We start from the raw sequence: 72,089 nt of genomic DNA on the forward strand, positions 1-72,089 counted from the left end.
ACCACAGATGCTATAGCTTTTTATAGCCGGGTACCATAAGCTTACTTCACCACATTTTCTTATGCACCCATTTTGACATCAGCGATCATGTCAGGAAAGTCAGCGTCACAGAATGCCAGGTTATTAGAACAGAATATTCCTGCATTGATGGAGGACTTGAGTAGAGACCCAATGCCCATATGCCACTTTAATGCTTAACATTTAAATATATGTAGGTAGACCTATATCCCTATGATTATATTTACATATGTGCATGCCTAAATTTATGTCTCTCTAAATGTCTTTCCTTCTAACTCTTTCCTCTATTTCTTTTTACTTTCCTCCGCTCCCACTATCATGCTTGACCGTCACTTGACTCTCAGTACTTTCTCTCGGCTACATTACACTCGATAAAATCTGATCAGGCATTCTATATCCTCCTCACCGTGGATTTTAGATCTCTTATTGCTCCCTTGTCCATGTTTTTAATAAACACGCTTAAAAATCAAATGCATACACACACAAACAATTTAGATACTAGGCCTAGTCCAAGTCCAATCAATCTGGTGTAAAAAATCACTGTGAGTCAGTCACATTGTTCATTTTAAGTTTTGCCAGATCTGTCTGTTGACCTACGCTGTGAGGTGAGTGCCTGTCTGGGAGGAGTTTTACAGTCCATCAGGTTCAGCACTCAATAGCTGAAGTGTTATTTCATTTTTCCCTTGAATTCCTGGCTACCTACCTTCAGCCAAGGGCCTTTAAACAATTTCTGGGAATTAAAGATAGCTTAGCAAGAAAGATTGTTCCTTCAAACAAATTAACCCAGAGTCAAAAGGAAATAGGGTCTAGAAATCAAAAATTGGTTCAATATTTAGAAAGGGCAAATAGAATATCAAACCGTTTTATATGCTGCTCAGTTTCAGAGATGAGGCAACAATCTCTGTTGTTTCGTTTTTCTTAATCCATCTAGGATTTCACACTTGGAGGTTTTTGCACAATACTCTACTAAAGAGTAAGCTATTTAAGGAGCTGTAGTGGCGTAGTGCTTATGCACTGGACTGTGACCACCATGGTTGGCAGTTCAAAACCAGCAGCTGCTTTGCAGGAGAAAGCCTGTGTTTTCTACTTCAGTAAACAGTTAAGTTTCAGAAACCCACAGAGAACCACTGTAAGTCAGCACTGACACGATGGAAGTGAGTTTGTTTGCGTTTATGTAAGGGCAGAGTCTTCCTTATTCATGTAGCATCTGAAAATCCTTCAGCTAATATTTTAGGAATCATTCCATATGTTTAAAATCATTTCATCTACCTTGAGAGCCCTTCGTAATCAAGGGATTATGAGAGCTTCTAGCCCCTATGGAAGTCATGTAATTGCACGTGTCCCATTTTACAACTATTTTCTATGGCAACTCACAATGAATACGGTGAGTTGATGAGCACACAAGTACAATAATTGCTTCCTATCTGGTATCTCACTAAGCGAAAAAAACAAAATAACTTCCTGCAAGTCAAAAAAGACACCAAAACCTTGATCTCTCAATGTAGAAAAAGATCATTATTGTATTTATTTTAACTTAAAAATAAAGAGCTGCTTGCACGATGAAGACTTATTGTCACAATTATAAAGAAAAACGCATATATAGAAGAGAACATTCATTAAACTTGAAATAACCTATTAAATGGGAATATATATGAGTAATTTAAAGTAAATGCATAAATGTGATGTTGGATTTTTTTCAGGATTATATAATTTTTAATGTACAAAACCTATTGAGGTCGTTAGTTTATTGTTCCAACCTGGTCAATAAACCCATTTGGGGTTAATTGAAGGGCGGAGGGATAAATGGCTCAGTGAGCCTCGCCTTTCTCATTCTCGGATCTCTTGCTTTCTGAGGGTTGGACCAGGGTGCAGCTGCCTTAGCCAGTTCCCTGCTTTAGCTGGCAAGGCTCACTTCCTGCAAGACATCCCTGAGGAGAAGTTGCATGGACCTACCCCGATGCAGCCCTGGGTACTGGAGCAGCCATGTGGAGACCCCTGCCAGCGCTGAGATGCTTACACGTTCACTGACTCGGCTTTCCTCCTGCAGTCGGCATGACAGTGTGTGGTTTGTGAGATGGAGGAGGAGTTTGTGGATTGGTGTTGGACATATGAGTTAATGTTGGACTTGTGGGCTTGGGCAGCACTGAGTTGGGATGTTTTCTTAATGTGCATTTAACCTTTATATAAAGCTATCTTATACATATGAGTTTCTGTGGATTTGTTTCTCTAAAGTACTCAGACTAACACTCCTATATACATAATAAAATATGTTGGGAAACAGTCGCCGAACTGAAAAAGCAGTTTTTCTCCCAATAGTAGTGGGCATCTCCTTAGTCTCAGCAGCAGTTGCAGTAGGACTCAGCGGTGGGGGCCTTGGACACTCTATCATCACAGCAGACAAATTGTCCACATGCTTCCAGCTGGCAGTCAATGCCTCCGCCAAGTCTCTAGCCTCCCTGCAGAGACAAATAACCTCTGTTGCCCAAGTTGCTTTGCAGAACCGCTGTGCTTTAGACCTCATCAAGGTTGAAAAAGGAGGAACCTGCCTCTTTCTCCAGGAGGAATGCTGTTATTACATCAATAAGTCGGGAATTGTGGAAACTAGAGTCCAGACCCTCAACAAGCTAAACCATGAGTTGCAAAACACCACATTCAGAACAGACGGATCCTCTTCCTGGTGGAACTCTTCTCTGTACTCCTTCCTAGCCCCCATATGCTCTTAATTGCTCCTGTCTCATCCAGCTCCTGCAAAGTTGACTTTGCGAAATCACCCATATAGCAGTTTGCCAGATGATGCTATAGCAATACCAACCTCTCCACCCTGTGCCAAGCCGGAACTCCCAGTACTCTACCTGAAAAAGCCCCTCCCCTTGCTCTTCATCCACTACCCGCAGGAAGCAGTTACAGAAATTGACTAATATCGTCAGAGTCTTGTATGTCTGGTCTTGGCAAAACAGACTCCATTTTGAGTCCTGCACCTCCATCTTAGCTCTCCTCCCCTGCTCAACCCCAAATTCCTGGAAACAGCACATCCCGAAGCCAGAATGTTTTCTGAAGATATGTTCACTCCTCCCGTCCCTGACATATAGATAAGATTAACGACCTTTTCCCTTCTGAAGCCCCTGTGTGCTATGTGCAGATCCTCCCCAGTTATGATCCTCCCCAGCTGTGCCTGCCAGCAGTGGGCATAAAAAGCCGCCAGGATTTTTCCCGGCGTGGCTTCAATAGCTCAATAACCTGAGTTGCTGAACTCGCCCACAAGCTTCTCAATAAAGCCTGCTTCTAAAACTCTGTTAATCAGGTCTTTGATTCTGTTTTCACGTCCAAATAAACCTTATACCTTCCTCTAATAAAAAAGAAAAAATATGTGACCCAGGACCTAATCAATGTCCAATCACTAACATTGCTCAAGTCACTGTAATCACCTTGAAATCTTTTGAAATATAAAGAGTTGCTACTGGATTAGGGAAGAGTGAATTACCACTCACCTGTGAGGTGCCAGTGGTTTGGTTATATTTGATTACAGAACAATAATTTGTTATTCATAATGATAACCAGTTCCACTGATAAATTAGTTACGCATTCTTCCCAAAGGGATTATATCCTGATTGGTTAAATTATTTATGTATAATTGCTTACATAGTGGCATACTCTTCCTAAAGGGTTTAAAACTGACCTTTTATTTTCTGAGAATGCACATCGGTCACATACTTAGCTTGACATCAATGCTTCCATTTTGAAACTATCCCATTTATATTTCAGCCTTTTGATCAAACATCCACTAAGGGATACTGACCACCCACAATGGATTAGTTTTTCTCAAACAAGAACTTTGTCTCTTTGTGGGGATGTGGGGGTGGTATTAGTTAAAGGATTTTTTCACTTCTCTGGGTTAATGGGCATCATCTTCAAGGTAAGTAAGTTCGATGTGAAACATATTAAGCAACAAGGCAACATTTGAGCAACATACGTATCTCAGCCAGAAAAGAAGAAGAGTCAAGGTGAGACATTCACAAAGAGGCAAAAGGAGATGATTTAAATAACATGCTTCTTGATAAAAATCTGTGAAACCAGCATGATTTTATGTGGAAGGTCTTCAAGTGGTTTAGAAGACACCATTTAATGAACAAATATCTTGATCTAAAGCAAAACATTTCATACTTACAATGATAGAAATTATGATAAATAAAAAGATTCCAAATAAAGTAGCTTTATTTTTCCTTACACATTCCTAAAGGAAAATCAATTACTTATAATATGTTAAGAAAATAAAAGGATATTGCTGAATCAAAACTAAATGGTGTATTTAGGAAAAGAGTGAATTATATTAACACTGTATTAAGGAATGTAGACATAAAAATCCATTCTGATAATGTCATAGGTGATCTTTTAAGTTGGATTCACTAGAGGAATACAACCAATGTAAGACATGTATGTAAATCAAAGAAACCTCTCACCTAGTTGTGGAGACTGGCAAATCAAAAATCTGTGCATGAGATGCCATGCTGGAGGTTTCTACAGACACATGGGGTTACAAAATCAGAAGGACAGAAAGCAGGCTGCTGCTCCGTTGATTCACAAATATCAGAGATCAAAGGATACAGAGATACATCTAAGATCAAGAAAGCACAAACTCTGCTAGAACATCCACGTGTTGGACAGATGTCATGTTCCTAAGGAAACTCCTCTTTCAACCAACTGACTGATTGCTTATCTCATATTATATAATGTAGTTTGATTCCATAATATCTGCCCGCCAAGAGTCATGATCTAGCCAGTGGATAGATAAATTTAACCATCACTGTAATTCCAAAGCAGATTTTTTTTTTTAGTTCTCTTAACAGTTAATGATTCTTTCAATATCCTTTGTGAGCACCATAGTTCAAATACATTCTTCCATTCTTCTTCTGTCTTCCAGCGTCCAGCTTTCACATGCCAATGAGGAGATTGAAAATACTATGGCTTGAGCCAGATGCACGTTAATCCCCCAAAAAACATTCTTGCTTTTGAACAATTTAAGAGGTTTTGTGCAGCAAAATACCCAAAATAGTGCATTCTTTGATCTTGGCTGGTGTGTCCAGGGGCAGATTTTGGATCCAAGCAAGACCATGTCCTTGGAAAGATCAATCTTTCCTTCATTTATTATGATGTTGCTTATTGGTCCAATTGTGAGAGTTTGAGTTTTCTTAACATTGAATTTGGGGGCCAAGGTCAAAATTTAGAACAACACCCAAGCCCACATATGCCATTTAGGCTAATCAAGTAGAAAGATTCCTTAGTGGGGTAAAAAGTCATTACTACAGGGCGTTCCTAAAATTGTATTCATTCCTTAAGAAAAAAGCATCTGGATGCTAAAAAGGCAAACAAAATATCTTAATGTGTAGAAAATAAACATTGAATATCAGAAATATGTTCATATAAACCTTACAGTAATTATTTTAGCTTACTCAATCCTCTTAGTTCACCTTGATCCAAGCAATTCTAGATCAGCAGAGGTCTAAAAAAATCTTTGACTTCTACATAAGAGTCCTAGAAATCTTAATTAACTCTAGTGATATCCATATTAGCAATATTATGTCACTGCTGTCACTAGATACCATTGAGTCAGTCCCAACTCATGGTATCTTTTGCACAACAGATAGAACATATTCTGAAAGAATGAAATCCTTGTGCACACTTTGCATGCTGTGAAATCATGAATTACTCCATTATTCTGTTTGAACAACTGCCTTTTGGTCTATGTACATATTCTTTATCAGCACAATCAAATGTTCTGGCATTTCTATTCTTTGCAATGTAGAGCACAGTCTTTTATACTCTACATAGTTAAATGTCAGCATATTCAATCAAACACAAATAAACATATTTCTGGTATGTTCTTTTTTCAGTCAAGATTCACTTGATGTCAGCAATTATATGCCTTATTAGGAACTTCTTGTGAATTGAGCTTGAACAGTCTATGTATTGCTGAAACCATTTTAAATTATATTCATCAAAATTGTACTTGACTATGATATTAATGATATTGTTTTATAACTTCTGCACTTTGTTAAGTTGCCTTTATTCTAAATAATCCCACATATAGATCTCTTTCAGTCAGTTGGCCAGTTTTGGATAAAGAAGAATGAGTGCAGGGCCCATCTGTGGGCAATTTGAACACCCCCTTGCCAAAGGGCCGCGGGAAGGAGACGAGCCAGTCAGGGTTCAGTGTAGCAATAATGAAACATATAACTTTCCTCTAGTTCCTAAATGCTTCCTCCCCACCCCCACTATCATGATCCCAATTCTACCTTACAAATCCATCTGCACCAGAGAATGTACACTGGCACAGATAAGAATTGGAAACACAGGGAATCCAGGACAGAGGAACCCTTCAGGACCAGTGGTGAGAATGGTGATACTGGGAAGGTGGAGGGAGGGTGGGATGGAAAGGAGAACAGATTACAAGGATCTACATGTGACCTCCTCCTTGGGGGACAGAGAGCGGAGAAGTAGGTGAAGGGAGACGTTGGACGGTTTAAGATATGACAGAATAATAATAATTTATAAATTATCAAGGGTGAATGGGGGAGGGGTGAATGGGGAGGGAGGGGAAAAATGAGCTGATACCAAGGGCTCAAGTAGAAAGCAAATGTTTCTTGAATGAGGAGGGAAACAAATGTACAAACGTGCTTGACATAATGGATGGATGTATGAATTGTGATAAAGAGTTTTATGAGCCCCCAATAAAATGATTTTAAGAAGAACGAGAATGGGTGCTTCCAGTACTGCATCAGTTTGTTGAAATATTTCATTTGCCATTTCTTCCATTTCCAGAGACGCATATGTCCCAAATGTCCATGCAGCGTGGACTTTCTCATGCAATATCACCAGTTCCTGATCATGTGCTACCACTTGAAATGACTGCGTGTCAGCAAGCGATGTTTTTGGCGCGGCGACGCTGGGTGCTGCTCCCAACTTCTTTTGGTGCTTCTCGCATTGCTCAATATTTTGTTTGTAGGCTCCGTCAAAATTTAAACTCAAAATTGAATTTTCTTTAGCTTGATGTACGCCGAGTGTGCTCTTCCCTTTGGGATTTCTAGCTCCAAGTCTGTGCACAACTCGTTGTAATGCTTCCTTTGGCCTTCTCAAACTGCCTTGGTAAATTGTGTTCAGTGCTTTTACGTACTACGTCATTTTCCCCATTTACTGTAGCTAGACAATATTCAAGTATACTCAAAATCTCTCCTGACATTGACTTTGTTCTTTCCTGTCTTTGTTATTGGCTGTGGTTAGATTTTATGTCAAGTTGATGTACCTGCGTTAAGGTAGGGGTGGAGGCCAATGTACCAAATATGTCACAGTTTAATGACATATCCTTGTGGTGTAGCCTTTTTTATAAGCGATATTGTGAGGAACTCTTGCTCCTAGTGCTCCTTTTTGCCTTCTGCATGCCTGGATTTTATGTCTGACTCTGGGCTTGGCAGCCTATGTGGTCTGTGAACACTTGAGGCGATGGAAATCTTGTCACATTCCTTATGATCTTGGAGTCATATGATTCCAGCCTGTGATTTCCCAGATTCCCATTTCACCTTCTGCTTCAATAGCTGGTGGCTGTGTGAGCCTCCAGGGTCTCCAGCCTGTATCTGACCCAGAGATTTGAATCGGACTGGACTGCTTCCTTTATATACATTTTTCTTATATGCATACTGTATATACTTGAGTATAAGCTGACTCAAATATCAGCGGAGGCATCTAATTTTACCACAAAAACAACTGCATTAAAAATGTGCTGAAAAACTCAGATTACACACGAGTGTATATGGCATATGAGTGTACCTGGTTTTGCTTCTGTAGAAAACTCAGCCTAACACAAAGATTTTTTGTTTTCTTCATGTATGGTACTCTTAATGTTACCCACAATGTATCTGGTCTTTGGTCATTAATGTTCAATGTGTCAAATCTGTTCATTTGATGGCCTCTCAATTCAGGTGATTTATTTTGAATTTCATGAACTTATTTTATTTTGGTTCAAGCTGAAGTTAAATATTACTGATTGATAGCCCCTTTTACTGTTACCCCTCGTCCTATTTTGGCTGATAATATGCATTTTCTCTGTTTTCTCCTGCTACCGTTAGTCAGTTTGATTCCTGTGTGGATCTAGTGAGATCCACATTTATAATCATTTTTTATAATCATGTGTTATATCATAAGAAAAGGTATTATAATAAAGTCATTGGTATTGCAGAATCTTATCCTGTGTTCTCTAGCTTAATTTCTATCATCATAACCATATTTTTCAACTCTTGATTCTTCCTCTTGATTTCCAACCATCCAACTATCATTAGTAATTATCAATACACAATGCTTACAAATTTGATAAAATTTTGTAAATATTGCTAGAATTCTTCTAGTTTTCTATTATTGGCTTTAGTGGTTAGCTCATAAATTTGAATAATAGTTTTATTTATTTGTCTTCCTTTTAGAAAGAGGCATATCACAGACAGCACCGTGCTTCTAGGTAGATCTTGAAATATTTTAGATCATGAATGTGACACTATTCCTGTTGAATGTGTCACTCCTGGCATAGTAAACCACATGCTTATCTGATTTCAAATAACCAATATCAGTCCATTTCAACTCACAAATGCTTAGGCTACCTATCTTTAAGTGTTCCTTTAAATTGCTCATGATTTTCAATTTTCTTAGATGAATGCTTTATGACTCCATGGCACAATCTTGCTTGCTAACAGTGAGGAGGACTGAAGCAATTGCAGATGAAGATCAAGTATTGCCGCCTGCGGTATAGATTGTGACTCAATGTAAAGGAAGCCAAAATCCATACAACTGGACCAGTAGGTGTCATCATGACACCTAGAGAAAAGGTTGAAAGTGTCAAGGATTTTGTCTTACTGGAATCCACAATCAATGCCCAGGGAATCATTGGCCAAGAGATCAAATGATGCATTGCATTAGGTACATCTGCTGCATAAGACTTCTACAGTATTGAAGAGGAAGGATGTTACTCTGAGGACTAAGGCATGCCTGACTCAAGCCATGGTATTCTCTATTGAATCATATGCATGTTGAAGTTGCACATTGAATAAGGAAGACCAAAGGAGAACTGATGTACTTTAATCATGGTGGTGAAGAATATTGAAAGTACCATGGACTCTTCAAAGGACAAATCCATCTATATTGGAAGAAGTATGGCCAGAGTGCTCCTTAGAGTCAAAGTGGAAAATCTTCACCTTACATACTTTGGACATATCTTCAGGAGAGATCAGTCCCTGGAGAAGGACATCAGTTTGGTAAAGCTGGGGAGGGGCGGCAAAAAAAGAGGAGGACCCTTGGCAAAATGGATTAGCATAGTGGTTTTATCAATGGGCTCAAGCAAAGGAACGATTGTGAGGAAAGTGCAGGGCCAGGCAGTGTTTGTTCTGTTGTGCACGGGGTAGTTATTGGTTGGAGGCAACTCCATGGCACCTAAGAAAGGCAACATGCTCCATGGTCGAATTATTCAAGGGTATTTGCTGCTGTTGACTCTCATTCCGAGTCATGTCCCATCAGTAAGTTATAGTCCCAGAAGCTTTGCTTCATCAACATCATTAAGGTTGTTATGCAACATTGAAGCTTTTAAAAATCTCATAGATTAATATAGTAAACATTTAGCCACAGTAAATAAGAGTCCAACCATTCCTTCAATTTAATACTAGTAAGTTAGTTAAATATGTTAGAAAGCATTTAAGCCTATACATTATAAAGTTGAAGTAAAGTTTAAGTAGTCTATATTGTCATTACAATATTTTAATATATCTCATTTGTTCTCAGTCTACCCTTAGGTTTGACCATAGGTTTATGTGGACAATTCATCCAATTTTCAGTCACCATATTGGTCTTGGTACTCTTGGGTACCATCCAGTTGGTTCCAAAGCATAGCACCACAACGTGTAACAGAGTAAAGTGCTGAACAGACCTGTGTAGCCCTCATAATTATTGTTCTCTTTGAGCCCATTGTTACAGCCACTGTTAATCTATCTCAAAGAGAGGCGGTCCCTTTTACTGACCTCATACAGAGGAAAATTTCTTTCTATGAGGCCTAACATACTTCCTGATAAAATGCCTGAAACATGTAAGAAGCGTAATTACCAGTCTCCTTTCTAAGGAGTGCTCGGGCTGTACTTCTTCCTAGACATATGTGTTTTGCTAGCAGTGTATGGCATTTTAGTGTTTTTTTTTTGCCAACATCATAATTTAAAGGCATAATTCCTTTTCCAGATTTACTTATTTACTATCCATATTTGAGGGGCAACCCCAAAATGGAATTTTTTGTCAACGCTTTATATTTAAATATTTTTACAAAACAACCTTATCCCCTTCAAAGTACTCTCCATTACATTTAATGAATCTCTTGAATCTGCAATTCCACACTTGGAAACATTTTTCAAACTCATCTCTTTGGATGGCTGACAGCAGCACCTCCCTTGTTTGTCTTCACCTCTTCTACGTCCTCAAATTGCTGTCCTTTCTTGTCCTTCTTCATTCACGGAAACAAAAAGAAGTCTCATGGGGTAAGGTCAGATGGATCAGGTGCATGCAGGTTTTTTTGCTAAAAATTGGCACCTGACATTGCTCTGTGAGCAGGAGCATTGCCATTGTGGTCAAACCAGTCCCCAACCGCCACAACCAGGGCTTTTTTGTGTCACACTGTTATGCAAACTTTTCAGAACCTCTACATAGAAAGCTTGACTAACAGTCGGACCTGGTGGAAGGAACTCCAAATGCACTATCCCCTCACATTAAAGAAAAAAAGGGCATCATCTTGATCTTTGATTTTACTTGACGAGGTTTTTTGGGTGAGGTGCACTGGCGTCTTCCACGGGCTTGATTGATGTTTGCTTTCAGCGTCATAAGAATAGCACCATGTCTCATCAGCAGTAATGACCTTAGGAAAAAAGTCTGGGTCACATCAGAACTGTTCTTTCAAAGCATGGCATGTTTCCACTTGAAGCTCTTTTTCCTGGTTAGTCATAACTCAAGGAACAAATTTTGCAGCACCCTAAATCTTCTCATTCAAAAATCTTCTATTACAATTTGTTGAAATGAGCTCCAAGATAGTCCAGATAACTTCCCCATCTTTTCAGTTATCGGCTGTCGGTCTTTGGGCACAAGTGCATGAATTTTGTCTACATTTTCATCTGTTCTGGACGTTAACAGATGTCCAGAACAAGGTTTGTCATCAATCAATATTTCACCATTTTTGAAAGAAGAAAGCCACTCGGTCCACTTAAGTTTTACCCAAAGCGCTGTCCTTGTAAGCTCTGTTCAACATCACAACAGTTTCTGCAGCATTTTTTGCAAGCAGAAAAAAAAATTTTCACAGCTGCAAGGTTGTTCTCTTAAATCTGCCATCAAAAAAAAAAAAAAAACAAGGTTGGAGCAAAACTACTTTTAATGAAAAAATTCACTATGACCACAGAGAACCTTTTCAGGTGATGCCAATGAATGCGCTAACTCAGAGAGAGTTACTTGATGTTCCCCTAGCAGGAAAAAGGCATGCTACAGAAGCTTTGCCCAGTGGAGCTTTTTTCCATTTTTGAGGGGTATTCCCTCGTGTGTGTGTGTGGAGTGGGGGGGCTGTTACCATGAGATGTGCCAAATCCATTTGAGTCTTGAAAGTGATGCGTCAACTTCAATATTTTCTCGGTTAACATAATTGTGCTTATTGTTCTAATTGTAAAGATTTATTTTTCTTCATTTTGAGATATAATCTACACTAAAGGCTGTGATCTCTGACCTTCATTAGTAAGTGCATCAAGATTTCTTTGCTTTCAGCAAGAAAGGTTGTGCCTTCATATTACAGGTGGCTAATTGTATTAAGATAATTTTTCTTAATTTAGACCTAATTAATATCCTCATTATCTTATTTTATTATGCCATTTGAAGGTTTACCTGGTTGTGAGGGACCTTTTCAAAACTAAATCCTTTAGAATATTTTAAAGGATCCTCTAGTCTCAATTCATTTATATATGCTTATTTGCCTAGATTTTTGAAACACATGAGGTAGCTAAAACATTTATCTTCTTATTTTAATTACTCTCTTGGTAAGCTGTTTAGTCTTATTTCTTCTAATTCTACAATTAATAAAAATAATTTCCTTTCTCTAAATAAATAAAACATACTGCATTTAATATCTAGTGTTAGTTACTTAGAAAGGTTTTGTTTTTATTATTTTCCTATCAAAGTTGACATAAACATGAAAGTTTTTATTGTAACACATTTATTTCCATTAATCCCTGGGGTTATGGAGAGAGTTTTATTTTTATGAGCACTTATTAATATTTTACTTGATCAAAGTAATTTAATTGAAAGAATATTATAACACAATTTAATAATACTATGTGGAAGTATAAAATTAATTTTTATGCTTGCCCATTTGTATGATATGCAGGACCCTTTACAGAGGAAATTTAGATTAAAATGTTTCATGGCATATCCTTGTTATGCCAATAATAATAAAAAATCTCTCCTTTTTCAGCACACTATTCAAATCAACCAATTTATATCATAGTTTCTCAGAGGACTTCCTGAAAGTACAGGTCACAAGAGAGGCATAGGAACAGGTTTTCTAGGAATATAAAAGAACTGAGGTTTAAGACAGCCTCATGAAAAATAGCAAATGCCAGCTATGGTCTCCAAATAAATACAAGACAAAAGCTCAGGCAAAACACTATATACCAGAGGTAAACTCTCAAAACAAAAACAAAACAGAAAGGTTACCTAAATAAATGTGAGCCCAGGTCCAGAGCCATGCTAATCCAATACTACACAATGCGTGCAACCCAGTTTCTTAAAATGCATGCACAATTCTTTTGTAAGATCAACTCAAATCAAGAGAAAAACATATCTCAGATAAACTCATTAACTTGTCAGTCTCAGATGGAAGAATATCAGACATCAAACAAAATTTCTCTAGAGGAAAGAAAATTCAAATGGAAAACTCATTTTCCCACAGTGATTACTAAGATTCTAAATCACTTAAAATAGTGTCAGTTTATAGTGTTTCTGAATATGGGTCCCTAAGCAGCATCCCATTGGGGGGATATCCAAGTTCATTTATCAAAACTGTGAACAATGGGTGGAAACATTGCTCTCCCAATCTAATCAGACACCTAATAAGTGGTCTCGCATGTCGCTTGGTCAGTGTTTGGTTTCAGTGTGCTGTCCTTGCCGGAGAGTTTGCTTGTGTCCGAAGGGCAGCCTACTTCTCTGGCTCACCACATGCCCCAGATTATCCTTCTCTGGTGTCTTTCTGTGGCTGAAAACCTCTGGGAAGCATTTAAGATACCCGAGGGTGTACGGCACCACCCACTTTTTTTTTCAGTTTGAAAACAGATTATTTCATTATATTTTACAAAATCTGATTTCATTCCTCTGAGTCTTGTTTATTCTAGTGGTTAGACACTTGAACATTCACTTTAACCTTTTATTAGTCTCTCCAGTATGAAGATACCAAAGAATGGCCACTGATTTCACAAACTGGCCCAAGTGAGGTTTTCAGACAAGCAAGAACATAGGATCCAAAATTATTGCCCATACAGAGAGCTATGACCAAGCTATCTCTAGATCTCCTTGGTACATGACAGGCTTAATTTTATAAAGAGAGTCAAAACAAATATTTTCTTGTGAGAACCAAATAATTCATACAAATCAAAGATAACACAAGGGATAAGAGCACAGATTTGGAAGGGTTTTGTTCTTATCTTGCTTTAAATGATTCTTAGTAATTCTTGGAGGCAGAGTCAGAACCAGTTAAACACTAGGGAACCCTCAGTGTTTGCAGAATTGAAAAAGGTAATTCAGCTTCCATACTCATTCCTGACACCAAACATGTCAAGAAAGAAAATCTTGTGTTCCACGTGGAGTGAAAGAAGAAAGAGTCTTATTGAGGAACAGCACAGCTGCAGCTGGGTAGCACTAGGTGAAGAGGCAAAGTGCTCCACAGCTCAAGTGGAAAGAGAGATTTACATATAGGTACCCCCACCACTATGATCCGAATTCTACCTTGCAGGACTGGATAGGGCAGAGGCTGTACACTGGTACATATGAGGGCTGGAGGCACAGGGAATCCAGGGTGGATGATACCTTCAGGACCAGGGGTGTGAGGGGCGATGCGGGAGAGTGGAGCGTGAGTGGGTTGGAAAGGGGGAACTGATTATAGGGATCCACATGTGACCTCCTCCCTGGGAGAGGGACGGCAGAGAAGGGGGGGGGGAGGGAGACTCCGGATAGGGCAAGATATGACAAAATAATGATGTATAAATTACCAAGGGCACATGAGGGAGGGGGGAGTGGGGAGGGAGGGGGAAAAAAAGAGGACCTGATGCAAGGGGCTTAAGTGGAGAGCAAATGCTTTGAGAATGATTGGGGCAGGGAATGTATGGATGTGCTTTATACAATTGATGTATGTATATGTATGGATTGTGATAAGAGTTGTATGAGTCCCTAATAAAATGTAAAAAAAGAAAAGAGGAGAAAAAAAAGAAAATGATTAGGGCAAAGAATGTACAGATGTGCTTTATACAATTGATGTATGTATATGTATGGATTGTGATAAGAGTTGTATGAGCCCCTAATGAATTGTTTTTTAAAAAAAGCAACAACAACATAGGCAAGGTAAGGGACTAATGGTTGATTGTAACAAAGATCAGTGTCTACTTGAAATCCATTAAAATGCAAAGTTCAGCTACTTGGTAAGAAAGGGCTGAGTAACCACTTAGTTGTGAGGCATTAGCTGGTTTTCTTTTACTTGATTTTAAAGTTGTAGACACCAACTCATGAGTGTAAGGCATCCTGGTGGCGAAGTGTGTAACCCATTAGGCTACCAACAACAACATCAGCTGTTCACGGTCCGAGGTACTCTTTGCGGAGAAATATGAGTATTCCTTCTCCCATACAATTTTGCAGCCTCCAAACCCTAGAGGGCAATTCTATTTTTCCTATAAAGTTGCTGACCTCAAATGGGTCTTGGCTGAAAGCAGAGAATACCAGAACATGTGTTTTTTATGCTAAGGAATTCAACTGCATGGACAATAACAAACTATGGATAACCTTAAGAAGAATGGAATTCCAGAACATTTTGGTGCTCATGAAGAACCTCTTACCAAATTTATTTAGTCCATATGTTGAGTAAATGAATGAAGCTTGATTATATGAAGATTTCCACACTGGGATTGGAAGAAGGCTTATTAACAGCCTGAGATACGCAGACGGCACAAACTCGCTTGTTAAAAGTAAAGAGGAGTAAAGCACCTTCAGATGAAGATCAAGCCTTGCTGCCTTCAATACAGATTGTGACTCAATGTAAAAAAAAAAACCCAAACCAGTAGGTTACATCAGGATAAATCTAGAAAAGGTTGATGTTATCAAGGATTTGTCTTGCTAGGATCCACAATCAATGATCATGGAAGCAGCAGTAAAAAGTCCAAAAGAAGTTTTATGCCCATACCCTACAGGAGACAACACTGGAGACACAGTGTAGAATTTCACCCGGTCTGATCCCACCACACTGAGACAAAACAATATGGCATGCAACAGAACAGCAAGGGGAACAGAGCAACAAAGTCCCCAGGGAATCCCAAAAATAGACTTTCGGCCAGGTCTTGGCACCCCATCGGACTTGACCAGAAAACACTCCTAAAAGTCAACAAACAGTCCTTGAACTAACTGCAAGTCTTTCTTTTGTTGTTATTGTGTTGCGGGTTTTGTTTTGTTGTTTTTTTCATCATTAACTTTTTGTTGTTGTTTTGCTTTCTTTTGTTGCTTGGTTTTGCTCTGTCTTGTTTTTGTGAATGTTATCATCTCTGTAGATCTGTCTAAATAAAATAGGCTGGATGAACAATCTGGAAGAGAGAACTACTGGACTAACAGTTCCAGGGCACATGGGAGAGGGGGAGGTGGGGGGAGAAAGGTAGTGGTGTTAGCAAACCCAGGGACAAGAGAGCAACAAGTGATCCAAATCGGTGGTGAGGAGGGTGTAGGAGGCCTGGTAGAGCGTGATCATGGGTAATGTAACTGAGAGGAGTTACTGAAACCCAAATGATAGTGGGAGAACAGGAAAATAAAAGGAAATAGAGGAAAGAGCTAAGAGGTAAAGGGCATTTATAGAGGTCTCAATAAAGTCATGTACATATGTAAATATATTTATATATGAGGATGGGGAAATAGATTTATGTGCATCTATTTATAGGTTTAGTATTAAGGTAGCAGATGGACGTTGGGCCTCCACTCAAGTACTCCCTCAATGCAAGAATACTTTGTTTATTAAACTGGCACTCCATGGTGCTCACCTTTCTGCCCCGAATACAAAGTGGGTGCATAAGAAAATGTGGTGAAGAAAGCTGATGGAGTCCGGCTATCAAAAGATATAGCATCTGAGATCTTAAAGGCTTGAAGGTAAACAAGCGGCCATCCAGCTCAGAATCAAGAAAGCCCACATGGAATAAGCACATGAGCCTGTGTGATCACCAGGTGTCAAGGGGATGCGGTATCAGGCATCAAAGAACAAAAAATTTTATCTTTGTGAATGAAGGGGAGTGTGGGGTGGGAACCCAAGCCCATCTGTAGGCAACCGGACATGGAGTGCAGTGTAGCAGTGAGGAAACATACACATTTCCTCTAGTTCCTTAAGTCTTACCTTCGCCCCATATCATGACCCCAATTCTACCTTACAAATCTGGCTAGACCAGAGGACATACACTGGTACAGATAGGAACCGGAAAGACAGGGAATCCAGGGCAGATGATCCCTTCAGGACCAGTGGTGAGGGTGGTGATACAGGGAGTGTGGAGGGAGAGTGGGGTAAAGAGGGGGAACCGATTATAAGGATCTACATATAACCTCCCCCCTGTGGGATGAACAACAGAAAAGTGGGTGAAAGGAGACGTCAGACAGTGTAAGGTATGACAAAATAATAATTTATAAATTATCAAGGGTTCATGAGGGAGTGGGAAGCAGGTATGGAGGGGGCAAATGAGGAGCTGATGCCAGGGGCTTACATGGAGAGCAAATGTTTTGAGAATGTACAAATGTACTTTATACAATTGATGTATGTATGGATTGTGATAAGAATTGTATGAACCCCCAATACAATGATTAAAAAATAGTAAGAACAAAAAATTAAAAAGTCAAAAGTAAAATAAGTTTTTCATTAGGTAAATCTGCTAAACAAGAATTCTTTAAAGTATATTTAAAAACAAGAATGTTTCATAAGCTGGCTTGTCCCTTCCTTGTGGCCTTTCTGTGAGGGATGTCCAATTTTCTACAGATGGGCTTTGGGTCCCACTCCACCCTCCCTCATTCACATCAATATGATTGATTGTTCTGGGTTTTGGATGCCTGATACCTGAACCCATCGACTCCTCATGATCACACAGGCTGGTGTGCTTCTTTCAGGTGGGCTTTGTTGCTTCTCAGCTAGATAGCCACTTGTTTATCTTCAAGCCCTTAAGACCCTAGATGCTACACCTTTTGATAGCTGGGCACCATTAGTTTTCTTCACCACATTTGCTTATGCAGTTATTTTGTCTCCAGTGATCTTATCAGGGAGGTGAGCATACAACATACAACTTTCCTCTAGTTCCTTAAGGCTTACCCCCCCATATCATGACCCCAATTCTACTTTACAAATCTTGCTAGACCAGAGTATATACACTGCTACAGATAAGAACTCAAAACACAGGGAATCCAGGACAGATAAACCACTCAGGATGAATAATAAGCGTGTTGCCATCAGGGTAGGGGAAGGTAGAGGGAGAAAGAGGGGAGGGGGGAACCAATCACAACAATCAATGTATAATCCCCCCCTCCACAGGGGGATAGATAACAAAAAATTGGGTGAAGGGAGGCAGCAGTCTGTGTAAGACTTGAAAATAATTATAATTTATAAATTATGAAGGGTTCATGAGAGAGGGGAGAGGGGGAAAATGAGGAGCTGATACGAAGGGCTCAAGTAGAAAGAAAAAGTTTTCAAAATTATGATGGCAACGTATATGCAAATGTGCTTGACACAATGGATGGATAGATGGATGGATTGTTATAGGAGCTGTAAGAGCCCCCAATAAAATGATTGAAAAGAAGAAAGAAATGGATGCTGTGTTGTTGTTATGCATTATACAATATAACACATGAAGACCAAACAGATCAGAATTCCCCATGCTAATCTTCACAGGGACAGCCCACCTGGACTTTCTTCCACTGCGTGGCTGGGTGGGTTCCAAAAACTGTCCTTTGGATTATCAACCAAGAACGTAGCCATGATGGCATCCTGGGTCCTCATATAAACAAATAAATGAGCAAAGAAAGGGTGATATTTTGAGAACTGAGGTATGTCTGTAATAGGTATGCTATTTTCAATTGCCTCATATGCATGTGAAAGTTGGATATTAAATAAGGAATGTCAAACAATAATTGAAGTATTTAAATTATGGTGCTAATGAAGAATATTGAAACACCATAGTTTGCCAAAAGAACAAACAAATCGGTATTGGAAGAAGTACATCCTGAATGAATGCTCTTTAGAGGCAAGTATCATGAGGTTTCACTTCATGCACTTTGGATGTGTTGTCAAGACCAGTCCCTGGAAAAGAGCATCATGCTTCATAAAGTTGTGGGGCCTCTAAAAATAGGAAGACCTTTGACATCATGGCTGCATTGATGGGCTCAAACAGAACAGTTGAGAGGATGGCACAGGACTGGGCAGTGTTCCATCTGTTGTAAATATGAAGCAGACACGCTCAGAATAAGTTAAAACTGCCACAAAACCCCTTCACCCTTAGGAAGCCCTTCCCCTCTCATCTTCAAATGCCTCCTGGAGGTATCCTGCCTTTGACCTGTCCAAGGCCATCTGTGTTTTATCATCACTTGAATGGAATGTCAGCCCATAATTGGTCATTGTCTTCCAGTAATTGTCCTTAGGGTAAAACCTTGCTTTAAGCCCCCATTCCTTATCAGGAAGCATCAGTAAGTCATTCTTCCCAGGGCAGTATGTTCATTCTTCCTTTACCAGGGAGGCCTAGCTAAAGACAAAATCCAGGGAAGAGTCATAAAATAAAGGGCCAGAGAAGTTTACCTAGATCTGCTTAATTTTTACTTCTGTCAATATCACTCACTAATGATATATGAATTTTTAATTTGCTGTTTCTGCTTTCTATACCCTGCATCCCACTAGCTTCCTAGATGCTATAAAAACCTCAGCCAAAGAACCATCAGGCCTATAGCCTGGCACCTGTTCCCTTTGACGCGCCTCCTGCAGTCCAGGCTAGCCTGAAATACGAAAGACTACACTTAATTTGACTTAGATATTGTAGTGGTCTTTGTTTACTTGAACTTACAAAACATAGGGTCCCTGTGAATCACAATGGACTTGATGGCAACAAAAAACCATAATAAAAAACAACATAGAGATCCTAATAGTTTAAATCAACTTGAGGAAACCAAGGGACAAGGGAACAATAAGTGATGTAGGAGGCTGTAAGAGGCCTGGCAGGGCTTGGTCAAGGGAAATGTATCTGAGAAGAATTAGTGAAACCCAAATGAAGACTGAGCATGATAGTGGGACAAGAGGAAAGTAAAAGGATAGTGCGACAAGAGGAAAGTAAGAGGAAAGAACTAGGAGGCAAAGGGCATTTATAGAGGTCTAAATACAGGCATTTACATATGTAAATATATTTATATATGACAATGGGGAAATAGATCTATACGTTTATATGTATAGGTTTGGTGTTAAGGTAGCAAATAGACTTTAGGTCTCTACTTGAGAATTCTCTCATTGCAAGAACCTTTGTTCTATTAAACTGGCATTCCACGATGCTCACCTTCCTGACACAATTGCTGAAGACAAAGTAGGTGCATAGGCAAATATGGTGAAGAAAGCTGATGGTGCCCGGCTATCAAAAGATATAGCATCTGGGGTCTTAAAGGCTTTAAGATAAACAAGCAGCCATCTAGCTGAGAAGCAACAAAGCACACATGGAGGAAGCACACTAGCCTTTGTGATCACGAGGTGTCAATTGGATCAGGTAGCAGGCATCAAAGATAAAAAAAATCATACCATTGTGAATGAGGTGGGGTGCAGAGTGGAGAACCAAAGGCCATCTGTAGGCAACTGGACATCCCCTTATGGAGAGTTGCGAGGAGGAGAGGAGCCAATCAGGGTGCAGCATAGAAAAAATAAAACATACAACTTTCCTCTAGTTCTTTAGTGCTTCCTCCCCACCTACTATCATGATCCCAATTCTACCTTACAAATCTGGCTACAACAGGGGATGTACACAGAAATAAGAACTGGAAACACAGGGAATTCAGAATAAATAAACCCCTCAGGACCAACAATTAGAGTAGGATACCAGGAGAGGAAGAGGAAGGTGGGGTAGAAATAGGGAACCATTCACATAGATCTATATATAACCTCTTACCTGGGGGACAGACAACAAAGTGGGTGAAGGGAGACATCAGACAGTGTAAAACATGAAAAAAAAAATAAATTACAAATTGTGGAGGGTCCATGAAGTAAGAGAGGTTGTGTGTGTTGGGGGGGGGGGAGGATAGAATGAGGAGTTTATACCAAGGGCTCAAGTAGAAAAAAAATGTTTTGAGAATGATGATGGCAACAAATATCCAAATTTGCTTGATACAATGATTGTATGTATGGATTGTAATAAGAGTTGTAAGAGCCTCCAATAAAATGATTTTTTTAAATCAGCTTGATGGCAGTGGGTTATTCATGACTGTATTGAGTTTCAGAGGCAAATTGTTTACACAGTCTTCTTAAATAGCTTACATCTGATCAGTTCAATGAGTTATAAATCCATTCTTCCCAAGAACAATAGTTAGATCTTGATATGCTTTTCCTAAATGGTGGCATATTTGGAGAATGTATGGTGGCCTGGTATTTCTAAGTCTGACGTGAGAGCTTCAAATTGGAAACTTTTCCAACTACACAAAATTTAAGTGCAGATTGATTTTTAGTGCATGTGACATACTAAGGTGATGACATTTTTGGTGCAGTATATTTCAGATCTTTGTATATAGGCACATGCTCTTCATAGCTCCCTCATATTAATGTCAGCAGTGATTTGTGAGTTTCAGTGATAATGATCTAATCCTTAAAAGTTGTTCCTCATTAACACTCCAGGTTTCAGATATTTTACCTGCATTTGTTATTTCATCAGAGTTTGAAAATGTTGTATCTAAATTCATTATTTAAAAGAGAAATAGAACAAAATATCTTAAGCATGCTTTTGATTAAAAAGATATAATTTACTCTCTTAGAAAATTGAAAAAGTCATGTTAAAAGAAAATAACAGCAAATGTGAACTTATCAGATTCACCAATGTGAACTTATCAGGAAATTATTCTACAAACCACTAAGAAGATTTCACAAGGAAAAAAACATGTTATATGTATATTCACTACCATCAAGCCAAAATCCACTGATAGCGACCCTACAGGGCAGGATAGAACTACACTAAAGTTTTTTTGTGTATAATATACATATCTTTATAATGTTTTAAATATTGTATATTCATTGTTCACCAGCTATATGAATAAACACATATTTTCCACATTCTAGATATTTAAGAGTATTTAACCAAATGTAAATATGTGTTACAAGAGTAAAATTGCATAATATTGTCAGACCTGTTGGAAATAGCATATAGCATACAGCAGAAATAGGAAATAATTAAATTAACTAAGAAAGCAGATAAAGGGGAAGAAAAGTTTCCTGAAAAAAAACATAATGAAGCAGACGGTCTCTACATAATGTTTTATTATGCTATTTTTACATATAAAGTTGACGACAAACTTTGTTTTGAAAGATTCAATAAACTCAAAAGAGGCAAAGAAGTACTATCCAACTGCCATAAAGACATTAGAGAACTTCAAACCCTTTCGGTTATAATTTTTTACATTCTCCTTAACAATTTTTCCTATATTGCAACGAAATTACTCAACTCCAATTCTCTTCCTCTATCATTCCACCTTCCATGCACTTTATAAAGGAATCTTCCAAATTTCTAGCTCTGATAAGTCCCTGCTTTCTTAAAATCATCTAGCAGTTCTTTTTACCACGTAGATAAGATAAAGGTGCCAACATAATCCTCCATTATACATGGAACTTGCCAATCGGCACTTTGTTGTCATTGTTAGGTGCCATTGCATTGGTTCTGTCCTATGGTGACACTGTGCACAACAGACTGAAACACAGCACATCATCATCACAATCCTGCCTTTGCTCACCCCAACAATACATGTGCACACATACATAAACCTCATTGGCTTTGCTTGCACAGAAAGCCAGCCTCAGAAAGAATCTAACATGATTCTGGGCACAGTTAGCTTTGGGGAAACAGTTTTAGAATACAAAAATAAATGAATAATTCAGTTCATCCATTCAAAATGTTCACGGATGTCTTCCCTGAGACAAAGTTAATGTCATAGCACAAATTAAGACCTATGACTTGCCAGCATTTTAATTACTTGGATTTTTTTTCCTTTGATGCTGTCACCTAATTTCTACAATCTCCATGAATTTATGGGGGAAATGGGTTCTCTTACAAAAATATAGCAATAAAATAGATGTTACTTAAATCTTACATAAATCTTCAAATTTTTGAATAAAATTTTACTTTCGAGTATAACTCTTCCTTATAAAATAGCTTTTCCTCAGTGCTGCCTTTTTTCTCTCCATATCAACAAGAGTTTCTTCCTTCTATATGAGCCAAAATAACAAGCCTTTAATTATGTCCATTAGGTAAAATTCATCCCCCCACTTTTAGATTTCCAGCACTAATTTTATTAATTATAAAAATGAGCAACACATACTTTGGTCATAACTATTGGAAACAAAAAGTACATCCTATTTTTCCCTAACCCTGATGCCTTGTTGTTTTGTGAATTCAGCTTGGCATCTTAAAGTGCCATGAAATAATTAGAGCGATCACGGAAGGCTACCCTTCTACTTGGCTAGGGAACAAAACATGTCATATCACCATATGCTACCCCTACATTTCAGAGCAACCTGCTAAACACTCAGACATCTCCAACTTCAGCGTTTCTAAGCAACCACTTTAATAGTTTCAAGCATAAATTGGATAAGGACCCCAGTGAAAGCAAACAAGAGGAAGAATTCATGGAAAGAACCAAAGGAGAGATTGCAGTGCCCTCAGCCAAAAAGGGAGGACAGGAAAGCTTTCTCACAGGATATCTGTGTGACAGGAGGGTCCTTGTCTTCACAATTAATGAAAGCTGCCTGTAGGAATATATGCTTTATGTAGCAAAAAATATATAAGCACATTACTATGCTTCCTCACATCTCTAGTATGCTTATTGTTGTAGTATATTTTAAGAGGAAAATAACAGATATAAAAAATAGCATCGTTCTAAGGCATGACTAATGTTTTCAGAAGTGAATGTTTATAAGCATTTAACATGTTTTGTCACTCGTTCACATAATAACCATGGCATAAAGCAGTAAAGGTGACTGAAATGCATATATCAGAAATATTTTAAGTAATGAAAAACATGCAGTTGCTTCATTTTAGTTTTACACAGAGATTTATACACTATTTTGGCACAAATTCCTTGGAAAGATGCTTTCATAAACCAGTGAAAATGTTGGCATGGAAGAACAGAGTCCTAGAAATTGCTGTGTGGAGATCGAAGATGAATGCAAAGACCCTGGCATCTAAAATTGGAATCACTCATATCTGAATTCAAGAGCTACCACCTCTGAGTTCTGAGATTCTAGTCAAGGTAGTTTAACCCTCTTAACTCTAAAATAGATATCACAGTTTTGTCTAGACTGTTGTAATGATTAAATGAGAATATGTGTGACATTATGAGTTACTATTAGCAAATAGTATTATAATTATTTATTACCAATCTCTATCACTTCTCCTAATTATTCGATGTTATTCAGGATATATTAAAAAAAACAATCTTGATGCTATCATGTGAATTCTGATTCACATGGTGCAGAAATGTTTTATGTCATGAGGACATTCTCTACACAACCTTTCTGAAACCCTCAGTGAAAAATTCTTCAGGCAGCAAAAGAACTTGTCAAAGCTTGTGCTAACCACGTATTCTCACAAACCTCTCAGACTATGAACGTTTTTCTTTCTGCTGTCATTTATTGTACTTACCAAAGGGCTTTGGTCCATCTATTTGCTTTTTCTTACCAATAGAATCCCTGACCCCAGCAGTAATCAAAAGTACCAAGTGAGTGAGTGATGAACTGAAATGTCACAGATCTGGCAGGAATCTACACGCAGAGTAATCTCTCCTCCTTAACCTCTGTGAACAGCCAGCTCCACCGAGGACTAGTGTATTCTCAGAGCAGTTCAGTATTGCCTCTGGCTATAAGTACTTTGCCTCAAGCTTCCCTTTTTGTGTTTGCAATTGTTTTATTAGAAGGACCCTCCAATAAATTTTAGCTTTGCTCTCTGTTATCACCCAGAAGTTAAGAGGTAATCACTTAGGACAGAGGGAATACTTTTTGGATGGATATACAGTTTATAGTCAGTCTGCATGCTTCCTCTGAAAACTTTATAACTCAGTTAAATATATTTGGTTAGTGATTAACCCTTAAAACTTGTATAATATCTTGAATTTTCAATACACTTACAGAAGAATTTCATTTGATCTTTAGAATCACTCTGAAAAATTTCATTTGATGTTGTTATTGTTGTGGTGGTTAGGTGTCGTTGAAGTTGTTCCAAACCATGCCAATCCCATGCACAACTGAACAAAACACCTCAGGGTCCTGCACCATCTTCATAATCACTCCCACACGCAACTCCACTGTTGCAGCCACTGTGTCAATCCATTTCATTGATAGCCTTCCTCTTTCTCGCTGTCCTTCCACTTTACCGAGCAGGATGTCCTTTTCCAGTCTCTGATTCCTTTTGACCACACGTTCAAAGTAAGTAGATGAAGTCTCACCATTCTTACTTCTGAGGAGCACTCGGGCCAGATTTGTTCTGAGACAGATGTGTTTGTCGTTTGAGCAGACAACAGTACTTTGAATAATCTCCTCCAACAACACAATTCAAATTTGTCTATTCTTCTATGGTCTTCCTTATTAACTGTCCAATTTTCATATGCATATGATTAGGCAATGGAGAACACCATTGCTTGGGTCAGATGCACCTTAGTCCCACAAATAACATTCTTCCTTTTCAATACTTAAAAAGGTCGTGTGCAGCAGATTTAGCCAAAGTGATGCTTCTTTTGACCTCTCGGCTGTTGCTTGGATGAGCATTGACTATGGATCCAAGCGGTACAAAATCCTTGATAACTTCAACCTTGTCTCCATTTACCATGTTGCCTACTGGTTCCGTAGTGAAGAGCTTGATTTTCTTTACATTGAGTCACAATCCATATGGGAAGCTGTAATCCTTGACCTTCATCAGGAAGTTCAAGCTCTCCTCACTTTCAGCAAGCAAAGTTGTGTTATCTGCATATCTCAGGCTGCCAATGAGCCTTGCTCCCATCCTGATATCACATTATTCTTCAAGTAAGCCAGCTTCTTTGATAATTTGCTCAGCATACAGATTGGACGAGTATGGGGAGAGGATACAACCCTAAGGCACACCTTTCCTGATTTTAAGCCACACAGTATTCCCTTGTTCTTTTCACACAAATGCTTCTTGATCTGTGTGCAGGTACTGCACGAGCACCATCAAGTATTCTGGAATGCTCATTCTTCTCAAGGTTATCCACAGTAAATAAAAATCAACTAAGCATATTTCTGGTATTCTCTGTTTTAAGCCAAGGTCCACGTGATATCAGCAATGATATCCCTTGTTCCATGTCCTCTTCTTAATTTTGCCGGAACCTATGGATAGTCCCTGTCAATGCACTGCTATAAGCATTGTTGGTTATCTTCAGCAAAATTTTGCTTGCAACAAACCAGCAAGAAGTAGTTAACTAACAGAGAGGTCTGCAGGGCTGGCCCCATTCCCAGCTATGTGGACCCCTCCCTAGAAGAATATGCTACAGAGAACAACACTGAAGATACAGCCTGGGAAGAGGAGCAGTTCTGTTCAGAGCACACGAATGCAAACTAAGAGGGAAGGAGAGAGAGAGAGTAGACCACATTCTGACCCACCAAGCCCTGAGGATGCTCTTCCTGCTCAGAGCAGTTAATACACAGAGAGGACTATAGGGACCTCTATGAGACATGGTGTGGTACATAATCTGCTATCAATGTGAGAGAAGTACAAGTGAAGTGGTGGAATCTGGCCCATCAATCAAGATATAGCCAATGAGGCCTCTGTGGGCATGGCCTTCCCCTGAGGATGCTTGGGGAAAACCCTGGTATTTCCTCCGTGGAGGTGGGAGATAATTCTCTTACACTGTTCTCACTTGTTTGGAGATGCTCTACGCCCTGGGAGCTGGAGAAGCCACATTGACCTACTCTGATGCAACCAAACCTATGCAACTGGAGAAGCTGCGTGGAGACCCCTGCCAGTGCTGAGATGTTTGCACCACTGGATCCAAAGACTTTCTACCCACTGGCCTGTGATAATCCTGCATTCAGCAACATTGTGTGTGTTTCTTGAGTCAGAAGAGTACTTTATAGATTGGTATTAGACATATATGCTAATATTGGACTTATAGACTTGATCTGGACAGGGCTGGGATGTTTCCTCAATATTTAACTGCTTTTGTATATAAACCTCTTTCTTGTTTACATCTGAGTTTCTATAGATTTGTTTCTCTAATCTACCCAGAATAACACACATGGCATCCCTTCACTGACCCATAGCACTATAGGAGATGAGAATGGAAATAGTGTGGAAAGTATGCCCAGTCTGATAAGGGGAGCAAAGCAACAAATCCCCAAGGAATTCCAAAACTAGACTTCATGGTCAGGGCTTGGCACCTCATCAGACTTAATTGGAAAGCAGTCAGAAAGGTCAACAGACAGACCTGAAACTATTTATTGGCTGGTTTTTGTTTGTTTTTCTGATTTTTTGGTTTCATGTCTATCTCTATAAGATAGACAGGATAAACAATCCCAAGGAGAAAAAAATGGGACTGATGGTTTTGGGGGGAAATGGGAGAGGACACATGGGGGAAAGGTAGGGGAGAGCCTACAAACCTAGTGACAAAGGAAAAACAAGTGGTCTAAAATATGGCAAGGAGGGTGTAGAATGTTTGGTGGGGTTTGATAAACTGCAATGTAGTTGAGAGCCAGATAAGGTCAAATATGATAGTGGGACAGGAGGAAAGCAATAGGAAATAGAGGAAAGAACTAAGAGTGGGGAGTGCTCCAGGTGCAGTGAGGGAAGGCCAAGCTTGGAAGGCAGGATAATGCCAATTACAGCAGATTCAGCCACCAGCAGGGAGACAGAGAGTGCTAGGCATGGAGGGAAAAGCTTCACACAGACAGTAGAAATATGGGGGTTTAAAATGGGGCTGCAAGTATCTCTGCTGAGCTGCTGGCAAGCATGGAGTATGGTGGTCAACTTGGGGGTGGTAGTCATGATGGGATCCATAGCGTGCAGGTGGTGAAGGCTGGAGCAGCCTTAGCACCAGGTCTAAGATCCTGGGACTCAGCAGTGGGTGTACTGAGCTGACAAGTGTGGCTTGGGCCTGCCTATTACCCACCTTGGTCCCTCTAACCACGGACAAAACCCCACCCATGCCACACGCACACTCACGACTGCTGCTCCTGCACCCAGACTTGCACCCACTTTCAGTGCATGGTCTGCACCACTGAGGTCAGAGTTCACCAGATATCTGTATGTCACTGCCCCAACCATGAAGAGACTCCTATTGAAGCCCAAGTGGTATTCAAATGTGACACTTTATGCTGCAGCTGGATCAGTCTGCAGAATCTGACCACAGCACCTGATGCCTGAGATGGCCACCCAGCCAACCCTTCAAACAAAGGAATCATGATAGGCTAGGGTGAAATGGAAAACCCAGTGGGAAAAGGTGGTAGTCCGATCCCCCCAGTAGAGTTGGCTACAAGCAGCCCACAGAAGCATTCCTCCCAAAGAGAGAGCCTAGGGCTCTTTGATGCCCCAGAAATGGCACTGAGTTCTTCCAAAAGGACACAAGGACAGCAATCAGCCACAACAACCTCAATAAAAATACAGGAGAAATGAAAAGCAATATAGGACAAAGTCTTGAACCTAGCAACATGCCTAGAAAAAGCAGTAATTGATTTACCACAGAAATAAATCTTCAGAATGCAGGTTGGGTCATACAGGATATGAGGGAAGCAATACAGAAAAAGAATGAAAGGGTAGAGGAGATTAAGGCCATGCACAAAAGGGAAATGCAAGAGATAAGAGATGAGGTAACAAAAGCAAGTAACAAGTTAACAGACTTCACCAACAGACTAGAAGAAGCAAAGAAACATATCACTGACCTTGAGGATAATCAGGCAGACTTCAACGAACAGGAACTACCATCAAAGAAGATAATCAGAGAACCTGAAGAAAACCTGAGAACATTGTCTGATGCCATGAAGAAGAAGAACATTAGAATAATTGGATTACCAGAACAAGACACAACAAAGAAGTGAACAGCAAACATAGTGAGAGAATTCCTAGAGAAAAACCCCTCCAGCTTAACAAATGAAAATCAGGTAACCATTCAGAAGCAGAGGACACTAGCTAGACTGAAGCCCAGGAAGAATTCACCAAGGCATGTAATAGCTAAATTATCCAACTTTGACAAAAAGGAGAACAATCATAAGAGCAGCTAGGGAAAAAAGATAGTCACCTATAAAGATACTCAAATAAGAATATGCTCAGACTTTTCCACAGAAACCATGAAGAAAATAAGAGAATGGAGTGAAATCTTCTGAAAATCAAAAGAAATGAAGGTAAACCCAAGAATCCTATATTCAGCAAAATTATTTATCAAGACAGAGAAGTAAGGGTCTTCCTTGACAAGAACAAACTCAAAGAAAAAACAAGATCTGGGAGTGTAGAGGATGAGTGGTTTCGAAAGGGGGGACTGATTACAAGGATCTACATGTGACCTTGTCCTTGGGGGACGGACAATAGAAAAGGGGGTGAAGGGAGACGGCAAATAAGGCAAGATATGACAAAATAATAATTTATAAATTATCAAGGGCTCATGAGGGAGGGGGAGCGGGAAGGGAGGGGAAAAAAGAGGACTTGATGCAACGGGCTTAAGTGGAGAGCAAATACTTTGAAAATGATTAGGGAAAAGAATGTACAGATGTGCTTTATACAATTGATGTATGTATGTGTATGGATTGTGATAAGAGTTGCATGAGTCCCTAATAAAATGTTAAAAAAAAAAAAAAACAACAAGAACTACAAAAATTCCTTGTCGACCTAATGTAGTGTGAAGAACAACACCCATGGAGCACAAATAGGACACCACAACATAGAACAACACCACCTAGAGGTCAACACACCACAAAAAGTCTCTAAGATAACATTGGCTCAATGGTGAAAAGAAGGCAAGAATGAAAACCCTACTCCCACCGCCCACACAATGCACTGATAAGGAGGGAGGATGACATCACAGAGTCCACAGATGGTTATAACTCTGAATTTCAATGGACTGAACTAGCCCATTTAAAGACAGAGACTAGCAGACTGGCTTAGAAAACACAACCCATTGATCTGCTACCTATAAGAAACATATCTCAAGTTTGCAGACAAAATTAGGCTGAGAATCAAAGGCTAGAGAAAAATATACCAAGCAAATGACAATTCAAAAAAGCGGGTGTTGCAATCCTAATCTCAAGGTAATCAATCTCAAGGTGAAAGCAGTAACAAGACATAAGAAGGCACATTATATCATTCTCAAGAGATCACGGGACCAATAATCAGTGAGTATAATAGATAAATATTCACCTAATGAGAGATCTGCAAAATTCATCAATCAAACACTCTAAAATATGAAAAAGGAAAGCACAGGCTCAACAATCATATTAGGTGACTTTAATACAATGACTCTCTGAGAAAGATCACATAGAAATAAGTTTAACAAGGAAACTACAGAATTAAAATCTACAATTAGGCGATTTGACCTGATAGAAATTTTCAGAGCTCTCAACACAAATGCAAAAACATTCACATTCTTTTACACAAAGATTGACCATATGCTGAGACACAAGATGAGTCTGTGTAAATGCAGGCACCTAGAGTTCACTCATACTTCTCTTTCAGACCACTATGAGATAAGACAGCAAATCAACAAAAGGATGATTAAGAAAAGGTCACACAATTGGGGATGAATAACTACTGAAAAATGAGTGGGTAAAGGGCCAGAACAGAGAAAAAATAGGAAGTTTTTAGAAACCAATAAGAATGAGAATATGATCTACCCTGTGTCCTTTGGGACACAGCAAAAACAGTTATAAGAGGAAGATTCATAACGATACAAGCAGACATGAAAAAGAAAGACTTATCAAAGTTATCCTGATACATATTCCTCCAGCAATTAGAGCAGGTTCTAATTAGATTCTAATTAGAGCACTTAGAGTAGATAAAACAATCCTACAAATAGAAAAAGAAAAGATATAATAAAATTCAGGGCTGAGATAAATGAGGGAAAACAAGAAAACAATGCAACAAATAAATGCAGCAAAATACTAGTGCTTTGAAAGGATTAACATAATTAATAGACCATTGGTAGCTACTTAATCTGTTGTCAATTTAAGAGGATTACAGGTGAAGGGGTAGAGTCTAGCCTGGCAATCATTGTATAGCAAATGAGGCCTCTGTATGGGCATGGTCTTCCTCTTATGATTCTGGTAATTCCTGTATTTTCTCCTTGGAGGTGAAAGATACTCTTTCCCTCTGCTCCCTCCCTGTGAAATATTTCTGAGGTGAAGTCGCATGGACCTACCCTGATGCAGCCCTGGGAACTGAAGGAACTATGTGGAGAGTCCTGCCAGTGCTGAGATGCCTACAACACCACTGGACCCACAAGACTTCCCATCCACTGGCCTGTGATCTTCTCTATTCAGCAACATTGCGTGTGTTTCATGAGTCTGAAGAGGACTTTATAGATTTGTATTAGACATATGAGCTAACATTAAATTTATGGACGTGATCTGGACTGGACAGAGATGTTTTCTCAATGTTCAATTGCTTTTCTATATAAAGTTTTACTTATACACATATGTGTGTCTATGAGTTTGTTTCTCTAGTCTACCCAGAGTAACACAAGAACATTGGCAAAGCTAACAAAAAACGGAAGGAACAAATATTAATAGCCAGGATGAAGAATGAAACAGGAAGAATTACAATGGACCCTAATGAAGGTAAGAGGCTAGTTACACCGTACTATGAAGGCCTGTACTCCCATGAATCCAACTTGAAAGACATGGACAAATACTTGGAAAAACAATCTCTCCCTAGACTACCCCAGATGGACATCAAGAACCTCAACCAACCCATGGAAATAGAAGAAATAGACAAGGTTACCAAGGGAAAACCAACTGCAAAATCCCTGGGGCCAGACACCTTCACAGGACAATTCTACCAAGCATTCAGGGGAAAGTGGACACCAATCCTACACAAACTCTTCCAGAGCATAGAAAAAGATAGCAAATTCCACAATGATTTCTATGAAGCTAGCATAACACTGATACTTAAAATGGGTAAGGATCTCACAAGAATTGAGACCTACCGATAAATATCCCTAATGAACATTAATGCAGAAATCCTTAACAAAATACTGGCCAATAGAATACAAAAGTATATAAAATGAATAATTCATCATGACCAAGTGGGATTTATTCCAGGGGTGCAAGGATGGTTCAATATCCAAAAGCCTGTGTGAAAGACACAGAAAAAGCATTCATCAACACCCAAAACCCATTCCTGTTTAAGATGCTCAAGAAGATAGGAATGGAAGAAAATATCTCAATAAAATATAAGCTATTTATGAAAAACCACCAGCCAAAATGGTAGTTAATGGAGAAAAGATTAAATCCATCTTACTGAAAAATGGGACCAGATAATGATGCCCTATTGTCCCCACTTTTATTTAACTTCCCACAAGAGGTCCTTAGCTAACAACATAAGGCAAAGGAAAGAGGGTATCAAACTTTCATCTGAAGAAATAAGAGGTAAATATATTTATTTGCAGATGATATAATTTTATATATGGAAAACCCCCAAAGCTCCTCCTGAGGAGTGCTGTAAGTTATAGAAGAATATGGCAGAGTCGCAGGATACAAGATGAACCAACAAGTCTAATGGATAGCTATCTACATAAGTTGGGCTACAGAAGAGGAGACTACAAAGCCATTACCCTTCAGAATAGCCAAGCACAAACTGAAATATCTAGAGATATATCTAACCAAATAAACAAAAGATTTGCATGAAGAGAACTACCGAACACTACCACAAGAAAACAAAAGTGACCTCCATAAATGGAAAAATATCCCATGCTCACAGATGGGAAGATTTAATACAGTAAAGATGCCAGTCCTACCCGATGTACTACATAAGTTTAACGTTATCCTGACACAAATGCCAACATCTTTCTTAAAAGAACTGAAAAAACTAACTGCTAACTTCATATGGAGTGGGAAGACTCCCAGAGTTATCAGGTGGACTCCTCAAGAACAAAGTCAGAGGGTTTGCCTTACCTGACTTTATCATACTGGTCAAAACAGTATGGTACTGGTAAAATGACAGATATTCAGAGCAGTAGTAGAAAAGGAACAAAAACGCATAAATGAAATAATCAGCACACAGACAACTGATCTTTGATAAGGGCCTCAAAATTACCAAATGAGAAGCAGATGCCCTCTTCAACAAGTGGTGTGTGAAAAAAAGATATTTACCTACAGAAAAATGAAACAAGGCCCTTACCTCACTCCATGCACAAGAATAAACTCAAGGGGCATCACAGACCTTGAGGTAAAATCTCAAACTACTAGGGCCATTAATGAGGGAATGGGACAAACCTGATTACTTTTGTGCACAGATACACAGGCTCTTAGAAATAGGGGAGGACACAAACACAGAGGAAGCACAAATTAACAAGTGGGATATTCTGAAGATAAAACACCTGTGTATAGTGAAAGATTTGGACAGGAGTCCACAGACTGAGAACACATCTTTAGTAATGACACATCAGACAAAGGCCTATTACTAAAATCTACAATACTCTGCAGTCCTATAATAAGAAGAAAACAAATAATCCATTGAGGAGGTGGGCAGAAGACCTGAACAGAAGTTTCACAAGGGTGGAAATCCAAATGGTCAATAAACATATGAGAAAATGTTCCTGATCATTAGCCATAAGGGAAATACAAATTAAGACATCTACCTAACACTCTCAAAGATAGCCAACTTCAAAAAGTCAGAAAGCAGCAAGTGTTGGAGGGGGTGTGGTGAGATAAGAACTCTCACCACTGTTTGGTAGTCCTTTAGGGATGTGCACCCATTATGGAAATCAATTTGGCTCTGTGTAACACAAATGTAAATCAAGCTACTGTAGTGACCCAGCAATACCCCTACTGGGCAGAAATCCAGAATAAGTACAAAACAGACTTATTGCCAGATGGACCTCAGGGACCAGGCTGTCCCCGCTGCTCTCCTTCCTGGGCGTTGAGCCCTCTGGCCATGTCCCATGCGACTGTCCAGCATGTCCGACCACTTTCTGCTGGTGGCCATCCAGAGGCGGCCGTGGATGGTGGCCCAAGGACATCAAGCTGGCTGAGCTGGCTCCAGCCACATGGGCAAGAGCACAATGAGCAGGTGCTTCCTGACCAAGCGGTTCATTGGCGACTATGAGGCCATAAAGGCATGATGTATTCCCGGGTCATTTACGTTGAGAGAGACAAGACATCCCTGCAGATCCAGGACACCCCAGGATGCATCCAGGTACAAGACAATCTGGTCCAGCTGGCTGACTCCCTGTCCCACTGTGGCTAGATATCTATGCTCCAATGTTCATCGTGGCACAGTTCACAATCACCAAGAGTTGGAAACAACTTAAAATTCTACCAAAAACCAGATGCATTAAAAAAAAACGCTGATATATACACACAATGGAGTACTAGACATACCTTAAAAAAAAAAAAAACTGTTTTGAATGCAGGAAGCACATCATCTCATGGGAAGAGTTGGGGGAAATTTTACTAAGTGAGTAAGCCAACCACAAAAGGACAAGTAGAACATGAGTCCACTGAGAGCAGAGGGGGGAAATCTATGCAAATTCATTAATTAAACTAAAATGCATTAAAAAACCTATGAATTAGTTAAAGTAAAATGCATAAATTCCAGGAACAAGGTCCAGGCACTCTGGCAGGAGTCAGACCCAAACCAGGGATGCATATGGCCGCCAACTAAAAAGGAGGGTAAAGTAAAAAAAAAAAAGTGGATTTGGGTGATGGGGGGCGGAGGGGCAGAACTCGGGACACGAAACCACCCTCTAGGAGGGGATTGTTTATGTCTCTACAGGAAAGGGAGAGAGGGATTAGCCCACAACTTGGTGCACCAAGCCTTGAGGGCAACATACTGGCATGAAGTATGTTCCGATCCCTGCCACCTTGGCCTCCTTCCCTAAAGAAGAATGCACCACAGAGGAAAGCACTGAAAATACAGTGTGGGGAGAGTGGTGGGTCTGTCCAGACCACATAGGAGCAAACTAAGGGGGAAAGAAAGCGAGAGAGAGAGAGACTGGACCACATCCATGCCCACAAAGTCTTGAGGATGACATTCCTGCTCATAAAAGCCAATGCACAAAGAGGACCTGTGTTAGTCTGAATTGACTAGGGAAACAAATCCAGGAGCACTCATATGTGCATAAGAAAGAGTTTTATATACAAAAGCAATTAAATATTGAGAAAACATCCCAGCTCAGTCCAGATCAAGTCCATAATCTGATATTAGCCCATATGTTTGGTACCAATCTATAAATTCCTCTTCAGACTCACGAAACATAAGTAATGATGCTGAATGCAGGAAGATCACAGGCTAGTGGGTGGAAAGTGTTGTGTTTCCAGTGGTGGTGTAAGCATCTCAGCACTGGCATTTATCTCTATGTGACTTTTCCAGGTCCAGGGCTCTGGCTCCAGCAGTGTGTAGATCCTCGTGGCTTGTCAACAGGAATGCCTTACAGGGAGACAAACAGAGAAAGAGTCTGTGTGCCCTGCCTCCAGGGAAGAAGAGAGGAGTTCCCAGAATCCTCAGGAAAAGGCCATACCCATGCAGAGGCCTCATTGGCTATGGCCTGATTGACAGGCTCAGTCCACCTCTTTGCAAGTTGACAGGAGATTATGTAACTACCACAGGACTGTAGGGTTGACCCCATCATATGATACGACGTCCCTCACTGACCCACAGGATTACAGAGGACAGCACTGGAGACACAGCATGGGAATAGTGCCTGTTCTGAACCCCCACACTGTGCTATGACAGGAGGGGAGCACAACAGAGCAGCAAGAGAAGCAAAGTTCCTGGGGAATCCCAAAAGTAGACTCGTGACTAGGGGGAAGACCTGGGCACCTCATCAGAACCGATTGGAAAACATTCACAATGGTCGGCAGACAGGCTTGGAACTATTTATGGGTTTTTTTGTTTCTCTCTCTCTTTTCTGTCTCTTTATATAAGATAGTAAGATAGGCAGGATAAACGATCCCAAGGAGAAAACAGTGGGACCAATAGTTCCACGGGGATATGGGAGAGGAGTAAGTGGGGAAATTGGGGGTGGGGGTGTGGGTGGAGCCAGAGCCAACAAACTCAGGGACAAAAAAATCAATAAGAGATCTAAAATCAATGGCAAGGAGGACGTAGAATGCCTGGTGAAGTTTGATCAAATGCAAAATATCGCTGAAAGGAACTACAGAGAGCTAATATGAAGGTTGAACATGATAGTGGGACAGGAGGAAAGTAAAAAGAAATAGAGGAAAGCATTAGGAGATGAAATACTTATACTAAAAGGCTATAAATATAGACATTTATATATATATAAATATATTACTATATAATGATAGGGATATAAGTCTATATACATATATTTATATGTTAAGTGTTAAGGTAGCAGACACACAGTGGTTTTCTACTTAAGCCCTCCCTCAATCCAAAAAATATTTTTTCTAATAAGCTGGCATTTTATGATGCCCACCTTTTTGCCACAACCCTGGAAGCAAAATAGGTGCATAGGCAAATGTGGTGAAGAAACTTGATGGTGCCCAGATATTAAAAGTTATAGTGTCTGGGGTCTTAGAGGCTTGAGGTTAAACAAATGGCCATCTAGCTCGGAACCCACTTTGAAGAAGCACATAAGCCCATGTGATCATGAGGTTTTGACAAGATCACGAATTAGGCATCAGAAGATCCAAAACAATCATATTTATGCGAATGAGGAGGGTTGAAGTGGATACCCAAAGCCCATCTGTAGACAATTGGATATCCCTTTATATAAGGGTCACAAGGAAGGGATGAGTCAGCCAGGGTGCCGTATAGCACCGAGGAAACATACTGCTCGCCTCTAGTTATTAATTGCTCCCCCACCACCAAATCATGACCCAGTTCTACCTTAGAAATGAAGCTAGATTGAAGCATGCACATTGGTACAGAAACTAGTGCTCAAGACACGGAATCCAGGACAGATAAACCATTCAGAAAGAGTGATGGGAGTACTGATACCACGAGGAGCGGGGGATAGTTGAAGGAGAAAGGGGAGAAAGGGGCATAATCAACGTATAAGGTGTCCCAGGGGGATAAACAACAGAACTGTAGGTGAAGGGAGACAGCGATGGTGTAAGCTCTGAAAACAATAAGTATTGATAATTTATCAAGAGTGGGGGATAAAAGAAGAGCTCATACCAAGGGTTCAAGTAGAAAGAAAATGTTTTGAAAATGATGATGGCAACCTATGCACAAATGGGATACAATTGATGTATTAATTGTTATAAGAGATGTAAGTGCTCCCTATAAAATAATGTTTTCAAAATCAGTTGTTTCCATACTATGCACAAATAATGTATAATTCAAAACAATATCTACTATTTGTTAAAATAGTAACGAGTTTTCCTGAGGCAATTCTACAAGTTCTAATCTGGGAAAATAATTCAATTTATTGGGCTGAAGTGGCTTCAGCAAGAGTCAAAATTTCAAGGACTACAGTATAAATCATAGCAGTGTAACTAGACTGATAATAAAGACTAGTTGGGGAAAAAAGTCTAGTTGGACTAGGCTTTATACAAGAACAATATACAAACAAAATTAGATCAGGATTTGTTAAAGATGTTTCAGTACAGACTACTATGGGTGAGGTAGTTAGTTTATTGAGCCAACTTGGCCAATAAACACCTGTGGGGTTAATTGAAGGGCAGAGGGATAAATGGCTAAGTGAGTTTCACCTTTCTAGTTATCAGGTCTCTTGCTTCCTGGTGGTGGGATCAGGATGCAGCTGCCTTAGCCAGTTCCCTGCCTTAGCCAGTTCCCTGCTTTAGCTGGCAAGGCTCACTTCCTGCAACACAACCCTGAGGAGAAACCACATGGACCTACCTCGATTCAGCCCTGGGTGCTGGAGCAGCAGTGTGTAGACCACTGCCAACACTGAGATGCTTACACATTCACTGACTCTGCTTTCCTCCTGCAGTCAGTGTCATTGCGTATATTTTGTGAGATGGAGGAAAACTTTGAAGATTGGTGTTGGGCATATGGGCTAATGTTGGACTTGTGGTTTTGGGCAGCACTGGGTTGAGATGTTTTCTTGATGGGCAGTTATCCTTTATATAGAACTCTCTCTTACACGTATGAGTTTCTGTGAATTTGTTTCTCTAATGTGCCCAGACTAACACAGGTACTGTATCTTTGTTCTCAGCCTGGGGATTGAGAATGACCATGTCTTTAAAATCCCACTGCTGATACAAGGAAGGGCACAGACAAAAATCTGATATTCAGGAGTAAAAGAAAAAGAATTTTATTGAAGATTATATGAATAATAATACTATATAAAATGGTTTATCACTGGATTATCTCTATTGAGTTAAAGGTTTTATGCATATGACTGTGTTAGTCTGGTTAGAGTAGACTAGACTAGCTCCATATGTCTTTTCAGCTGGAATGTCTCCCAGGGGTGAGCTTGTGTCCCCTATTTATCTCCTTAGTGGCTCCAAATGAGATCATCAGACTGTGGTCAGATTAACAGGCTGAACTCCACACCTCCACTCTTAAGTCCCAAATTGACAACAGATTATGTAACTACCACAGACCACCCCTTGTCACTTTGATACTTTCACACAATTTGTTAGCCATATATAATTTTCAAATAAACAATACTGCACCTAAGAGGATAAAACTAAAATCCATACAATTCATTATGTGCCACCCTCATTAAGCATAACATTCTATAAATGAACAAAACAAAAATATCCTATACTTATGTGAACACCTGCTCCATAATCCTATGAAATATTGTATGAATATATTCCTATGAATATATCCCTCCACTTATGAAAGTTTGTAAGCCAACCACTTTATGCCTTTGTTGAACCAATTTTGGGTATCCAATATCTATACTGCCCACTTACATCAACCCAGTGCTCTGAGGAGACAATCATATTCTTTGACGTGAAGAATCTTCATTCATGTTGGAACCTTATGAGTCTGCATCCATAGCAAAGTCAAATAAGGACCGGTCATCCATAAAGTCAGCAGCAATATATATCAGTTCATGTTCTCAAAAATCTTTTCTTTATCTGCTTGGGTTCTAGTCAAATCAATGTGGGCTGCCTCACTTATCCTCACCAGGGTGTCCTTTGGTTGCCTTGCCTTTAGACCATGGGCCAATCACAAATTCTCACCAAGCATATCCCCCTTGGGTTATGTCATGAAATTCAGACCAGCCAATCTGCTCATCTTCGCCGCTATTCCTGTGAACCAGGTCCACAGGTGTCAGTGGCCAACTTACCCATCTCTTTATTACTAAGTTTTTCCTACTTCCACTCAACAAGTGGATCCAGGTGGTCACCTATCAAGCATTTCAGCCTGCTCACAGGCTTTCTTTAACATTTAGTCCTAGAGAGGATTTTCTTCATGGTTCCAGATATTTTTTCCTGCCTCAAGTGAAAATCACTAGTTCAAAATTAAAAAATCCAGAGTTCCAGTTTTTTTTTCCTTCTTCAATCTGTCAACACTTTCCAGGGCAAGTCTCTTGGAATGCAATATCCTGACTACTCCAAAGTGCTGGCTGGGATTTATCTTTCCAGAGCCTTCTTTTCAGGTATGTTTTAACCCATTTAAATATTCAAATTGTAATGGCTCAAGGCAAGTGGGCTTACAAGATATCTGTTTTCATACTTCCCAATAATCATATGTGTCAATCATTATATCAGCAATAATAAGCAGAAAACATCATTGTAAACATAGAATCAGATTCTTAAAACTCAATTCTTAAAACAGTCAAGTTCAATCCTTATTTAACTTAGTTAAATTCTTATCTAAACTATTCTATTGATACAAAATATGGGATTAGGCCTCTGAGAGCATCAAACCAGTGCTAGGCTTTCTGTCAGTCATCTTGACCTTCTGTCAGCTGTTTTCCCTTCCATTTTCATCATTTCATACAAGAATAACCAAAGACAACAACCAAACAAAGCAATCAAAGCTTTAACTTCCCATATTCTTTCCAGAAAACAATGCAGTAAACTGCATGGTCATATCTGATCTCTGGCTAGCCAAGTAGAAAAACTACCATGAGGCAGAGATGAAACAAAGATCCCATCTCCATCTTTATGCTATATTGCCTACTCCTGGTACCATAATGCATTAGTCTGGTTAGATTAGAGGAAACAAATCCATAAAGACAGGTGTGCTTCTTCCATGTGGGATTCTTTGATTCTCTGATGGATAGCTGTTTGTTTAACTTCAAGCCTATAAGACCCCAGTTGCTATATCTTTTGATAGCCAGGCACCATCTGCTCTCGTCACGTTTGCTTATGCACCTGTGTTAATTCAGGTTGACTAGAGAAACAAATTCATAAACAATCATATGTGTATAACGTAGAACTATATAAGCAATTGAATATTGAGAAAACATCCCAGCCCAGCCAAGATCAAGTCCATAAATATGATATTCCTCCTCAGACTCACAAAACACATGAAATGACGTCAAATGCAGGAAGATTACAGGCCAGTGGGTGCAAAATCGTGTTGATCCAGTGGTGGTGTAAGCATCTCAGTGCTGACAGTTGTCTCTACATGGCTCCTCCAGCTCAGGGCACTAGCATCACTCCATGTGTCTTGTCAACTGGAATTTCTCCCAGGGATTGAGCCATTTATCTCCTTAGGTTCAACTATTTATGTCCAGCTTGAAACTGTTTTGATTACAACAGAAAACACAAAATAATTAAACATCTTTTAAATAATTAATCCCTAAGACATCTAACTACCAACAAATTATTTTCAGAAGTAGACAGTGTTTTCAATTGGAATTATGAAAAGAAAAAATGTTAAATAAACATTTTCTATGATCACCAGCAGTAGTTGGGGCACACAGAATGTGTTGTAAGAAAGTCATAGTTATGGAAATTCTGTGCTTGGAAATGGCACAGAGGACCAGACAGATCTCTACATAATTTGAAGAGAGTTTGAAAGAGGTAAAATCTGAGAGTTGCTTACGTTAAAGCCATGGGCTAGAGGAGGGAAAAGTGGAGGAAAATAGAGTAAGAATATAGTGCACCGGGACTTTCAGAAAATGTTGTCATTATCCTGGAGAATCCTTTCCAAGTAAAATATCATTTTAACTGCTGAAGATTATAATAATAATCAACCAAATCATCTGGAATGTGTTCCAAGGGTGCATAGAAAATGCACACATATTTATTTATTAAAAACTACTAAAAATCAATATGAATAATGAATGGCTGTGGAATTCGAACTAGAGCCTATTTCACCATTCATCTCCAGCCCCATGGTACAGTTCTACCCCAAGTAGTTATAGTCAAGAAGACAGGGGCTCCATCTCCTCCAGATTATAACATGCAACAATAGCTTCACCCCTGGATGAGCAGGTGGCTTGCTTTCCTCTTCTTACCCCCAGCCTTTTGTTGCAGAATTTTTCCTATAGACAGGCACGGAAAAGAGGATTGAGTCTCTGTTCCCACACCAAGTGTGGTAGTTATATAATCTGTTGCAAACTTGGGACTATTAAGAGTGAATGGGGTGGGCTTTCCACCCACTTGCCTGTGATATTCCTGCATTCAGCATCATTGCATGTGCTGCATGAGTCTGAAGAAGAATTTATAATTTAGTAATGCTCAAACATAAACTTAGAGCAAACCAAGAATGACAGTGAAGTTCACGTCCAGAACAAAAAGATGAGAAAAATCACAGGCTACGAATTGCTCGGCTTCCTTGTTCCCACCTGCACATCAATAGACTGGGGATAACGTGGCGAGCGAAGCAAGTTCCTGTCCAGAAGAAAGTCTGAGCATTAAGAATTAAGAGCCCAGAGCCCCACAGCTATGTTGAGGTGGACTTTATTTTGAGTAAAGAAGATAGAACTCCATGATGGAGGGTATTGCCAAATTCAGGAGATTCTTTGTGAAGATATAATTAAGAAGGAGGCTTATCACTGCCATGGGGTAGATCCTGCCTCATAGAAACCCTATGGGGCAGAGTAGAACTCTCCCAACATGTTTCTGAGACTGTACATTTTTGTCGGAGCAGAAAGCCTCCTCTTTCTCCCACCGGTGTAGCCTGTGGTTTTTAACTGCTGACCTAGGGGATTGCAGCCCAGCAGTAGCCCACTGCTCTACCATGGCTTCCAAAAGGAGGCCAGTAGCTATAATACAAGCAAAACACCATATGCCAGACAATTAATAGAGAAAAGAAAGGAATCATAAAGAAGAATCCTACTGTGACCACAACTTTCAGGAAACAGAGATTTTGCATTTGCATTGTACAGTAAAATCAGGCTATGAAGAAGTAGGAATGAATTCCCCAAATGACATACAGACTCGTGAATACAAAGCAGAAGCTTAATTGGTACCAAGGGCTAATAATGTCAAATTGTATTGAAATTTGTGATAGTAAGTCCCTCCAACCTTCGTGTTTCCAAAATGACTTAGTACAAAGAAAACCTTTCTCCACACGACTTAGATAGATGCTCCCTATGTTTACTTATGAGAAAGCCAGACATAGACCCACCCAATGACAAGTTTTGCCTCATAACTAATTAGCTAAACATCTCCCTGCTAATTAAATTGGTCCAAATGTTTGTTATCAAAATGTTACTTAAACTCTTCCAGACTCTCCATTTGAATTCAGAACACTAGGTCTAGAGAAAGGTTGTTTCTGTCCACTCTGGGGGAAAAGCCTGCTCTCCATTTCTAAAGCACTCTTCTAGGTATTTCTTAAAGACCTTTAAGGGGAAAACATAAGGAATTTCAAAAAGTTTGTGGAAAAATAGATTTTCAAAAGTGGAATTTTTCCTACAAATTGTGTTTGCTTGCTATTTTATCTGTGCTTTTATATCTCAAAAGTGGTTGGATTAAAAATGCTCCTCAATGACAGGACCTCATATAATAAGAAAACTACATTGCACGTGGGGTTACATGCAAAGGTGCACGGGTTCTGGTGATGGTGCTATCCTCAAGGTTAGCAGTTCAAACAGACCAGTCACCTCCATAGGCAAAGGCAAGGCTGTCCACCCTGGTTAGGATTGCCATGGAGTCAGATAATGGTGAGCTTTGTTTTGTTTTAGGTTTTCCATCCCTTAATACAATTTAATCCTCAACTGGCAAGCCACTTATAATAAAACTATGCAAAATCTAGGGGGAAATACATCGATATGTACCTATTACTCAATCTCCCTTCTGAATGAGTAAAACTCACACTAAATCATTTGGTTACATGTTGGAGATCTTTGCACTGAGATTGGTTGGATATGAAATGATCCTGATTATCATCAGTTGGGAAATATAAAAGTTAAGAATGGTGTGTATATATATAAATCATGCAGACACAATGCGATATCACACATACAGAATGACGTATCAGATTCAAAATTCAGGACCTTACTTGTCTTTCCCCTCAATACCACTAGGATGTGGGACGAGATTTTAGTTCTTGAGCAATATAATTCTTTGAGAGTGGGGTTAATCTAAACAAAATGTCTTACTCTCTATAATTTTTATATTTTCTCCAGATTGTTGAACAAAGAACAGATTGCGTAGGTCAAGGTGTTTAAGAAAAAGTAGACTAAAATAGTGACAGTGTTAGAATTAGACCCCATCTCAGCTGGTCATGAAATTTGTTTCACAGAAAAATAGAGATAAAACATTTCTGAAAATGATCAGTTGAGTCTTGTTTGACACTGGGCCCTGCCCAAGCTGTTCGGTCAAAAGGAGCATGCCAGATTGCTACTCTACGTGACTTAGGACACTGCCCAACACCCACTCTCCTTCTTTAGGTAAAATTAAACATGTCTCAATATTACCTGAAACACTAGGGTTAGCTACTTCTTATAGGCAAATTTTCATAGAACTTTTAATATAATATATAATTCTGTACCAGTAGTCATTTTACAGAATGAAGATTTCCTATGAATGCAAGAATTTTGATATCCTAATAAGTTTCACCAGAGTGAATCTAACACAGAAGTCAATGTTTCTCCAACTGAACCAGTTGTTGCTGCTTTTAAATGTAATCATTTTGTATATTATTTGATCTGAATATTCTTCCTGTTGGAATTTGCTATCATCCGTCTGAATTAATCATTTCCGTTTCTTTTATCCTAGTGTAACTTATTCAACACCTCAGTTATCAACTAGGGGAGATAAAAACAAACCAAAAAGTTAAATATTGTTCTTAAAGAGAAAGAAATAATTGAATCTTGAACCTTACTACCTTACTGTCATTGGTCATTTTGTTCCCCATAGTGTATCATGATAAAGTGACCAGGAAATGTACTTATTATTAGCATGTATATTTTTAAAATAAATTGCTGCACAATATCAGTGTGCTGAATGCCGAATGTGCATGGACACTGCTCAAGATTGAATCCTTTTGCAGACTTCTGCTTGGTTAAATCAGAATCACTTCGGAATCAGGAGCCTTTCCCTCTTTCTCCTCAGATAATTTAAGGGTTTTGTTTTTGATATCAGTATCCAAATATAAAAGAATAATCATTTATACATTCTGAAGCAATACCATCTCCCAGCTTTCACGCAGTTATCTCAAAGACATCCTTACTTTCGTTTCTTTTGTTCTTTTCTGGGGGAGGTTGGACTACGTAACTAGCTTAGCAGCGCTTTTCTCGTTTTACTTATTGGTAGTACAGACCTAACTCATCCCAGGCATCCTATTGTGGCCACCACAGGCAGACATAGGACATGTCTGTCAATTGCAGTTCTAACACTTCCATTGTGTTCCAAAACTCTTTGAAAAGAATCCGTCCTAAATTTAAAAAGTCATTTCCATTTCAATCTAAGCCTCCCTCGGTACCTTTCTTCCTCACTCCACCTTGGCCCCAGGAATTTTTCGCAATACGTTTTCTTCCGCATATTTAGTAACATGCAGTATTTCATGCCAACTTTTTTATTTGCTTTTTGTTTCTAGGACAAACCAAGGACAAACTAAGACAAACTACTTGAACAAAAATTGACGAAGCCCAAACTTCCACAGTATTACTAACATTGATGATATAAGAATGCATATATGAAAACTTACAATGGTACCAATGGATATGTTTCTAATACCTAAAAACAGACCTTAGGAAGCCATTGTACAGAAATGTGGGATAAGTCTTGTAGCACATTCCTGAAAATTGTCTAAAAGAAATGAAATCTAACAAGGTAAATGATAATCTTAAAATAAAAATATTTTAAACATAAAAGCCATGGAAAATAGGAAGCAATATACAAGAGCAGACGGGACTTCACATTTTGCCTCAAAGGATCACTTACAACTGACATGAGTCTGTGGAGACAGAGAAAGCTACAAAACCATTGATTAGAAGCAAATGCAGTTGCTGACTAAAAAAACTCATAAAATACTCCTTGTCCCAAATGAGGGAGTGGTGGGAAGGAAAATATCATGTCTCCTTATGTGACTGAGGGAAACATATTTCAGGGACATTTTTATTTTTTAAAGGAGAGGTGCTCTGAATAATATTTAAAGGAGAAACATTGAATCAATTGAAACAACAGGAAATGAGAACTGTTGTCACCATGTCCATGATATTCTCAGTTTTGAATTTCAGTATACTAAAACATGGAACTAGAGAATAAATATTTTTCTGGCTTCTCAGTACTTGCATCTGCACTCAGATTGCTTTGGGTGCTTCTAACCAGCAACGATCAGCTTTCCAATACACCATCATCCTGGGACAGGGAAGTGGAAGGTAAGAAAGTATGAAACTGGTCATTGTGAGACAGTCATTGTGGAATGTGCAGATGTGCAGATTTTGAAGCCAGCAAGTAAAGGGGAAAGCTTGAGCCTGATCCTTTAAGCAATGGAAAATAATTGAAGAATTTTAATTAGACAGACGATGAGGTATATTGTGATCATATCTGCACTTTGAAAATTCAGACTCTTGAACAAACAAAGTGGGGTTGAAGTGGTGATTTGAAGCTATTTAATGTTGAATACTCATTAAAACCTAGGTTTTAGTACCAAACAGATGCAGATTTAAAGCACACTCTGATTTAAATCCTACCATAGCACCTCATTAGAGGAGTTACAAAACATGATTAGCTTTGGAGTCAGATTGCCAAGGGCAAGCACCTGGCTCTGAAAGCACTGTTCTTAAGTGCAGTAGATCTGAGTCAATCCTTCCAGACTTGAACAATACAACCCCAAAGTCTTCAGAAGGATCATCCTCGCATGTACTCCACATGGTTTAAGTCAGGATCCCCAGATGGGACCAGAGAGCTGAGTGGAGAAATAACTGATGCAATAACCCTCTTCGAATTGACTTCTCCTTCATCCCAGCCTCCCTATCTCCATTCTTCCAATTCTGCTTTCGGCAATCAACTCCCACATAAACTCTCTGGACCTAAATTAGAATCTAAGGTTTTGCTTGTGGGAAAAATCATAATATGACAACAAAGACACCATTTATAGTAAATATTTGGTGTGGTCATCTTTGTAATGAAATAATAAGTATTCTTTAACCATCAAGTGGTAATGATATCAGTTGCCCTTTCTCCTTATTTTTGGTTTCATAATATGTTCTTTTATAGCCAGAATCAAATTTCTAAGACAACCATGCCTTCCTATTGCTATCATATTATTTCATTATTTTCATTATCAGGAAAAAAAGAGAATATTTTGAAGTATCTATTAAAATGTCTATTTTAGAAAACATATTAGTATTAATGATGCTTGGGATAATTTTGGAATTACAAAGGATATGTATTAACAAAAATATTTATTTAATGTTGAAGGTATATTTCCCTCCTATTTGCAAGGCTCATATTCCTAATCAGTACAACTCACAGAATGTTTTGCCCAAGATTTTCTTAACCAAATACCTATTTTTTAAAAAATATCTCTCACTTTCTTTTCCTGTCAGACCAACTGTTGACACACCAGTGAATTGTTTATAAAACGAATGTTGTATCTTCCTTTCAGCTGACAGGCCTCTGTGGTTTGATGTTTATTAATTTTGCTTGTTGTGATTTAACACTCAAGAGCTATATTTCCCTCAGTGTTGTCAAGTTTTCCCTCGTGAGCTGGAAAGCGATAAGCAGAATATTCTCCTTCCGCAGGGCTTTCTGGAATGTCCTCCACACCCACCCTGCATTCCATTACGCTCTCCCTCCAGTCTTCAAATCTGAGAAAGGTAAATTAAAAAACTAACACACCACCTGAGAAACATTTTGATTTCCTTTGTTTTCTTGTGCATTTCTTTGTATTGACGTTGTAAAATGTAAAAAATGTATTTCTAGGGTCAGAAAATTCATTTTACCATAATCTCTTTTAACCATTGACTCTGAAACAAGAGCAAGACTAATGGGATATTTAAAGCAATTATTTTTAAAAGGGGCATTTAGTTTACATTTATCTCCCCATCCATCTAGCAATTCATTCATCAGTTTTTTATTGAGTGCCTGCTAACATTGGCATTGAGCTTGATGTTGGAAATAACAGAAATGAACATCTGACCACCTGTCATGAATAAACTCAATGTAGCTGGGTAAAAATGACTGGATTTTAATGGGACAAGGTACATAAATATACATAGTTTCTAGAGTCTAAAGGAGCATTGGAGCAAAGTTAAGAATGTAATTCTTCCAGGAAAACTTCATTGATAGATGAATTTCGAGATGCACCCCAAGATTAGATAGGCAGATAAGAAGAAAAGGTTAGCCTTCCAGGCAGCAGTACATTGCCAGTTTTCAGAGGTTTAGGCTGGATTCAGCAGAGGACATGGAAAAAAATATACAATTCTCGATGTCACATGAATCTTGATTAAAAGTAAAGAATACCAGAATGATGCTTACTTGTTATTTATCCTCTCTGCCAAGTTGTTCGGTTTTGTGAGTAAACTATGGATAGCCTTCAGAAGAATGCAAATTCCAGAACACTCTGTTGGGCTCGTGCAGACCTTACTCATGACTCGGGCTGCAGCTGTGTGGGCAGAACAAGAGTATATTACGTGGTCTAAAATCAGAAATGGTGCACCTGAAGACTATCCTCTCACCATACTTATTCAATCTGTGTACCGAGAAAATCATCGGAGAACCTGTATTATATCAAGAAGTATGTGCATCAGGATTGGAGGGGAGTTTATTAGCAGTCTGAAATATACAAATGATACGACCATGCTTGCTGAAATTGAGAAAAGACTTGAAACATTTGCTGACGAAGAGTAAGGATTTCAGCCTTCAGTATAGATTATGACTCAATGTAAGGAAGAAAAATATCCTTACAACTAGACCAAAATTAGTTTGAAGTTGTCTAGGATTTTGTCTTGTTTGTATCCACAATCACTGCTCATGGAAATAGCAGCCAGGAGTTTAAAAGGTACACTGAGTATTGAACCGCAAGGATGTTACTTTGAGTACTAAGGTGCATCTGAACCAAGTCATGGTATTTTCAGTGGCTCGTCTGCATGTGAAAGTTGGACATGGAATAAGGACAACTAGAGAAGAATCGATGCAGGAATTGTGGTGCTGGCGAAGCATACTGCAAGTACCATAGACTCCCAACAGGACAAACAAATCTATTTGGAAAGAAGTATGGCCACGGTGCTCATCAGAGGCAAAGATGGTAAGAATTCATCTTACATGCTTTGAAACATGTCATGAGAGACCAGTTCCTGTGGAAGGATATCATGACTGGTAAAGTAGCAGGGCAGTGAAAAAGAGGGAGACGCTCAAGAAGATGGACTGACACACAGGGGCTGCCGCATTGTGCTCAAGCATAGAGATGATTGCGAGGATGGCACTAGACCGGACGGGGTTTGATCCATTGTGCACAGGGCCGCTCTGGGTTGGAACCAATTTTGGGGTCACCATGGGTCGGAACACATTAATGTGTTAAAGAGCATAGATGTCACTTTAGAATTAAGGTGCACTTGATCCAAACCATTGTATTTTCATTGACCTACTATGGTGAAAGTTAGGCAAGGAAGAACAAACAGCAAAGCACAGCTAGGGTATGGCCAAATCGCACTTAATTTGAGTATTGGAAAATTGGCATAATATTGATTATACTATGAACTGCCAGAAGAAGGAACAAATTTATCTTGGAAGAAATACAGTCAGAAGCTAATTAGAAACTTATATGTCAAGTCTTCATTTCAGGTAATTTACACATGTTTTCAGGAGGGCCCAGTGTTTGGGAAGACATAATGCTTAGTAAAATAGAGGGTCAATTAAAAAGAGGAAGACCATCAATGTGGCAGTTACGTAATCTCCTGTCAACCTATGAAGGGGTGGTCTAGTCTGTCAATTAGGTCGCAGCTTGATGACCTCATTTGGAGGCAGAGAGGACTTAAGTAGCTCTCTGGGGCTCGACAGGCACTCTCTGCAAGACACTCCTGTTTTCAAGCCAGATGGAGCTATGCTGATAGCATCAGAGCCCAGGAGCTGGAGGAGCCACATGGAGACCCATGCCAGTGTTGACCTGTTTCCAGCACCACGGGAGCCACAAGCCTTTCCACCCACTGGCCCATGACCGTCCTGCACTCAACATCATTTCATGGCTACATGAGTCTAGAGAAGAATTTATGGCTTAGAATCGACATGTGGCATAATATTGGACTTATGGACTTGATCTGGACTGGTCTGGGATGTTTTCTCAATATATGATTACTCTATATAAAACTCTTTCTTATACACATACAAGGGTCTATGAATGTGTTTCTCCAGTCAACCCAGACTAACACAGTCAACAAGACGAATGGACTTAGTGGCTGCAACAATGGATTCAAACATGGCAATGGTCGTGAAGAAGGTGTAGGACCAGCACTATTTTCCTGTTATGCATGGAGCTGCTGTGAGTTAGAGCAGACTGCTGTAAGTTGAAGCAAATCACAACAAATAGGCTTTCATTTTAGGGGCAGAGTGTGTGTTGGGTGGGATGGGGATAAATAAGGTGTGATTTGCATAGAGAGAGTTTCAGAGAAGCTTGGTAAAACCACAAGATATTGAGACAGACATGTCCAGGGAACATGGAAATTCACATATACAGTTTAGAAAAGAAGCCTTCACATGCTATAGAGATGTAGTAGGAATTCATGTTTTATAGTTGTAGCTGAACAATTGTGATGGATGAGATTCCTAAACATACCCCAAACAGTACAGAACCAAAAAAAAAAAAATAATCAGAGAGTATATGAAGACCTAACAACACAGGCAATAATGAAAGTAGAAGAGTTTTTTTAAAGGAGTTCATAAAAATACTGAATGTGTAAATGACAAAGAAATCAAGTAATAAAAAATATAAGACTTCCAGTTTATAAATAAATATAAGCATTCAGCGACTAGGAGAAAGTTGGTGGCTCAAACACATCAAAAGTCACTTCTGAAGAGAGGCCTGGCAATCTGCTTCCAAGAGGTCCGAGTGGAGCCAGTTCACTCTTCACCCGAGGGTCACTCACTGTGCGTCAGACTTGACTGGATGGCCATGTCCTGCAATAGATCCTACTTATCCTTCTTGACCTAAATCAAATGCAAAAAATTAAAACAAACCTCTGTGCCATTCAGACAATGCTCACTTGTAGAGACCCTGGAGGCCATGACAGAACTGCCCCTGTGAGTCTCCCAAGACTGAAAGTCTTTCCGTGAGTAGAAAGCCTCATCTTTCTCCGTGGAGCTGGCTGGTGGTTTCAAACTGCTGACCAACCAACTTAGCAGGCCGACGCATAACCACTACGCCACTAGGGGTCCTACATCTTGACCCGAATAGTGCCCATTTGTTTTGCCTTTATATTCTGTTTTGCTTTTCTAATCCATGAAGGCACAGGATATTCGTAAGCACATAATGAATAAGAATCTAAACCTCCAAAGACAGGCAAGGTTCTTCTACTAATAAAATCAATAATCACCTGTTGTTGTTAGGAGACACCAAATTGATTTTTTTTACTCCAAATAACAAAATAGAGTTTTCTAGTCAATAATCTATACAGGAGCAGATGATCATGTCTCTCTCTCACAGAACTCACTGGGTGGGGTCAGACTGCGGACCCTTCCCTTAATGTCCGCACTGAACTACTGGGCCATCTAACATTCTTTTAACTAGAATTCTCTTTCATGTGAAAAAGAGAGAGAATTAAAAAGCTCTTTCCTTAGGATGTATATCTAGACGTTGTGGTAGTTACACAAACGGATGTCAATTTGGGATTTGAGAGGATACAAGTGCAGGGGTAGAGACTGATCAATCAAGATATAACCAACGAGGCCTCTGTGTGGGTGTGGTGTTCTCCTGAAAATTCTGGAAACTCCTGTATTTTCCTGCTTGGAAGCTGGGAGTCACTCTTGGCTCTCTCAGCTCACTTCTCTGGAAAATCAACTGACAAGGTTGACTCCCTGGGAGATATCCCCTAGGAGAAGCCACATGGACCTATTCTGATGCAGTCAGAACCCTGGACCTGGAGAAGCTATGTGGAGACCCCTGCCAGCGCTGAGATGCTTACAGTGCCACAGGATCCACAAGACTTCCCACCAACTGGCCTGTGATTCTCCTGCTTTCGTCATCACGGCATGTGTTTCATGAGTCTAAAGAGGACTTTATAGATTGGTGTCAGACATATGGGCTAATATCGGAATTATGTACTTGGACCGGACTGGGTTGGGATGCTTTCTTAATGTACAATTATCTTTTATATAAAACTCTCTCTTATACACATATGAGTTTCTATGGACTTGATTCTCCAGTCTTACTAGACTAACACAGATTTCAAAAAGTTTATGTAAATATGGAATTTAAAGCTAATGACATTTTCACATAAACTCTTGAAAGCTTTGTGTGTGTACCTAGGTGCTTGCATGCATGAGCGTGCTTCAAAGACTAATTCAGGTGTTAATTCTTTATTTTTTCAAAAGTGTATGTAAATATGTTTATTCACTTATTGAAGAAAAGCACAGAACATTAAGATATCTGTATAGACTATTTGTGTTAATATAACATTTACTATGCATAGGCATTATGAAATTTTGAAATGTATCCTCAAAGTTCATCTGTCGGATAATTTAAATCCACATGTACACAATAAAAGCAAGAAATAGATATAGATTTCCAACAGAGAGACATGTACCGCATAATTGTATATTCTTATTCCTAAAAACAAGTTTTAATCAGTATTTGATAACTAACATGCCAATATCAATAATATGCATAAAATAATCTTTATTACTTAGGTTATATAATTACTTCACTGTACTTTGCCCCTACCTAACGAAAATGGTTCTTATTGTTCACTTAGCTCATACTATGGTATAATTGCTATCCTAACAATCCTTTATTAGCTCAATTAATAGTTTCAACAATTGCACTTTACTGAATAATCAGTTCATCGTAAGTTCAAGGGAATTTTGTGATTGAATTATAGCCTCCAAAGAAATGTGCTAAAGTCCTTACTCCTATATTTATGAACATGATCAATTATTAGAGTGATTTTCTTGTCATGTTAATAAAGTAATAGCACAACAGAACAGACCCTAAATATAATTCCTTATAAATGGTGACCTATAAAAGGGAGAACCAATACAGAGACTTGTATACACAAGGGGAGAGATCAGCTACAAGCTAAATGAAGATCACTCTACACGCCAAAGAGTGTCAAGATTCTCCAAGGGCTACAGAAGCTGAAAGAAAGGGGTCTTCCTTTAGAGCCAAAGTATAGAGAGTGCCTTGCCTAATCCACATCCTAAAATCAGATTTCTACCTCCAGAAAACAAGTGTCTGTTCTGAAATCATTCATTTGTATTTTTGTCCCAGTAGTGCTCCAAAATTAAGACAAAGGAATAGCTTGTAAAAGTGCTGCTCCTTGCAACCGAGCTCCTTTTGAATCCAAATCTTTCTTTCTTTGTTTCTTTCTTTTTACAGCAAGGTGCACATCAGCACACTTCAAAGATATGCAATGAAACCATCTATTTGTTTTTAAAAAGCCATACTCTCACTCCCAATTGAAGATGTCAGAGTCGAAATATGCTTTGCCTTTTATTCTTTCTGACTACCCTTGAAAGCTTTGAAATACAACATAAACAATTTTACAACAAGGAAAGAATGAAAGTGGAATCAGAAAATGAAACAGATATCAAAAGTTATTTCTCACAGAGGAAGGTGTATGTGAGCAGACTGGCAGATGAAACAAGGGAGAAAACTAAAGGCTAGATACGCCACAAAGCACTGTAACAGCTGTGGGAACACACTTCCTTGAAAGTAGCTTGAGGAGACTCCGGGCTCAAAGGGAACTGGTAAACCAAAGAATCGCAGTGAGAAATAAGACAGAAAACAGGGAGAAGCATTATTTTTTTTAATACATGTACCAGCTGGTAACCTGATTTATCATTTATAAGCATTGCATGAATGGCCAAAATTTGGTTAGGGATGATACAAGACACTGTGATTTTGAGAAATCCAATCATCTTTTTGGATAGAGAGAATGAATCTAAAGTGATCCTGTAGCTCAACTTTCTCTTTATCCTCGCATGGATGTGGTCCACAAGTTACCACTCTACCGTCTACCTATTCTTCTGTGGTCTACCCATAAATAGGCACCAGTTAATCTCGTCTATCTCAAGTTAAAGTTCTCAACCACCTAACAAAACTCAATTACACAAAAAGAAACAAAGGAAATTCACCACATATGAACAAATAACTTAAGGAGTATTCTATATAAAACTAGCAGCACAAAAGAGACAAGTTAAAATAAATAATAAAATGATTCTCCTGAATGGCAGAGATAATTCAGAGAATAGAAATTACCTTCTAAAAATCTTGAGTTATATAAACAGGGAGATCAGGATGCATCACATCATGCAGCAATAGCACAATAAAAGGTCTTTAAAAAAGGGGGTGGGGAGATGAGTAGCTGATACCAAGGGCTCAAGTAGAAAGAAAATGTTTTGAAATTGATGATGGCAACCTATGTACACATGTGCTTGACAACAATGGCTGTATTTGTGGTTTGTGGAAAGAGCTGAAGAGCCCCCAGTAAAATGCGCTTTAAAATTTTTCTATTAAAGAAACTTGAATAGAAAAGCTAGAAAAATAATAGGAAAAATCCCCCAAAGTATAAAGGAAATGACAGGGAGACAGAAAACATTATAAGAAACAAACATTCAAAAAAGAAAAGAAAGAAAGAAACATTATAAGAAACACAAAGAGGACCCATTTGGAAATCCGCTAGGTGGCAGTGTAGAGGAATGACGGCAGCGTGTGAAGAGTAGAATTACCTAAATGGAACCCATAACTTCCCAACTTAGTCACTGGGACAGTTACTATGATTAGATATGAAGACATGCCATCCCTGCGACCACATTACTTTAAAAAGCAAAAAGGGTTTTGCAGATATTATTAAGGTTTCCAATCAGTTGACTTTAAATGAATTAAAATGGGATATGATTCAGGTTGGCTAACATAATCACACACATCTTTTAAAAAGCAGTATTATGATGTAAAGCTAATTTCTTGTAGGATAGTTAAATGTCAGTATTGAAATCTAATCTTTAACTGTCATCTTGTAGATATGAACAAATGTTCACCAAGCATGTATTTTGTATTTTACTGCATTGTACACTCTAACTACTAAACAAAGGAATTGACATATATCAGGTGCATGTACTATTTCTAAAAACCACAAACTCAAAAAGTATACATTATCAATATAGTTAAGCATTTGCTAATTTTACGACACTCTTTGTTATGTATGCGTAGGGAAGACATAGGGATTATGAATTCAATCTGAATGAAGTTTAAAAACCATAATTTATGATAAAGGGCCTTAAATTTAAGACAGCCAAAGTACTAATATATACTTGATATAAAGAGAATTTTAAGAGTTTTATTTCTGTTTTATTAAATGTTACTCATTAAAGATGTATTTCCATTTACTTTAACAGAAACAAAAAGCCGAGAGTTTTCTCAGACTAGTAGCAGAGAAGGAGCAGTGGACTCAAAATGTCAAGGGACTTGCAGATGTCTTTGCTGGTTCAGACGGAGGGCCTGCTTCATGCTTAGCAACCACACAAGTGCAAAACCCCGGGATACAATATTAAGACTTTCAAAATAACAGTGCTGAATTCCAGTGAAACAGAGGACTAAATACGGGAAGAATAAAAATGAACTGGCATTAGAGGAAGTAGATCAGAGTTTTTAAAGATAAGTTCTAGCCAGATTTTTGGCTTAAAAAAAACCTAGATATCATTAAAATGGTCAATCCTCTCTTTCCCCCTCCCTTTTAGTTGGCTGCCATATACATCCCTGAGTTGGGTCAGACCCCTACCAAAGTTCCTGGATCTTGACCAGGGATTGATGCATTAAGTAGCTTATCCTCTAGAGAGGGGGAAGAAAAAGGGGGAAAAAAACCAAAGAGGGTGATGGGGAGCAGGGCACGAATACACTCACAGGGAGAATATTGTTATGTCTCCACAGGAAAGGGAGAGAGGAACCGGACCCCATCCCAGAGTATCAAGCCTTGAGGGCAATACACTGGCATGGAAAAGTAAACTAAGAACTAAGAGGGAGAGAGACAGAGATCAATATCATGGCCCTCTAAGCCCCTGGTACAATATCCCCTGCTCAGAGCAGCCAATGCACAGAGAGGACCATAGGGCCAGCCCCATCCTGAGACAAGACTTTCCCTCACTTCCCCACAGCACTATGGGGGCAGCACTGTGTGAAAAGTGCTACCTATGCACAGCTGGGTGAAACGCAAAGGGACAGCAACAGGGCAGCAAGTGGAAAAAAGTAACCAAGTCCCTGAGGAATCCTGAAAATAGACTTCTGACTTGGGGGACAGGGTTTGACATCTCATCTGACTTGATGGGAAAACATACATACGGGTCAGCAGACAGACGTGGGACTATGTTTTTTTCCCCTTGTTTTGTTTTCTGTTTTTATTTTTCTTTTGCTCTATATCTATCTATATAAGATAGGCAGGATGAACAATCCCAAGGAGGAAACAATGGGACCAGCAGTTCCAGGGGTACATGAGAGAGGAGAGGGTAGGGAGGGTGAGTGGGGAGCCAACAAACTCAGGGATAAGGGAATAACAAGATATCTGAAATTGATGGTGAGGAGGGTCTATAATGCCTGGTGGGATTTAATCAAGTGCCATGTGTCTGAAAGGAACTGCTGAGAGTCAAATGGAGGGTAAGCATGATCGTGGGACTGGAGGAAGGTGAAAGGAAATAGAGACAAGGAATAGGGAAAAGCTATAGCTATAGGCATGTGAATATGTAAATATGCTAATTTATAATGAAGGGATAGAGGCCAATGTGCATATATTTATATGTTCCGTCTTAAGATAGCAGATGGATTTTGTACCTCTACTCAAGGTCTCCCTTAATCAAGAACTCTTCTAATTTCCTGGCACTCTTTGATACTTACCTTCCCCACGCAATCGCTGAAGTAAAAATGGGTGCTATGGTAATTATATAATCCAGTGTCAAATTGAGGATTGAAAGTGTAGGGGTAGAATTTGACCTGTTAATCAGGATATAGCCAATGAGTCCCCTGTGTGGGCACGGCCTTCTCCTGAGGATTCTGGAAACTCGTATTTCCTCCTTGTTGGCAGGAGACACTCTATGTGCTCACTCACTGCGAGACATCCCTGAGAAGTCACATGGACCTATCCTGGTGCAGCCAGGGACCTGAGCTGGAGAAACCACGTGGAGACCCCTGGCAGCACTAAGATGCTTACAACACCACTGGATCCATACGACAACCCACCCACTGGCCTGTGATCATCCTGCATTCGACATCATTGCATGTGTTTCGTGAGTCTGAAGAGGACTTTACAGATTGGTATTGGACATATGGGCTAATATCGGATTTATAGACTTGTTCTGAACTGATGACATGTTTTCTCAATATTCAAGTGCTCTTGTGTATAAAGTTTTTTTCTTATACACATATGAGTGTCTATGAATTTGTTTCTTTAGTCAACCCAGACTAACACAGGTGTGTAAGCAAATGTGATGAAGAGAGCACATGGTGCCTGGCTCTCAAAATATATAGCATCTGGGGTCTTATAGACTTGAAGTTAAATAAACAGCTATCTAGCAGGGAAGCAAATAAGCCCAATGGAAGAAGCATACCTGCTTGTGTAATCATGAAGTGTCAACAGGATCAGATATCAAAAGATTCAACACAAACAACTATATTGATGTGAATGAGGGGATTTGGAGTGGAAACCCAAAGCCCATCCGTAGACAATTGGATAAAGGATGAGATGAGCACTGACAATACACATATCATTCCTGTAGTTCCTGAAAGCTCCCCCCCCAACCCTCACCCACAACTGCCATGACCCAGTTCTACCTTACAAATCTGGCTAGACTGGAGAACACAGATTGGCACAGAGAAGAGTTCTCAACACATGAAATTCAAGACAGATAAGCCCCTGAGGAAGAGTAGTGAGAATAATGATATCATGAGGGGCGGGGCATGGTCAGGGAGGGGGGAGGGGGAGAAAGGGGGAACCAATCACAAGGATGATATATAGCCCCCTCCCCAAAGGGGAAAAATAACCGAAGTGGGGGTGCTGCGAGACAGTGTAAGATAAAAATTAATAATAACAATATATATTAATCCTGATCAAGGATTCAGGAGGGTGCGGGAGGTAGGGTAACAAAAAGGAGTTTATATCACAGACTCAAGTAGAAAATATTTGGGAAATGATGATGGTAACATATATACAAATATGCTTGATACAACTCATTTATGGAATGTTATAAGAGCTGTAAGAGCCCCCAATAAAATGATTTCTAAAAACCTGTCAATCCTTACATAGCTAAATTTACAGTCTTCAGTATACCATTTAATCTGTAAGTACCTAATTTTTTTGAGGTCTAAAAGTTTTGGGCTTTAGCCATTTAACTAACACTGTGAGTGTAATTCTGATCTTTGGTCTACCTGAATGGTGGGAGGTCTTGCTTGCATGCCGCCCAGGCTTACCACTCAATAAACTAAACAAGTTCAGACATGATAAACCTGAGTCTCTTTATTAATTCTCTAAGATAGAGCCTACAAAATACTGAATGATTGTTTCCCACCATCCCCATCCCTGGCAAAATAACTGTCCATATTGGATCAAGGAGATAATATTGATTAATGTGTATTATATATTTTTCTTTTAACATTTAGCTTCAACCTATATATAATGGGGGGAAAAGATGTCATAATAGCTTCAAGTAAAACATCAAATTCCACAATTTTATAACATGGAAGTAAAAATGGGAAGTGTAAAAAGCAAAGGATGGGATGCTAAGTATATTATCTAAATTTAGTAATATAATCAGCACAAGAATGATAATAAGAATAAATAGCACTGAGAGCATCATAGAGGATTCTGTGAACTACCATTGTGGCACCATAAATTACCTAATAGAGGTGGATTATAAATTCCGTACCTGTGTCTAGTCCAGTCCCATTTTGGAGGGAATTATCTGTTAATGATGTAGGATAAAGAGGAGATATGCTTCAGTAACCACCTTACTAGAGAGTATGACTCAAATCACCACCCATAGTTTCCTCGGGTGGGGCGGTAGTATACAAATTAGCTGTTGTCTTTCATACCTCGTCTCAGATCATTCTATCGCCTGATCCGATTCACCAGCTACTGAGGCCTCATGAGTCAGCAGCATAGTTGCACCAGCAGGGTCAAGCGGAACTTGCCAGACTCCATAAACCACTGACCATTTCCTTGGTAGTCTGTGAGTTCTGTGAGATGTGGCAAGAGATTATGGAATCCTGGGGTGTAAACGAGAATACTGAGGGGAGCAGTGGTGGTTGATATCAGGGATTATGGAATGGCATAGCGTTTTGGACAAATTAGACTTTGGAGATATCTCCATACATGTGGCAGTTACATAATCTGCTGTCAACTTGAGGAAGGGGTGGAGTCCAGCCTGTCAATCAGGTCACCACTTGATCACCTCATCTGCAGGTGCAACTGAGATAAATAGATCACTGTAGGCCAGACACACTCTCTGCTTCACAATCCTGTTGATAAGCCATATGGAGCTATGCTGATGGAGCCAGAGCCCTGGAGATAGAGGAGCCACATGGAGACCCACACCAGCACTAAGATGCTTCCACAAGACTTTCTATCCATTGAATTGTGATCTTCCTGCATTCCGCATCTTTCCACATGAGCTGTGTGAGTCTAAAGAGGAGTTTATGAGCTGATATCAGACATATGGCTAATATTTGACTTATGGACTTGATCTGGACTGGACTGGGTTTTTTCTTAATATACAATTACTCTTTTATATAAAGCTCTTTCTTATACACATATGAGTGTCTCTGGATTTGTTTCTCCAGTCAAACCAGACTAGCACAATACTGATCCTTCTAAACACAATTATTAAACACTTTGTTCTACTGCCTAAACCAACCCCTATTGCTGAACTAAACTTCAACCCTCTCAAGGGGAGCACTGCTTTCAAATCCCCCTTCACCACTTTAACATCTATTTTCCTCTTCTTTCTTAACTTTCATTGACAAACACCCAAATTCTCTCATCCTAGCAAAATAAATGAAAAAAATGTATTGTCCCTAAAGTCTTCTTCAATGACAATCTGTATTTGTGTGTATGTGTGTGTTTGTATGTGTATAAGTTTACAGAGCAAAAGCAGCTGTTCTCAACCTGTGGGTCGTGACCTCTTTGGGGGTCAAATGACCCTTTTACAGGGGTTGCCCGATTCATAACAGTAGCAAAATTACAGTTGAGAAGTAGCAGCAAAAATAAGTTTGTGGTTGGGGTGTCACCACAACACAAGAAACTGTATTAAAGGGTCACGGCATTAGGAAGGTTGAGAACCACTATGACAATTTCTATACAAATTATCTAGTGACATTGGTTATATTTGTCACAATATGCCCACATTCCCTTTGTGTTCTATTGTTCCATTTTAAAATTCTTGTTTCCCTGTCACCTTGTCTTTGCTTTAGAATAATTTTCGTGTCCCATTACCCAATCCCCTGGAGCAAAACTCCTCAGAAAAAAATTGACTCTCTTCACTGTCCAGGACTCTTTCACTCTGACTCTCTCTGGACCATGCTCTGATCTAGTTGCTGCCCCCTCTTCTACATTTGTACTCAGAATTTTGTATGAAAAATAAAGATTACAATAAAAATACCATTTCATATTTAATAGTAAATAGATATTTATTTGGCAAAGCAACATAAAGGTTTATTGGTTTTAGTTAGTTCTGGAGATCAACACTAGAATAATTGAAGAAGGTTTTTTAGGGCGGTGAGATAAGAATTAGGGGAGAATGGGCTAATCAGTTTTGTTTCATCACAAACACATCTATTTATTAGATTGCTTATCACAAGTATATATAATTTGAAGAAATAATTTAAATTTATGAAACTGAAATACCTTCGCTTTCTGTTCTTTATTTTCTGTGGAAGGGTCATACTCTCATAAAAAAACTATGAGCTGTGTTTGAAAAATAGTCAGTGACCCTTTGATATTTAAAAGGATATGTTTCTCTATTAAGTTGGAGATTTTTTCAAGGAAAGCACTATTTTGGGTTATTGTAGACTATTTGGGGAGCTGAATTTTGCCAGAGACATCTTGCACAAAATAAAACAGCCTCAGAACTCTAACCTTATAAATTTCCTGCTGAAACCTTATAATCAGTACATTTAAAAAATTACCTTTAATAATACAAAACATGTTAGCCTTTTAATAATTGCAACAGCCCTCCTTCATCAATAGGCGACATGTGGATAACCCCTGACAGTGTGTGTACAGGCCCTTTGTCTTTGCAATGAACCAGCCTGCAGGCAGAGAAGAATAAGGACCCCATGCTATTTACCTTGGGCAGCTGAAGGTCAAGGAGATATTATTTAACCCACATAGAGGCAAGATGCAAGGACAGAGAACTTCCTTGCAGTGTTTATCAAACATCACACACACACACACACACACACACACACCTAAACATTTCTGAACTCAAGTCAATAGAGATCATTTATAACCAGTGTGGGATCTGTACCAAAGCACCACTACTATATATAAAGAAAGGAACAGACATTAAAAGAAAAGGGAAGAGTTTTTTTCTAGGAAGCCAATAAAAATTGAGGTCAAATATGTTCACACACAAAGAAAAATTTAAATACCTTTATTTAAAATAAATCCAAGCAGATGGAGTTCCGAGAAGAGTGATGAGCGCTGGCGGGAGGGGGGGGCGCAGGGGGAGAACTGTAAGCTGCAAAATGGGGTGCTTCTTGGCACTCAAGGGAAAACTCAGCTTGAGGAGATTATTTTGCCTCCTCTCATCCTTGAATTGGAGGAGCCCAGGGCAAGACTCCTGCCCTGTAGAGCAGATTTCAAAAATGGCTTTCACTCCCACTATTTTTCTTGGTGTAAATTATATAAGAAATCAAACTACCATTCTCATTTTGTAATCATATCACAAAAGGGTTGAGCCAGCAATTTGTACAAACCTGTATTTTTCCTTTCTGCAAAACTGCTTATGAGAACATTTCTATCTTGTCTAGACAGTCTGATATAGAATGCCTGACGATCCACACTGGGGTATTTTAACCTTGACTCTAGTTTGGGAGACAGGAATGTTATGAGGAGTGAGATACGCTTCTAACAAATTATGTTCATTCTGAGTTTTGGGGGGAAAAGTGTATAGTATGATATCTTAGAGTGAGTGGGACAATGGGACAATATGCAGACTTTCAAAGAGAAGAGAGGTTGGGATGGCAATTTTTTCTCATGTACCTTGGACACGTTGTCAGGAGAGACTAGTACCTGAAAGAAGGACATCGCGCTTGGTGAAGCAGAAGAGTAGTGAAAAAGAGGAAATCCCTCAACAAGATGGATTGACATCGCGTCTACAACAATGAGCTAAAGCACAGGAACAACTGTGAGAACTGCACGGGACCGGCTGTGCTTCCTTCCGTGGTGTGCAGCATCAATTCCATAGCACCGAACAACAGCGTTTAGAAATCCCTTTCTCAAACAGGTCACGCGGGCAGTGCCTAGTTGGAATTGGAACACGTGTGCAGTAGGGCTATCTTTGCACCATACTTACTCAATCTGCATGCTGAAAAATAATCCCAGAAGACGGACTATAGAACCGGAGTAAGAGAATCATTAGCAACCTGTGAGGATGCTGATGATACAAATTTGCTTGTCAAAACTGCAAATATAGACAGTGACCTTAAGAGAATGTATTAGTAGACCTAGGACTCAGCATCACAGTCTTAAGGGACACAAAAGTCAATTGCTACAATAACATGTTTTCACGTCCTACACTGGTGAGCAGGAACTGTGGTCTTAAAAGCTTGTGATCAGCTATCGAGGGTCCAAATATAGGTCTCTCCCATCCAGGAAAGAAGAGCAACGAAAACTGAAGGTACATGGAAACAATTAGTTCAATGGACTAATGAGCCACCAAACCTCACCTTCCAAAGCCCCAACACTAGAAGAGTTATGTGGTTGCCTGCCTATCACTACTAACTGCTTTGGAACAGATCGCATTAGAAAAATCTGAATAGAGTAAGAGAAATATGTGAAATAAAATTCAAGACCATAAAAAGTTTGTACAGACTGGTGGGCACCCCTAAGACTATGGTCTTTAGACAGATACCCTTCAATCTGAGAGTTGAACTCACCTCTATGACTCCATTTCAACCAAACAACAGGAAGGTCTCTGAAGGGGAACAAGTGCACTGGGATGGTATGCACTCATTAGATTAGGGAACCACTTGAGCTAAAAGGGCGGCATTTTCACAAGGACAACTATCAGAAGGGTTAGAAAGAAGAAGGAATAAATAAGAGGTACTTGGAGGAAGTTGAATGGGTGGTTTTTCTTCTAGAAAAGGACATCATGGTTAGTAAGGCAGAGCCTCAGTAAAAACAAAGAAATCCTCTGTGAGATGGACTGGCATAATAACCTTGCCTGACCCTGCCTTGGTGTGGTTTCACTGAAACTCAAATGAAGGCTGAGCATGATAGTGGGGCAAGAGGAAAGTAAAAGGAAATAGAGAAAAGAACTAGGAAGCAAAGGGTATTTATAGAGGTCTAAATACAGGCATTGTACATATGTAAACATATTTATGTATGATGATGGAGAAATAGACCTATGTACATATATTTATAGGATCAGTATTTAGGTAGCAGATGGGAATTGGGCTCCTACTCAAGTACTTCCTCAAAGCAAGAACACTTTGTTCTGTTAGCCTGACATTCCATGATGCTCATCTTCCCTACATGATCCCTGAAAACAAATTGGGTGCATAAGCAAATGTGGTGAAGAAAGCTGATGGTGCCCGGATAAAAGGTATAGCATCTGGGGTCTTAAAGGCCTGCAGATAAACAAGCAGCCATCTAGCTGAAAAGCAACAAAGTCCACATGGAAGAAGCACACCAGCCTGTATGATCATGAGGTATCACTAGGATCAGGCAACAAAGAATATATCAGGCAACAAAGAATCATATCATTGTGAATGAGGGGGAGTGTGGAATAGATACGCAAAGCCCCTCTGTAGACAACTGGACATCCTCTTACAGAAGGGTCTCAGGGAGGAGAAGAGCCAGTCAGGGTGAAGTATCGCATGGATAAAACATACAACTTTCCTCTAGTTCTTTAATGCTTCCCTCTCTCCCACTCTCATGACCCCAATTCTACTTTACAAATCTTACTAGACCAGAGCATGGACACAGGTACCTCAGGACCAATAATGAGAGTAGCCATACCCTATGGGCAAGGGGCAGGTGGTGGGAGAAAGGGGGAACCGATCACAATGATCTATGTATAACCCCTTCCCAGGGGGATGGGCAACAGAAAACTGAGTGAAGGGTGACATCGGTCAGTGTAAGACATGAAAAATAATAATAATTTATAAATTATCAAGTGTCCATGTGGGAGGTAGGGAGGGCTAGGGAGGGGGAAAATGAGGAGCTGATGGCAAGGGCTCAAGTAGAAAGATGTTTTGAAAACAATGATGGCAACAAATGTACAATTGTGCTTGACGCAATGGATGAATGTATGGATTGTGAAAAAATGGTTTTAAAAAGAGAACCTTACCTAGTATGTTCCTTCCATATCTTGGTGTTTCCTTCATTGGTCAATATTTTGTCCATAGAAGCCTTCAATATTGCAATTTAAGGCTTAAGATTTCTCTTCACATCTTTCCCCTGAGATACGCTGAGCATGTTCTTCATTTAAAAAAAAATGTGATTCAGTAGGAATTCTAAAAATTTAAATTTATAGTTGAGTATTTTGTTTAAATTTAAACTTTAAAAAGTAGTTCAATTTTATTTTGAAAAAGAGAATTATTTTAAGATTAGGTTTTGAAAATGTAAGTTTTAAACTCCTGGTTTAAATTTCAAGTTGGTTTTATGAATACAGAAAATATTAAAATGTGTGAAAATTTAGATTTCATATTTTAAAAACATAAAAAGAGAAATCACTGGTGTTGCAAAAGTCTTTCAATCTCGTTTGTTTCTTTTGGCAAGACCACATTCTAGAACTACTCTTTCTTCCTCTGTGTTGCAAACTTTCAAATTCCAATCACCAGTGATCAAATGCATCCTGATTACATGTTTAATCAATGTTTGGTGAAAGTGTTTATCTAAAGATGGATGTAAGGATGTTGTCTCGCGAGCAGAATGGGACTCAATACCTTTGACTATTAATTAGAGTACATGTTTTCCCCCAGTTACACCCTATCCTTATGTATCTACTTTAATAGGCATCTCCTGCCTCACATCACAAAAACACATGTTTATTTCTCCAGGATTTTTTGTGCAGTCCTCTTGATAGATTTGAGATGAGAGGAAAAGTACCTATCCCCAAACACACACACACACACACACACACACACACACACAACATATTCCTCCACCTTTTGGAAAGAGAAAGATGCACACACACTCCGATTATGAACAAATCTATTTCCCAACATTGTGAGCCATCACCTCCCCAAGCCTTGCTTGGGTAGTGTATCTCACTTTCATGTGTGGAAGTTGCCTTTCTCCTAGGGGACTGGTCACACCTAAGACCTCATCACTTCCATTGGTTGCTCCCCAACAACAGAATAGAAACTTTAAACTCTTTCATTCCACATTAAATTCATCTTACCTCTATCTGGCTCACGTGCTTCATTTTCATGGCTGGTTATAGAACAGAGGATCTGTGATGAGGGTAATGACTTCCATTGTAAAGGAATGCAAATGAATTCCAAGTGTGCTGTCGGATGATGAGAGGAAAACTGATGACAATTTTATTCTACTTGTTCTAGAGTAAACATTGGTAAACTAATTATGGGATACACCTCCACTGAATATCTATGAATGGAGAAAGAGTGTCTGATTACTGGTTTTGTCTTTATTTCTATTTGATGAATTACATCTAATTATAGTGTAATTAGGTAACACCTTTAGCATTAAAGAAAAATAAGCCATGTAATAAGGTATAATTTTTGAGAACAGCATAAATTCTAATGATTGTAAATACAGAAACCACATGATAACTCTGTGAATTCATCATAACAGTCTGGTTTATATAGATTTAAAAAGATTACTTTGCATAATAAGGCATGTTATTCAGTGTCAATTCTAGGCTGCGTTATGAAAAAGGGGAACAGAAGAAATCGGTGCTAGATATAAATATGTTTTATATAATACATAAGATCTACCCACTAAGTGATGTCTTGAAAGTGTCAAAGACAAAAAAACCACCAAATTCTATAATGGAAGCAAAGACTAATTAAAACCAGTGCTTAAGTAGTTCATCGCCATTAAACAGTACATTTCAAACTCTCACATTTGACATTTAGCCAGGAATTTCTTATGTTTCTCTCTTCAGGTCCCTTGCAAGAGTGGTAGAGTGAGATTTCTTAATATGGTTCTTCTATCCATTTCTCTGTAACCCTCACCAAACGATTGGGTGGGATTATGCAAATCATGTGAGAGAGAGATAAGGGTTTCTACTCCCATCTTGGAAACCTACGGGGGGCAATTCTACCCTGTCCTACATGGTCACTGTGAGTCAGCATTCGCTGCATGGCAGGGAGTTGGTTTGATTTGCTTTAACACTAATAGAGGGGATTAATCAATTTTAGTTATTAGTACCCTTGCTATAAGGATGAGTGATTGCTTTTTAAGCAGGAGCAGAAGCGGAAGCCCAGGACCATGAGAAGATGTCCAGATCTCTGTCTGAAATGGCAGCTGCTGAGACCAGAGGCACAGAGCCTGTGGAATGGACAGAGCAAGCCGAGCAGCACTGCATTTGGGGACTGTGAGACAGCAACAGGCGGGTTTCCTGATCGAGGTTGAGGTCGAGGTCAAATGATGACATAGCCGAGAGGCTAAAGATGAGAGAGAGACTTAGTTGGTGGCTGAGGAGAAGTATATCTGTGGACCAATGGTTCTATCCTTGCTGTTTGGTCATCATGCCTTGTGGTAATCTATTAACTTCCCTAAAGAGCCCTGTTAGCATAGTGGGCTATGTGGTGGGCTGCAAACCACAAGGGCAGCAGTTTGAAACCACCAGTCACTCCATGAGAGAAAGACCAGGCTTTCTACTCAAATAACGAGTTTCAGTCTCAGAAAACCACAAGGATAATTCTACCCTGTCCTATGAGTTATAATTGACTTGATGACAGAGTGAATATCAACTTCCTAATAAGCCCTCATAATTGTGAATATTGTCTGTGAATTCTGTGTGGCCATTGTGGGGCATTATTGAACCCAGCATAGAGGTAAAGTGCCATGAGAAAAGTGGATGGTGTCAAGGTAGGTGAAGAAGGATGGAGCAAGGAGGAATGACTGGCCCCTGCCTCTAGGTAAATGGGTAGCCAGAAGAGGTCAGGCATAACCCCCACGCTGTTCATTACACAGGACTCTATCGTTTTCATGCATTTTCAGGGTGGGATCTGTAGAAACCATTTTCAGCAGGTTCCATTTACCTAAAGATGCATGTATGTTGATGTGTCCTATTGACCAAAGTATAAGACAACGCTGGCCAGGGCTGGCATGATTAACTCACTTTCAAATTCTACTATGTAAATTCCAACCAAGAGCAGAGTTTGTTGCTGACAGTAAAGAGGACAATTCCAATATTTCTACCTTAATGATTAGGGACAAGGGTTAAGAGAAGGAAGGGACATCTAGCTAGCTTCCACTAAGCTACTCCTCATACCGTTTTCTAACTCATGTCTATATCGAGAGATGAAAGATGAACAAATATGCCCAGAACATTGGTGTTATAATTTATATGAACATTATGTACATATATATTATTCCCATTTATTTTCCTTGCTCAATAATCCAGTTTCTCTTATAATTGCCTCTGGGAAAAGGAGAGTAAAATCTACATTGAAAATGGAGATAGTATGATAGGATAGTAATTATTATTCAGATAAAATATTGCATAAACATTTTCAACTTTTTTTTTTGAGAGAAGCAGCCAAGAAGGGAAAAAAATGAGAGAAATAAGGAGAGAGTGTTCCTGACCCCCGACAAATTGGTGTTAAACGCTGCCAGCAGGTTATCTGGGAAGGAACAAATGATGGCAGTGATCCTTGTAATGAGAGAAATGTCCATGAATATCATTTTGAATTAAAGATGAATGGAATATTTACTCTGAAAAAAAATCACCACTATTTTAAAAAGAAGATTGAGCCATCTTTAATTGACACATTGAAGTTTGCACTGTCAAAGGAAATGGATGATCTAGCTCAAAGGGAGTTCAAAGGTTGAAATTGCAGACACATGTTTTGCACATGGGAGTCATCATATGAAATCCTAGTCTATCTACCTGTTAGATTCCATGGCTGAAGCATTTAGTGTGTCGACCATAATTTCCCCACCAATTTCTCCACGATCCTTGCTTTACCTCTGACAGACCCAGAATATATTTAATCATCTGCCTTCTTTCTTCACACTGCAGAGCTAACATATGGAACGATTATAAACTCAGCACGGCCCTCGATCCTGCCCTGGAATCCTGCTGGTCTCCTCCAGTCAGTGATCTCTAAGCTCTTGCCCTTCCGATCACACTCCTGAAATTCTTTCACTCGCTCCTATGGAGTCCATGCTGACTGAGAGCCACACTCCGTGGGTTCCTGAGACAGTAACTATGTACAGGGGTAGAAAGCCCAGTCTTTCTCCTGGGGGCTGCTAATGGTTTCAGACTGCAGACCATGTGGCTCACATCCCAGGGCATATCCACGATACCACCAGGTCTCCTCCATTTCACAGATAACCTAAAAATCTGTACACGATAACCCTCTGTGATCACCCTCTTCCTGCACATCCAGAGTCTTCCCGAAAGAGCGCCGTCCTTTTCCACCTTCGCTCTCACTAAAATGGGTGCGATACCCTCATTGTTTAGGGAATGAAATACTTTCTTGACTTTAATTAAACCTCTAAACACTGATGTAAGATTCTTTTCTTCACAGGCAAACCTCATTAAACAATGTTCTCTGTACATGGCTACCTTCATTTTTGTCACCTTTTATTTGCACCGGAATCTGCTCTGAAAACAGCTCCCACCACTCAGCTGACCTCCTACCCAGGTTCCTGAGTTTTGTGGACCAGGGGAGAGGATCAGCTTCCATTTCAACCTCATCTGATTGCCATGCCATCCAGGGGAATCGCTCAATCTGCGGGGCACAGCAAGGAGGCAGAAGGAATAGCCCTGGACAAAGATAGCTGCCAGCCTCACTGTGCCTCCAACCCTTTATTCCCCAACCCAGGAAAGGCTTCTTTGGGCTATTAGTTTCTTGCTGTCTCCATTGTGCTGCTCTTGTTTTCGTCTTGTGCTCATCTACCTATTTCGGTGGCTGATCACCACAGGGGTAAAGTGTTGCACTGCTAACCACAAGTCAGCAGTTCAAAACCACCAGCTACTCCAATCCCACCCAGAATTACAGCCTCGGAAACCCATAGGAGCAGTTCTGTTCTATCTTGTCCTACAGAGTCTATTGGAGGCAGCAGTGACTCAATAGTGATGAGTTTGGGGATAATCATGAAAGCGTATGGCTGCACAGTGTGACAGAAATAGAGCCTTAACCAGCCATGTCATAATTTTGACAGAACCCTTAACCATCTAGAAATGGGAACCTTATCTTAAAACCATGTTATCTTATGAAGGCTAATCATAGGTTAAATACTTCACTCACTCATTCACTCACTTGCTGCCATCAGTTGCTGCCACTCACAGTGACGCCATAGGAGAGGGTAGAATTGCCTCTGTCAGTTTCTGAGACTGTGACTGTTTACAGGAGTGGAAAGCCCTGTCTTTTTTCCGATGAAGTTGCAGGTGGGTTTGAACTTCTGACCCTGGAGATTCCAGCCCAAAGTGTAACCATGACACCACTGACACTGATACACTCTACTGAGGCCACTTAAGAAGAACCTACATCAAAACCCAGCTTGAATTTGATGATTACTTTAGTTGGTTTTAAACAAGAATTTGAGATCATTTATTATTCACCTTTCTTACAGTTAAACCAACCAAACGTCTCTCTTTTGTGGTCATGTGAAAAACTCCTGGTTTTCTCCATGTCTCAGGCTGTGCCTTTAAGCCTCCTTTGTCCACTCCTCCTTCTCCCCTTGACCATTAATAAGAACTTCACAGGGCTTCTAACTAAGCCCCGTAATCTATGAAGTCTATCTTGTCTGGCCAGGACATTTCACTCAGTGCAAGGGCTTTCCTTTTATCCACTGCGTTGCTCAGTCCAGATATGTATTATTTATAGTCAAATGATTCTTTTGATCTCAAATCTACATCAGAGACATCACAAGGTCATAATGTTCCCCAAAAAACTCATACTCCCAGAACTTCCTCTCCAAAACCAGACTTTCCCATTATGCTTTATTTCCCCATTGGTCATCCAGAAAGATTGAGAAGTGCTGTTTTGTGAATATCTGTAATATATGACGACAGTAAATATATTTTACTGTGGGTTACACTCAGAAAAATGACTGAAAACAAAAATGAATAGATGCAGTTATGTGTCATGGAGTTGGTTCCAACTCATAGTTGTTGTTCTGCCTGAGCTCACTGCTGCAACCACGGGGCCAATCCATCTTGTATGGCCCTTGCTTCCCTTTCCTGATAAAGCGCTTATAATGGTGTCTGACACAACGTAACTTTTAAAATCTAAACAATTGCTTATTATCACTATTTCCATTAACCTATTGCATGTGCAGGCCAGTCTGTCACCGAATCCTCTTATTTTTATTTTCTAAACCTAGTTGTAACCCAGCTACTTTCCGGGAACTTTCCCATACCAGCCTCTTTCTACTTAAGCCATTGAAATCCTAAAGAGTACAATTGGCCTCTGATACAGGTGGGGTCTCTATGAGCCAGAACCTATGGATGGGAACTTTATTAGTATAACAGCTCACTGTTGAGTCAAAGCCGACTCATAACAACCATATAGGCCATGGTAGAACTGCCCCTGCACAGTTCTGAGACTCTAACTCATTACCGGAGTAGAAGACCCAGTGTTTCCTCCACAGAGCTGCTGGTGGTTTTGAACTGCTGACCTCTGACGGGGTGGTGGTTAGAATTTATACAGCTTGACAATTTTCTGTACATCAGGTTGCACTGATTTCACAAATCCCTTAATATGGAAAACCTCTAGAAGAAATAAACAAAGGAGAATTAGTGGGTTACAAATTGTTCTGTTAATCACATTAGCAGTTGAAAACCACTAGCCACACTGCAGTTCAGATGGGGAGTGAGAAGGGGGTCTGGTGGCAATCAGGAGGTGGGGGAGATGAGAGTTTCTCCTCCCATAAAGAGAAACAGTGTCAGAAGCAAGTGCATAAGCAAATGTGATGAAGAAAGCTTATGGTACCCGGCTATCAAAAAATACAGTGTCTGGGGTCTTAAAGGCTTGAAGTTAAACAAGCAGCCATCTATCTCAGAAGCAACAAAGCTCACATGGAAGAAGCACACCAGCCTGTGTGCTCATGAGGTGCCAAAGGGATAAGTTATCAGACATCAAAGAACAAAAATCATATCACTGTATGCTCACCTCCCTGATACAATCACTGAAGACAAATGGGTGTATAAGCAAATGTGGCAAAGAAAGCTGATGGTGTCCGGCTATCAAAAGATATAGTATCTGGGGTCTTTAAGGCATGAAGGTAAACAAGCAGCTATCTAGCTGAGATGCAACAAAGCCCACATGGAAGAAGCACACCAGCCTGTGTGATCACAAGGTGTCCAAGGGATCAGGTATCAGGCATCATCAGAACAAAAAATCATATCATTGTGAATGAGGGGGAGTGCGTGGTGGAGACCTAAAGCCCATCTCTAGGCAACTGTATATCCACTTACAGAAGAGTCACAGGGAGGAGATGAGTCAGTCAGGGTGCAGTGTAGCAACAATGAAACATACAACTTTCCTCTAATTCCTAAATGCTTCCTCCCCACCCACTATCATGATCCCAATTTTATCTTCCAAATCTGGCTAGACCAGAGAATGTACACTGATACAGATAGGAACTGGAAAAACACAGAATCCAGGGCGCACGATCCTCCAGGACCGGTGGTGAGAGTAGCGATACCAGGAGGGTGGAGGGATGGTGGGTTGGAAAGGAGGAACCGATTACAAGGATCTACCTGTAACCTCCTCCCTGGGGGACGCATAACAGAAAAGTGGGTGAAGGGTGACATCGCACAGTGAAAGATATGACAAAATAATAATTTATAAAGTATCAAGGGTTCATGAGGGAAGGGGAGCGGGGATGGAGGAGAAAAATGAGGAGCTGATGCCAGGGGCTTAAGTGGATAGCAAATGTTTTGAGAATAATGAGGGCAATGAATGTACAAATGTGCTTTACACAATTGATGTATGTATGGGTTGTGATAAGAGTTGTATGAGCCCCTAATAAAATGATTTTTAAAAAAGTTGCAGTGTCAGAAACCCACAAGGTCAGGTCTATACTATCATATAAGATTTCTATGAATCAGGATCAGCCCGATAGCAGTGAGTGTTTTTTGTTTGTTTGTTTGATAAGTACCACAGTACAGTAGCCCCATAAATCCAATTTAAAGATAAATCTAAATGCTAAGTCCTTATACTTTTTGCCCCTTGTTTAAAAACACAAAACAGTATTCTTTGTAACTACATATGTCTCTGATTCTGGATGTCACAAAGAAAAAGAAAATTGAGCATAATGGTTTTAAAAGACATAACTTTGAAAGCAGTATTGCCTTTGAGCAATCTAGTCCTCAATGTGTAACAGCTCTGATTTTCTAAATGTGCTTATTTCATAACATGCTGAAACAATTTTAAAGTCTGGCAACAATATTATTTATGTGAGCCTGTCTTTATTGGGAAGTGTTAGGCATATAGTTTGCCCCTAAACAAGGTCACGTATTTAAAAGCTGCTACATAGACCTTGCACAATGAACATTATCATAAATTCTCTTTATGGTA

This window comes from Tenrec ecaudatus, chromosome 5, assembly GCF_050624435.1.
Source record: "Tenrec ecaudatus isolate mTenEca1 chromosome 5, mTenEca1.hap1, whole genome shotgun sequence".
NCBI lineage: Eukaryota > Metazoa > Chordata > Mammalia > Afrosoricida > Tenrecidae > Tenrec > Tenrec ecaudatus.